The sequence below is a fragment of the Mytilus galloprovincialis genome, chromosome 4, assembly GCF_965363235.1.
Source record: "Mytilus galloprovincialis chromosome 4, xbMytGall1.hap1.1, whole genome shotgun sequence".
In the NCBI taxonomy this organism is placed as follows: Eukaryota; Metazoa; Mollusca; class Bivalvia; order Mytilida; family Mytilidae; genus Mytilus; species Mytilus galloprovincialis.
In genome coordinates this window covers 40397195-40468892 of record NC_134841.1, presented here as the reverse complement: position 1 = coordinate 40468892, position 71698 = coordinate 40397195, and the positions used below count along the sequence as shown (strand labels likewise).

At 32.6% G+C, this 71698-nt stretch overlaps 4 protein-coding genes and 1 pseudogene across 5 annotated transcripts in view; 1 reads left to right on the top strand and 4 right to left on the bottom strand.

Annotated features, from left to right (window-relative positions):
* The window catches only part of LOC143072143 (galactoside alpha-(1,2)-fucosyltransferase 2-like), a 16385-nt gene extending 7561 nt beyond the window's left edge, over positions 1–8824 (top strand). The window contains exons 3-4 of the mRNA XM_076246956.1: positions 4288–4355; positions 7698–8824. Coding sequence (XP_076103071.1) covers positions 4331–4355; positions 7698–8653 — 981 coding nt within the window. The 5' untranslated portion in view covers positions 4288–4330 and the 3' untranslated portion in view covers positions 8654–8824. The remainder of the gene's footprint in view (positions 1–4287; positions 4356–7697) is intronic.
* A 2211-nt stretch (positions 8825–11035) lies between these two features.
* LOC143072144 (methyltransferase-like protein 27) lies at positions 11036–29643 on the bottom strand. 2 transcript variants are annotated; one of them, XM_076246958.1, is made up of 6 exons: positions 29487–29643; positions 18688–18864; positions 16895–17023; positions 15437–15572; positions 12682–12774; positions 11036–11677 (listed from the first exon to the last, which is right to left on the bottom strand). In XM_076246958.1, exons 2-6 carry the CDS (start codon positions 18841–18843, stop codon positions 11493–11495), a joined length of 699 nt encoding a protein of 232 aa, XP_076103073.1. In that variant the 5' UTR covers positions 18844–18864; positions 29487–29643; the 3' UTR covers positions 11036–11492. The 2 variants fall into 2 exon arrangements, with proteins under 2 accessions (XP_076103073.1, XP_076103072.1); XM_076246957.1 differs by lacking the exon at positions 29487–29643 and adding an exon at positions 20483–20578.
* Positions 29644–38294: 8651 nt separating this feature from the next.
* On the bottom strand, positions 38295–42309 carry LOC143072139 (toll-like receptor 2 type-2). The gene has a single exon (XM_076246950.1). The coding sequence runs from the start codon at positions 42085–42087 to the stop codon at positions 39559–39561; it is 2529 nt and encodes an 842-aa protein (XP_076103065.1). The 5' UTR covers positions 42088–42309; the 3' UTR covers positions 38295–39558.
* A 7415-nt stretch (positions 42310–49724) lies between these two features.
* On the bottom strand, positions 49725–52350 carry LOC143070595 (toll-like receptor 4; annotated as a pseudogene).
* A 1669-nt stretch (positions 52351–54019) lies between these two features.
* LOC143072137 (toll-like receptor 2 type-1) lies at positions 54020–60806 on the bottom strand. Its single transcript, XM_076246949.1, has 2 exons — positions 60702–60806; positions 54020–58012 (listed from the first exon to the last, which is right to left on the bottom strand). Exon 2 carries the CDS (start codon positions 57687–57689, stop codon positions 55113–55115), a length of 2577 nt encoding a protein of 858 aa, XP_076103064.1. The 5' UTR covers positions 57690–58012; positions 60702–60806; the 3' UTR covers positions 54020–55112.
* Positions 60807–71698: the final 10892 nt, after the last annotated feature.

Sequence of the window (71698 nt, the reverse complement as noted above, 5' to 3'; positions counted from 1 at the left end):
CAGAAAATCAAATGGTTGCTGCCTAAACACTCGTGTTTGAAAGACTTGCCTTGGAACTAGACAAAAAATAACAAGATCCTCTGCATACATGAGGCACTCAATTTTGCGGTCATTTATATCAACAGCATCTAGGGTTTCATTTAATGCATCCGGTTAAATTCTTTTATAAAAATCTTAAAAAGGTTGGGATTCAAAATATCCCCTTCGTTTACTTTAATTTGGGAATACAAATTAGAAGTAAGCACATTATCTATTTTCGCACATAATTCACTTTTATTATACATATCTGTCACGATTGCATGGAAATTACTACCTATGTTTGGCGGCAAAAACACACGTTTTTCAAAACGATGGATGTAATAAGGCAGCAACCATTTGATTTTCTGGGGGGGGGGGGGGGGCCGGGGGGGCTATGGTTTTTTTTTCTGTGCAAACTTTTTTTTTCGCCTTCGGCGAAGAACAATCTATTTTTTTAGCGACAAACCGAAAACAATTTTTTTCTTTCAATTTTAGCATTACATATAGTGGATGTTGAGGGTGAAACAAACAATTTTTTTTTCTCAGGGTCCAAAACAAATTATTTTTTTTCACCAAAACCTGGAAACAAACTTTTTTTCCAAAAAAAACCATAGCCCCCCCCCCCCCCCCCCCCTCAGAAAATCAAATGGTTGCTGCCTAATGAAAACGGAAAATATCGATCTTCAATCGGATTTAAAAAGTCTATATATATATATCGATGTAGTTTTAAAAAGATTAATCTTATTTGAATCGATCTTTTTTCAAGGTTTAAATGTTTAAATCGATCGCTTTTGTCAGGTAAATGTTAATATATATTCAGATATGAAAATAAATCTGCGCATGTTCGGCGTGTTTAAAAATGATGGATGGAATACGAAAAGTAAACATAGATTCGCCTATTTTTTTATTATCTTCTAAATCAATAAGTTCTATTTGTTTGCTGCAAATCCTCATCTTCAAACGCATTGGCCGTTCGTTATTTAGCGATAGATATATAGTTTACACACATATCTTTGTTTAATGACTTGTGATGTACTTATATTAGACTCTAATAAATAAGTATCACATAAACTGTTTCAAATCCCACAATCACGGGAATAACTAAGTTCAGGTGCATGCATGTTTTGTTTATCAAATGTGAATCAAACCTGAAAATTCGGTGTAAACAATATTTTTTTTAACTCGCAACTCGACTTTCTTAACTCTCAACTCGACTTTTGTAACTCGCATCTCGACTTTTGTAACTCGCAACTCGACTTTTGTAACTCGCAACTCGACTTTTGTAACTCGCAACTCGACTTTCGTAACTCGCAACTCGACTTTCGTAACTCGCAACTCGACTTTCGAAACTCGCAACTCGACTTTCCTAACTCGCAACTCGACCTTCCTAACTCGCAACTCGACTTTTGTAACTCGCAACTCGACTTTCGTAACTCGCAACTCGACTTTCGTAACTCGCAACTCGACTTTTGTAACTCGAAACTCGACTTGCTTAACTCGCAACTCGACTTTCTTAACTCGCAACTTGCAACTCGACGATAAGAAACCCTCTTGATTGTCAGTGTGAAGGTTTTCGTTGTATGCTCTGTTTGTCATTTATTGTGAGTAAAAACGTTTATTACGTCCTTGTTGTAAGCAATAGGTCAACTATTTTTGGTATATGAAATGATTGTACGTCTTGTTGAGTTCATCTGACCTTGAACTCAATTAAATGGTTGAAATGTGACAGTCAATTTTTAGTTTTCGTTGATATACCGTTTCATACAAATACTATACGGAATAGGTAATCTATATTTAGTTGATTGAAAGGTGTTCATGTCTGTATACATGTATTAACAAGATGTTAAGTTTATGTAATACTTGTGGTATACTCTTTATCTTAAAGACTTTCAACATGAATCCAATCATCATTAGTATCGCAGACGGGGTATTTCAGCTTTTGCACACTTCTTTATTGGCAGAATAAACACCAAAAATGATCAGCAAGATGAGATCCACAAAAAGGTCAACATCGCCATATTTGACGCATCATTGGAGTTAAAAGTTCTTACGCGTTGTTTTCCCCCGCTCTTTGTTTGTTATCTCCAAACTATGATAGATAGAGAAACTGGACATATTGAAATTGTTACGAAAGATTTTTAGTTCATTATAGAATATTGTCAATCGTTTCCTGACAGTGTTAACCTCAAGATGACGGTTTTACTCCAAAAATAACTCCAAAAATTATTATCTGACAGGTCTCTTGGTAAACTTTTTAAAACGTCAAGAAAAAATAATTAGCAAAAATAATTAGCAAGATATATACTACGTGTATCCACAAATAAGTCAAATGACCAAATAATAATTTTACTGCTTGTATAATTTATATCCAATAAAAGACCATTTTTACCCATTTTAGCATTTTTGGATTTTTCTGGGAATAAAAACTATAATCGACACATGTATATAGAATACATCGAAATCAGACTCTTCAGAGTATCCTGTTTGAATTCTTATAGACATTTAGTCCTTATTTGTTATAATCTTATAGCTGACATTCAAACCTATTTTAAAATTGATAATTGTTTTCTATTCAAATCTATTAGCTAGGTGCTACTGTTGTAGCGTGACCTTTAGTGCAGAAGGCCTTTGGTTAGATCCCCGACAGGATAAATAAACCAAATAATATCTTTGTTATTTGCTCCTCCGTTTATCACTCAGAACCAATGAGTATAGGAGCAAACTTTTTAAGACTGGTTTGCCTGTAGAATATAACCCTTAATTAACTGATCTATTGAAAAATTAAGCTGTGTGAAGTTTTTAATTTTAGAGGTGACCCAAAAATAATTACTTATATAATACATATAAATTATATCCTCATTTTTAGCTCACCTGGCCCTTAAGTGAGCTTTTCTCATCACTTTACGTCCGTCGTCCGTCGTCGTCGTCGTTAACTTTTACAAAAATCTTCTCCTCTGAAACTGCTGGGCCAAATTTAACCAAATATAGCCACAATCATCATTGGGGTATGTAGTTTAAAAAATGTGTCCGATGACCCGTCCAACCAACCAAGATGGCCACCATGGCTAAAAATAGAACATAGGGTTAAAATGTAGATTTTGGCTTATAACTCTGAAACCAAAGCATTTAGAGCATATCTGACGAGGGGTTAAACTGTTTAACAAGTGAAGATCTATCTGCTATAAAATTTTCAGATGAATCGGACAACCTGTTGTTGGGTTGCTATCCCCGAATTCGTAATTTTAAGGAAATGTTGCCGTTTTTGGTTATTATCTTGAATACTATTATACAAAGAGATAAACTGTAAACAGCAATAATGTTCAGTAAAGTAAGATCTATAAATAAGTCAACATCACCAAAATGGTCAGTTGACCCCTTGAGGAGTTATTACCCTTTATAGTCATTTTTTACCAATTTTTCGTAAATTTGTGTAGTCTTCTACAAAAATCTTCTCCACTGAAACTACTGGACCAAATTTAACCAAGTTTGGCCACAATCATTATTAGGGTATCTTGTTTAGAAAATGTCTGCGGTGACCAAGCCAACCAACTAAGATGGGCGCCATGGCTAAAAATAGAACATAGGGGAAAAATGTAGATTTTGGCTTATAACTCTGAAACCAAAGCATTTAGAGTTAAATTGTTTATCAAGTCAATATCTATCTGCCCTGAATTTTTCAGATGAATTGAACAACTGGTTGTTGGGTTTCTGCCCGAAATTGGTAATTTTTAAAGAAATTTTATCGTTATTGGTTATTATCTTGAATACTATTATAGATAGAGATAAACTGTAAACAGCAATAATGTTCAGCAAAGTAAGATCTACAAATAAGTCATCATGACCAAAATGGTCAGTTGACCCCTTTAGGAGTTATTGCCCTTTATAGTGAATTTTTTACAATTTTCATTAATTTGTAATTTTTGTAAATTTTTACAAAATATTTTCCTCTGTAACTATTAAAGGGCCAAGTTTATTATAGATAGAGAAAATTGTAAGTAGCAAGAATGTTCAGTAAAATAAGATCTCCAAACACATCACCATCATCAAAACGCAATTTTGTCATGAATCCATCTGTGTCCTTTTTTAATACATGTATGCACATAGACCAAGATGAGCGACACAGGCTCTTTAGAGCCTCTAATTTAGAGAATACATTCGGTAACAGCTACAATGGTTTAGTTTAACTTTGTTGTCTATTGCTGATATCATTTGACTGAAATACACAACACGCTATACATGATGTATCAATGATTTTAGAAATTCTTTTAGGTAGAAAACAGATTGAAGATCAAGTCCAAACTGATTGTTGTTTATGAACATGTCTATCAAATTAAACGGTAAGCTTAAAGCTGCGTTTAAATATACTATTGAAAATTCAATATTTGGGTTTATATTAGAATGTGTGTTGACAGTTTTTATTCAACCATGCACCTAATCTTTGCAGTCGTTTAAAGGTATGTCGTCGTCGTTGTCGTTTCCAGTCAATTATACCATGCATATAAGTGTATGGATCTTCATGAAATCGGATCTTAAGGTGCCATACAAAAAAGAAAGGTTAGGATTGATTTTGGGGGGTTAATCGGGCAAACGAATAAAGTCTTTCTTGTTTCAGACAATAACTTGTGTATAAGTTTATGGATTGCTATGAAATTGTTCTATACCTCAAAAAGAATAGGTGATATTGATTTTGGGTGAAGTGGTCACAACAGTTCAGGAATCAGGGGCCAAGAAAGTGGGAAAATCCAAGGATTTTCTTATACCACAATCGTCAGAAACCCGCTAAGCTGGGTTACATTTAACCACAATCCAAACTCAGAGCTATATCAAGATTGAATGTTGTGTCCATACTTGTCCAAAATTTTCAGGGTTTGATTTCTGCGGTCGTATTAAGCTGTAACCTGCGTAGAATGTAACTTTCTATGCTTAAACATGTGATGATTTAACTAGTTTTCATTGATCACAAAGCAATAAATTTTATCAAGCAATTTGATGAAGTTCGACTATAAACATCTGTAAATTTATCAATGGCAATATAAACTGTTCAATCTATCTCTGAAACAAATAGCTTCCAAATTAGTATAGTTATTTTATATTAAATCAAACATGGGGATTCAATAGAATTTTCTAAACGCCATGTAGATTTAGTTTTATAACAATTGTTTCATTATCTTTTGTATCGAACCATGCTCAAATTCGATACCATCTGTTCCTACCTAGACTACGGTTAATTGATGATCGAACATATATATATATAAACACTTGAATTAATTTATGACTGGTTACATTTATTAATAAGACCTACACCCACGAAATCAGATATTCTCTTTTACAAATTAAAAATGTCACCGGTACAATTTCATCTGTATGAACGATTTATTTTAATGGTGTAACTTGATTGCTGATGTGGCAGCAGTCATACATAATTTATTTGTAGCCTTACGTTCTTCGTGTATCTTGCACTTAGTTTGGACGGCGTCACGTCTCAAAAGAAGCTTACCCCTCGACGCTCTTAATCTCACTCCTTGTTGAGTTCACTCGATTCCTTCATGTTTATTTTGATTTGTATGTTCTGAATGTTTTGTGAAATTAAAACATCGTTAGAGAACAATTTACTTTTGGCTCTTACTTACTGTCTAATCCCGTTCTGTTTGGTATATTTATCATCTGATTTTAGTAGGAGATGCTCGAAGGGTTTAACTTTATTTAAAGAACAGGAACTGCTGATGAGCACCTGCATGAGTTCACTATCGATATTTGGTGGTGTTCGTGGTGCCCAATTTTTAGTTTTCTATGTATTGTTCGTAGATTGGACCTCATAGGGCCGCCCTCTTTTGTGGGAGCGCTCCCCCTTTAGGTCAGTCTGCGCCCCCTTCCCTTATGAAAAGTTCTGGATCCGACACTGTTGGTGCTTTTCTTTTCGTCAAAAGTCATTATTTTGGGAATAGTGTTCAATGCTTTTCTGACTTACACCAAATGAAGAAGGTTCATATCCCAAGCCTTGTCATGTGTTAATGTGTCTGGTCAATGTTGGGAACCTCACCAGTGGTTATTTTTTGGTTTAGATTGAGGAATGTTTTCTTCATGATCAAGAGTATTGGTACATATAGTACCGATGTTGATAGCAGATTAAGAACGCTTGTAGTCCTTGTTTTATTTATTCACAGTGTCATAATTTTATAGTATACTATACATATCTTATTATACCCCACGCAACGAAGTTGCGGAGGGTATAATGTTTTTGACCCGTCCGCCCGTCCGTCCGTCCGTCAGTCCTGTTTCTTGTCATCGCAACTCCTCTCAAACCACACAACAGAATTTCACGAAACCTTTTCAGATAATAAGGACAATGCCATACTATGTAGTTGTGCATATCGACGGGAAATTGTGATTCAATTTTTTTCTAGGAGTTACGCCCCTTTGAACTTATTTACTTTAATGTACTACTGCAACAGTTTGTCATCGCAACTCCTCTCAAACCACACAACAGAATTTCACGAAACCTTTTCAGATAATAAGGAAATACTATGTAGTTGTGCATATCGACGGGAAATTGCGATTCAATTTTTTTTCTAGGAGTTACGCCCCTTTGAACTTATTTACTTTAATGTACTACTGCAACAGTTTGTCATCGCAACTCCTCTCAAACCACACAACAGAATTTCACGAAACCTTTTCAGATAATAAGGACATACTCTGTAGTTGTGCATATTGACGGGAAATTGCGATTCAATTTTTTTTCTAGGAGTTACGCCCCTTTGAACTTATTTACTTTAATGTATTACTGCAACAGTTTGTCATCGCAACTCCTCTCAAACCACACAACAGAATTTCACGAAACCTTTTCAGATAATAAGGACATACTATGTAGTTGTGCATATCGACGGGAAATTGCGATTCAATTTTTTTCTAGGAGTTACGCCCCTTTGAACTTATTTACTTTAATGTACTACTGCAACAGTTTGTCATCGCAACTCCTCTCAAACCACACAACAGAATTTCACGAAACCTGTTCAGATAATAAGGACATACTATGTAGATGTGCATATCAACAGGAAATTACGGTTCAATTTTTTTTCTAGGAGTTATGCCCCTTTGAACTTATTTACTTTAATGTACTACTGCAACAGTTTGTCATCGCAACTCCTCTCAAACCACACAACAGAATTTCATGAAACTTTGTAGATAATAAGGACATACTATGTAGATGTGCATATCAACAGGAAATTACGGTTCAATTTTTTTTCTAGGAGTTATGCCCCTTTGAACTTATTTGCTTCAATGTACTTCTGCAACAGTTTGTCATCTCAACTCCTCTGAAAACACACTACAGAATTTCATGAAATTTTGTAGATAATAAGGACATACTATGTATATTGACAGGAAATTATTATTCAATATTTTTTCTTATACAATTTCTTTTTCTTATACTTATTTAATTTCTCCAATGACAATGTGGGGACGTGGGGTATGTGAGCGTGCTCACTAAGGTTCTTTAATTAATAGACAAATTCTGAAACTCAGTGTTGTAAGTTAGTTGACTCATAATTTTTTAGCAATAACATACTCTTTAAAACAAACACCGTTAAACGACAGGTACTCCCTCGGGCTCCTTTGTTAAAACCTGTTGCTATATATGGTGGTGATTTCAGTTTAATATAACCTTAAATTTTTTTTTCCAGGAAAAACTTCAATCCGATACTTATTTACAGTAGCAGCATTATTTTGCGTATACTACATATACTTGTACTTTTCACGTTGTGGAAAAATTCTTTTCGATGATTTTATTGGGAAGCCGCGACCTAATTTTTTTTGCGTAAATTTCGTAGGTGGGTTAGCCAATCATATGTTCCAGTATGCATTTGGTTATGCCATGGCGGAAAGTAGAAACAGTCAGCTTATAGTGCAAAGAACCAATATGTTAACACAATACTTTGATATAAGTTCTAATACTTTTGAAGACCATGGTTACAACAGTGAGACATGTTGGTGTTTCCGGACGAGGGAGAATGATAAAAACTGTGGTTTCGACGAAGGTATGGACAGGTTACCTTTGAACGATTTATCGATAATTGGTTACGTCCAGTCTTGGAAATATTGGAGAAAAATTGAAAATAAAGTACGAAAACTATTTACTTTTAATGATAATATTACGATCGAGGCTCAAAATCAGCTGAGAAGTATTCTGACTCAGAAAAATATAAAAATAACCAAAGATCAAGTAATTGTGGGCGTTCACATAAGAAATGGAGATTATACACGAAAATTTGGAGGGTATGGATATAACATTGCACCAAAAGAGTATATATTCTCTGCGATGAAATATTTCAAAGAAAGATTTATTAATCCATTTTTTATAGTGTGCACGAATGAAGTTATATGGACTAAACGTGTGCTATCAGGAATGACTGATGTTTATATAAGTGAAGGAAATTCGGCTCCTGTAGACATGGCATTATTATCGTTGACTAACCATACGATTATGACAGTTGGAACATACGGCTGGATGGTAGCATGGTTAACAAGGGGGATAACTATATATTATAAATACCCGTATGTACAGGGATCAGAGTTCGCATCCCAGTTTCATTCCAATTATTCTGATCATTTTTATCCAGGTTGGATAGCCATGGAATAAAATCTAGGTGGTAGATTCATTTTACATCGAAATTTATACACTCTTTTGTGGTTTAAACAATGCTTCATTTTTCAAAAGTCCACAAATAAGGGGGTTGGTAATTTTAGAAAGAAAGAAAAAAATATTGTTTGCTATTAAAGAAAGTATTTTTTGTTTTGTTTTATATATATATATATCGTTTTCTAGCATTATGCCCCTTTAAAAAAAATTCCTGGAATTGCCCCTGCGTTTGAATAACTTTGACTCTAAGGTTTGGTGCAGATCGTATTCCCGTTAGTGTGTATTCAGTTTTACCTGAACTTTCAAATGAGGAAATGCTGTCTCAAGTATTCGAATTTTTCTTGTAAAAATTGTATATAGATCTAATTGTAGTATGTATAGTATATGCACAAGTCGTGTAGAAATTGTAGGAAGACCTAATGTGAGGTTCAGTGTGGTGTCTATCGGGTTTTATATAATCTTTTGGATTAATTAGTATGTCCAGTCTGTGTGAGACGATGTGATTAACTGCAGGTCATCGTACAGGTGTCTAATGGGTTTTATATAATCTTTTGGATTAATTAGTATGTCCAGTCTGTGTGAGACGATGTGATTAACTGCAGGTCATCGTACAACCTTCAACCATGAGCAAATTTCATACTGTAAAAGTAAGATGATGGAAAAACGGTTATTTTTTGTCGAGCCTGCAACTTTTGTTGCAGAAAGCTCGACATAGGGATAGTGATCCGGCGGCGGCGGCGGCGGCGGCGTTAGCTAACTTCTTAAAAGCTTTATATTTTAGAAGGTAGAAGACCTGGATGCTTCATACTTTGTATATAGATGCCTCATGTTACGAACTTTCCGTCAGTCCCATGTCCAATGTCCTTGAACTAATTTTCATGGTTCAGTGACTACTTGAAAAAAAGTTAAGATTTTTTTTTATGTTAAATTCTCTCTTATTATAAGTAATTGGATAACTATATTTGGTATGTGCATACCTTGCAAGGTCCTCATGCCCGTCAGACAGTTTCACTTGACCTCGACCTCATTTCATTGATCAGTGAACAAGGTTAAGTTTTGGTGGTCAAGTCCATATCTTAGATACTATAAGCAATAGGTCTAGTATATTCGGTGTATGGAAGCACTGTAAGGTGTACATGTCCAACTGGCAGGTGTCATCTGACCTTGACCTCATTTTCATGGTTCAGTGGTTATAGTTAAGTTTTTGTGTTTTGGTCTGTTATACTATATGCAATAGGTCTACTATATTTGGTGTATGGAATGATTGTAAGGTGTACATGTCTAGCTGACAGGTGTCATCTGACCGTGACCTCATTTTCATGGTTCAGTGGTCAAAGTTAAGTTTTTGAGTTTTGGTCTATTTTTCAAATACTTTATGCATTAGTCAACTATATTTGGTGTATGGAAATATTTTATGATCTATATGTCTGTTACGCAGGTTTTATTTGACCGTGACCTCATTTTCACGGCCTATTGCTAAGTGTAAAGTGTTTGTGTTTTGGTCTGTTTTTCTTAATTTATAAACAATAAGTCAACTATATTTGTTGTATTGAAGAATTGTTAACTGTACATGTCTGCCTGGCATGGTTCATCTGACCTTGACCTCATTTTCATGGTTCATTGATCAATGTTTCGTTTTCTTTGGTTAATGTTGAGTTTATGTGACAGTTGTAATAAAGCTTTATTTAGGTCTATCAACATAATATCAATGATTAGTAAAGAAGGCGAGACATTTCAGCGTGTGCACTCTTGTTTAGTCTTTAAGTTATATTGCATCATGTCCTTAAATGTATATGCAGCGTTTATAGTTCCTGTTGTAAGTTTGCAAATGGGCTAAAAAATAAAGGTCCACCGATATATATATATATATATATATATATATATATATTTGTTTCTCGTGCAAAAACATATACCTTTACTTCTTATAATTTCTGTGTCATTTTGTGTCAAATAATTTCTGTGTCATTTGATCTCTTGTGGAGATTTGTCTCATTGGCAATCATACCACATCTTTTTTTTATATACTTATCAGTATACTGAGTATTTAAGTAGATACTCAGATCGTCTTTGCAAAACATTTAAGAAATTTAATAACATAAATTATGTTAACCATATTTAGATTGGCACACAACAATTCTAGTTCAACTTTCTATACGAGAATCATGTTGTTCAATGATTTTTAAAATATTCCATATGGCTTGTAAATGTATGACGCATTATATCCATTTGGAAATTGATAAGGTATGAAATATCAAATTAGACTTGTTTTTTGTTCGTTCGTTATCATGAGTAATATAAGACATACATGTATAATAATATAATGGTCATGGGGTTAAAACTTAAACAGGCAGGGAAATAAATGAAAAATAAACAATTGACAGCTTGATTTAATATTTTTAATTCATTTAAAATGCATATTAAATATATTTTACCACAGCTGACGGATATATTATACTCTTGTTATCTCTTCATATATTCATCTGATATCAATGTATCATTATGGGGCCTTTACTGCAACATTGTACATATAAATTAACATTATACAAACAAATAAAAATCAATATATCATATACAATTGAGATTCATTTACTTGATAAACATATATTTGATTTCATTCTAAGCTGCCTTCATTCGGAACAAGTGTAAGCATACTGGAACACCTTATCTGAGTGATATCAGATATTAATCTGCTGAATCATTCTCCATGTATTCAAATAACCCATAACAATGTTAAATTGAAAATCAGATTCATGTTTGCATTTGTCAATTTTGCAAAAAAAATAAAACCCGCAATTTAAAAAGTAACAACAAAATCCCAATAGTTGATGTCCCTAAAAAATCAACATACTCTATATTTAAATATAACACCATTATTGTCAAATGAATAATTAGGAACGATAACTCTTGAGACGCTTTCCCATTTTCCCGCATCTTCTAATTCTTGCATCAGAACCTCTAGTCTGTCTTTATATTCTTTAACGTAGTCCAAATATTCTTCTCTCATAACTATAACAACTAAACCACCTACAACAGGATGAAATCAAATTAAAAACAAGGTGATTTATACGGTATATCTATTTGTGTTTGACGTTGTTTTGACATTTTTTGTTATAGTCCATCACTGTAAATGATTTACCAATACCATTGAACTTTTGTTTACATGTCTTGAGTATAAATACGCGGATTTCAAAATGGTATATTATAAACTCCTAATAATTAGCATCATCTCGGGTTTTAGCGCCTACATTTGAATGTGAAGGTCTACAGTTACTGTCTGTTTGTATGGCCCCGCAACAAAGTTGTCGGTGCCATATAGTTTTACCCTTGTCCGTCATTCTTTCATTCCGTCATTCCGCAACAAACCATTATGGGCCCTGCCCCCTCTAAATCCGCCTCTGTTATCAGACTTTTTTTCTAAACCTCTACCGAGATTTTTCGTATGTGAGTTAACCATGATGTGTTACAAATCAAGTTTAAGTTTCGTTCCGCTCCGCTAATTTTGGTCGAAATGACAGGCTTTGGACTTTGATAAATTGTTGAAAATAACAGTATTACGTACTTTTTTCTAAACACCTCCAGATATTGGGCTGATTTGTGGTATGTGAGTTATCCTTGATGAGTTACAGATCAAGTTTAAGTTAAGTTCTACTCAGCTAATTTTTGCAGAAATTAAGGGTTTACGACTTTGAAAAATGTTGAAAATCACAGTTATAATACAGACTTGTTTTCTATACACCTTCAGATTTTGAGCTGATTTTTGATATGTGAGACTAGTACCATCATGTCCACATGTTTTGTTGAAATTGCAGATTTTTTCAGATTTTGAGCTGATTTTTGATATGTGAGACTACCATCATATTTGTGTCCACATGTTTTGTTGAAATTGCACATTTTTCAACTTTTTGAGACGGGGCCTTTCGTGTCGTTTGTGTAATGTTTAAACCATGGATTTTGTTTTCCCTTACGGTTTTTATCTACAATAGTATAAATGTATGTGGGTAAATATCAACCCATAGTACAAAACTTACCTGGTTTGGTAATTCTGATCATTTCATGTAAAGCTACACATGGAATGTGACCTTCCCCCATACCTCCAGCAATGATTGTACAGTCATACGTATCTGAAATGAATAAATATTAATTTTTACTGGAAGGAAACACTTGAGGAATACAAAGAGCTGGACTTTTTTAAGCCTTAGAATCCGGCCACACGATACATAAGAACACCAAGGAGGTAATGATAAAAATATATATTTGTGACTATAGTAAATAAATTCGGTATAATTTCCATAATTGTACACCAAAAGAAAGCCTATTCCATGAACAATGGCGAGTTTAAATATGCTACCTGGAAAAGTGGTATAACAGTACAACAATTGAACAAACTATAAAAATCAGTTTAAAAGGGCTTAATTTATCAGATCGATGCAATACAATTCACAAAAAAACCTTAACAAAACAAAAAAGAGAAAAAGTTACAGTTCTGAGACTACTTTCAGTTAGTGGAAAATAGTTTCAAGACAATAACAAGTAATACAGAAATCATGTTTCCAAGGCTAAAATATCAGTCAGTAAACATTCAACACCCACATTTTAAATTTATCGTAAAAAATTCATTACCAATCAGAGAGAAAAAAAAACCATGACCTTGTGCAATGGGAGCATATGGCTATCGACAGGTTGTATGATCTTAAATTTACACATGTGTATAACAATGTTGTTAAGATGATCCACAAAATCAATATTTATACCGATAAAAACAATATTCAAAATTATAGGTAGGTTTTATTTTGTTCGACTGTAAGGCTTGATTCGAAGATACGTGACAATTATTACAGTGTTGAGTTCTCAGGTAAATATGTTACCCTGCCTGGACATTGTTCTGACTACGGACCAACCAGCCTTGCTCTTTCTTACTGCAACGAGTTTATCGGAAAAACAGCAAATACCAAGGTCAAAGTCTTTGTAAAGAGCTTAAAGTTCTGTATCATTGGAAGTGGCACTTATAGTAATAGTATTACGCTTGTCGTTTACACACCGATTTCCTTACTTAGGCTTTCTCATATACGTGTAACTTGTGATTTCAAAGATTTCTTGTGTACCTTTTCCAAGTTTATAATAAAACGGGAGTTGCGGATCCTCATGTTGTATACTAGTAGTTTCAAATTTTTCAAAATTTAAATTAGGACAGGTCTGCTTTAAAAACGATCACAACTATGTTAAGAATAGAACTGAAGTCATAGTTACTCGTATGATTAATTAACCAATAATATCCTCACCTTAACCTTGACGACAAGGAAAAACACGTGTAAGGAGATGAGCTCAACCTTGACGTCAAGGACAAATACGTGTAAACTCAACCTTGACTTCAAGAACAAATACGTGTAAGAAGATGAGCTCAACATTGACGTCAAGGACAAATACATGTTAGGAGATGAGCTCATCGACGACATTGACAAATACGTGAAAGGAGATGAGTTCAACCTTGACTACAAGGACAAATACGTGTAAGGAGATGAGCTCAACCTTGACGACAAGGACAAATACGTGTAAGGAGATGAGCTCAACCTTGACGACATTGACAAATACGTGTAAGGAGATGAGCTCAACCTTGACTACAAGGACAACTATGTGTAAGGAGATGAGCTCAACCTTGACGACAAGTTCAAATACGTGTAAGGAGATGAGCTCAACCTTGACGACAAGTTCAAATACGTGTAAGGAGATGAGCTCAACCTTGACGACAAGTTCAAATACGTGTAAGGAGATGAGCTCAACATTGACGTCAAGGACAAATACATGTTAGGAGATGAGCTCATCGACGACATTGACAAATACGTGAAAGGAGATGAGTTCAACCTTGACTACAAGGACAACTATGTGTAAGGAGATGAGCTCAACCTTGACGACAAGTTCAAATACGTGTAAGGAGATGAGCTCAACCTTGACGACAAGTTCAAATACGTGTAAGGAGATGAGCTCAACCTTGACGACAAGTTCAAATACGTGTAAGGAGATGAGTTCAACCTTGACGACAAGTTCAAATACGTGTAAGGAGATGAGCTTAACCTTGACGACAAGTTCAAATACGTGTAAGGAGATGAGCTCAACCTTGACGACAAAGACAAATACGTGTAAGGAGATGAGCTCAACCTTGACGACAAGGACAAATACGTGTAAGGAGATGAGCTCAACCTTGACGACATTGACAAATACGTGTAAGGAGATGAGCTCAACCTTGACTACAAGGACAACTATGTGTAAGGAGATGAGCTCAACCTTGACGACAAGTTCAAATACGTGTAAGGAGATGAGCTCAACCTTGACGACAAGTTCAAATACGTGTAAGGAGATGAGCTCAACCTTGACGACAAGTTCAAATACGTGTAAGGAGATGAGCTCAACATTGACGTCAAGGACAAATACATGTTAGGAGATGAGCTCATCGACGACATTGACAAATACGTGAAAGGAGATGAGTTCAACCTTGACTACAAGGACAACTATGTGTAAGGAGATGAGCTCAACCTTGACGACAAGTTCAAATACGTGTAAGGAGATGAGCTCAACCTTGACGACAAGTTCAAATACGTGTAAGGAGATGAGCTCAACCTTGACGACAAGTTCAAATACGTGTAAGGAGATGAGTTCAACCTTGACGACAAGTTCAAATACGTGTAAGGAGATGAGCTTAACCTTGACGACAAGTTCAAATACGTGTAAGGAGATGAGTTCAACCTTGACGACAAGTTCAAATACGTGTAAGGAGATGAGCTAGCTTACCATTTTCAACTGGAAGTCTTTTTTCGCACATGAATTCACAGAGAAGTCTACCATAAACGTTCTTTTTTCTTGCCATTGCAAGCATGCCTTCAGCTGGATCCAAAGCGTCTACTTTTTTAAATCCACGCTTATGTAACTAAATAAAATAAGAATTTTATATGTAATTATATATTTAATTATAATACATTTTTCGCTATTTCTCCTCTCAGTTAAATGGACACCATTTATGCCATATTGATTGTGTTAACCGTTATGGCAAATGTGTTGCAGATGTCTGAATTACTATACTACATTTACCGCAAGTCTGAATTTTTTATAAAAAAAATGAATTTGACTTTAAGAATTTACTGATCAGGCTTTATCGAAATTACTGTTTCAGACTAAAATACGTTTACTACTGTGTCATTCGAAAAATCAAGACACATCTGATATCAAGCCATAAATTTCGAGTTTTACCAATGGATTATATCTAAAGAAATCAGCACATGGCCATATATTTGTTTTTAATACCTAATATTTCTTGCAAAACGGGGTAACATATCGTTTTACAGGTAAAAAAGCGCAAACGTCCTGTGCCCACTATAAATACAGAATATTTTCATACACGATTATGTTACCCCGTTTCGCAAGAAATAGGGCACAGGACGTTTGCGCTTTTTTACCTGTAAAACGATAGGACATTTGCGCTTCAAATACTATGGACATTTGCGCTTTTAGTTTAGAATCACCTGTATTAAATTGACCGGACATTTGCGCTTTTTACCTATAGTCGACTACCTTTAATCTTAATGAGAAGTAATCATTACTTAAATAAATTGAACTTATATTTGTCATTAGTTAGTTCACATTTACACAGTCTTAGACATGGAGTTTAAAGTAATAGTGACTAACTATATAGTAAAGAAAAAAAAATGTATATGTCTTGATGGATTTTTATATTGTTTCGACCAAACCCTAAAAATTGGAGACCTTTCACGGAGATGTACCGTTAAAAATTGTAACGCAAGAATTAAAACGGACAATGGGACTTCTAATATTTTGAGTCAGAAAAATGATCATAATCATCAACAATGCGACGACAGAAAAATTGGAACTAAATTCCCCTTGTATTTATTTTGTTGGATGGAAAGTCTGAAGAAATATATCATCATTGTTTTACCAAGCTAGTTGAAGTTTGTGATGACAGAAATTTGACTTTGAAACCTAAAACGGTCCCAAGCACGGATAAAAGAGTAGGGAAGTCATAGATATATATAAAAAAAGCGCAAATGTCCTATGTAAAAAGCGCAAATGTCCATTTTTAAAAAGCGCAAATGTCCTATGTTTTGAAGCGCAAGTGTCAACAAAAAAAAATGCGCAAACGTCCCGTGCCGGTATTAGTCGACCTACATTAAAAAGCGAGATATGCAAATAATTATATTAATAACAATAACAATTGAAGCTATTAAGATAACTTGCCTCTTCTCCTAAAAATCCAGTCCCTGCAGCTATGTCCAAGATGTGTATAGATTCTCGATTACCCGGATACGCCTCTACTAAGGCCTCGGCACCATATTTTGGACCGTTGTATCTTTCTGGGCAAAGATCCTATTTAGTAAAGTTAAAAAATAAATTATTAATAAATATTTGTATTCCCTGAATATAGTATACAATCATTCGTATTTCAAAAACGAACTAAAAATGTTATATATAAAGGCAATATCTCTTAGAGAGGGCTTATATAGGCTTTGTCTGTTGCCCAAAGCAAATTCAATTAATTTGAATAAACAAACTGTTTAAACGTAATGTATATCTCTGTCGCAAACTCGTGCCGAGACCTGTGATGGACTCATAAGACCAAGAAAAAACTTATAGTTTATCATAATATAACCAGGTGCTCCACAGGGAGCAGCTTTATACGACCGCAGAGGTCGAACCCTGAACAGTTGGGGCAAGTATGGACACAACATTCAAGCTTGATACAGCTCTGAATTTTGATTGTGATCAATTTTTTGACATAATATGGGTTTCTCACACAAAACAATTGTCAAGATCTTACAAATCTATTTCACAATATTGTGAAATAAAAGATTTCTTCTTCAAACTTTTAAAGAATTTGAAATTTGAGAAATTTGAAGAAAAAAAATTTGAAAACTACTTCTACCCCCCTTTTTTGCAATTAGTCCAAAACCTAACATTCCTTTATACATAATTTACAAGTAATGTAAGGGAGGTAAATCCGAACATACCCAACATTGTATGTTAAATGTTTTGGAATTACCTCCCTTGCACTGCTTTTAACTTGTCTTAATTGTCCATTGACCAGAAAAACCTAGTTTTCCCCCTTATTTTGCCCCTAATTCCAAAACCTTTTGAGCCATAACCCCCCGAAGTCAATACTTACCATCCCTTCATGGTATGGAAACTTGCAGTATAATTTCAGAGAGATTCATACACTTAACTATATTTATTGTTTGAAAACTACAAAAATGCTTATTTTGGGCCCCCTTTTTGGCCCCTAGTCCCGACACTCTTGGGACCATAACCCCCAAAATCAATCCCAACCTTCCTTTAGTGGTATTGAACCTTCTGGTTAAAAATTCATGAAGATCCATCCACCAAAACTAAAGTTATTGTCCGGAAACTAAATGCGTCTTCGGACGACGCAGACGACGACGACGACGAAATGATAGCATTATACGACGCAAAAACATTTTTTGCGATCGTATAAAAATAAGGAGATGTGAAATTATTTCAAATGATATAAATATCCTACAATTCCAAAGGTAGTGGGTGTACACGTAAGTACAATGGAGCATCTTATGGCCTTCAACCGTTTTAATAAGCGTTGCAAATTGTAAAGACTAGAAGTGTCAAGGCTCCGTGTTGAAGACTGTAATTTGAACCATAATAGTTCACTTTTACAATTGTGGCTTGGATAAGAGAGTTGTCTCAGTGGCACTCAAACCACATATTCTTATATCTAGTAGTTCAAGATACAAAGTCATCCAGATTTATCGATTATCGGAAATAATAGCGAACATATTTTATTTCAAAAAGAAAAAGAGGGAACATACAGAGGGAGCAGAACTGGAACACTATTTTCATTTATGTCTTTTGAGCCACATTCTTTGTACGTATAAGAACTATCACAATAAAACTGTAAATCGACGGATTTTTTTTTAACTAAAAGTCATTGCACACTTCACATCGCTTTAATTGATCACTTGGGTGTACCTTTCAATTTTATTTATTTTCTCAGTTTTGTTTACCTCTTCATATTTTCCGCTATATCCCCATTTGGAATAATATTCTGCAACCTCTTCTTTAGTCATTCCTTCTCTGTGGGCCCCATAATTAGCACCATATGCACTGGCATCTTCTTGGGGACTAGCCTCTATATAGCTTAATGCTTTCTCGTCTGCCATTTTTGTTATGTTGGTGACAGGCTGCAAAACATATTACTGTTATTTAATTGTTAAATATATAATATTTTCTGTAACAAACATAATGGTAACAGTTTTTAATTCATACTTTTATTTTATATTTGCACACATCACCGCATTTGCTTTATATTAAGGCCACACAAATTTGATTAATAGTTCTTTGGATTTTCCCGCTCCTGTTTTGGAGAAATTGACTTTTCAGCATACCGCTCCAAAATTTGTTTCTCTTTGTTTTTTTTGCCCACATAGACGTTTTTCTTGTGCTTATATTTATTCTATCGATTCAAACGCACTTGTGATTAATCAATTTGTCAAAATCGGGATGCCAACATGAAGGTGTGCATGTTAGCTCATTGCCGTTTACAAGTACAGTTAATGAACACAGTTATCCAAAATGCATCACGTTTTACCTTTGAAGATCTGTTATAGGAGGCAAAAGTTATAAATCTTTCGTTAGATAACCACAATCGCATCAATATTTGTTAAAGTCTGAGATTACGTAGACGCCCAACAGATGTTTTGCTCTAGACAAGCTGCGACCGGGCCCCAGCTTGTCTAGCAAAACAGCCGTTAGACGTCTGAGTAATCTTTGGTTTACCATATTGATGTGAGTGTGGTCATCTAACAAAAGATTTTCAATTTCACTCCATAATTCCTCTTGTTAAACTGCATCTCCTATGCTTTCTTAATATATGAACATGAATGGATTTAAATGAAAATTCACACAGACAAAGCTTATTTGACGAAAATAATTAAAATGAACTAAACCACAACGAGACAAGACAGTCGTGTATGGTACAGGCACCTATACATAAAATTATATGCATTAGAGCATGTTTTCCATCGTTTATTTTATGAAGTAACCAAGTTTAAAGATGAACATAATTTCTTAATCGCACTATTTAAAAAATATATACTTCTCGCTTCACTTGTAGGGCTCTCGCCACACAAAAACTCATTTTCAAGAAAAAAAAATACAATCAAAACAATTTCGCTCGCTTGCCCAATATCATTTGGAGCTTTTGTAAGAAGAACTACAAATGAAATAAAAGTGGCCTAACTTTTGATATTCATAACGTTAAAGTTCATTCAACCATGATACAAGTTACAAATTGACAATTTACGAATTAAGAATATTGAAATTACAAAAAAAAAGTTACAAATTGACAATTTACGAATTAAGAATCTTGAAAGTTCAAAGATACAAGTTACAAATTAACGATTTACGAGTAAAGAATTCCGAAATATCAGTTACAAGTTACAAACTGACAATTTTCTATACGAATTAAAAATTTGACCCCGGTGGCTTTCCATAAATAGTACTGAAGTCGGACATTGTTAACCGTCTGCGAGTTTTCCATAAGTAAAATATCAGTTTTGACGGATGAGATTGTTTCTGAGACACGAGCCGTGCTTACAGAACAAATGTCAAATTGAATACTTATCAACGTGCAATCAATGTACATATGATTCTGACGCAAAAATCACTTACCATAAGTAAAAGTATCAGTTTTGACGGATGAGATTGTTCCTGAGACACGAGCCGTGCTTACAGAAGAAACATCGATACTTATACAAATGCAATCAATGTACATATGATTCTGACGCAAAAATCACTTACCATAAGTTAAAGTATCAGTTTTGACGGATGAGATTGTTCCTGAGACAAGAGCCGTGCTTACAGAAGAAACATCGATACTTATACACGTGCAATCAATGTACATATGATTCTGGCGCAAACGTTACTTGCTATAAGTATTAGTATCGGTTTTGACGGATGGAATTATTTCTGACACATGAGTCGTGGTTACAGAAGAAACGTTAACATGGTTACACGAAGGTGCGATTCTGACGTAAAAGTCTCTTATTACAAATATCAGTATCTGTTTTGACGGTGAGACACGAGTCGTGGTTACAGACGAAACGTTAATACTAGTGCACGAAAATTTGATTCTGGCGCAAACGTCAGCTACCATAAGTAAATGTATCAGTTTTGACGGTCCGGATGAGATTGTTCCTGAGACACGAGTCGTGCTTACAGAAGAAACGTGAATAATTATACTCGTGCAATCAATGTACAGATGATTCTGACGCAAAAGTCACCTACCATAAGTAAAAGTATCAGTTTTGACGGATGAGATTGTTCCGGAGACACGAGTCTTGTTTACAGAAGAAATATTAACGTGGTTAATACTTAAACACGTATAGATGTGATTCTGGCACAAAAGTCACTAACTATAAGTATCAGTATCAGTTTTGACGGTGAGACACGAGTCGTGGTTACAGACGTAATGTAAATACTTATACATGTAGATATGATTCTGCGCAAAAGTGACTTCCTATAAGTATCGGTATTTACTCTTGCTATAGCATTTGATCCGTGTTTTTATTCACACAACCTACCTGACGTACTTGGATAGATGTATCTAATTTAAACAAATATGATGATTTTTATCTTTCAAAGGAAACATGCAGGTATAATATCAATAATTACTAATTGCGCAGGATGACCATATGTCACAAAATAAAGTTTATTACGATTACTTATATATCGATACTTACATATGCTGCATGTCTTTATAAAAAACGCCTACGAGAATGACGAGATCGAAGTATAATTACTGAATATGGTGGCCTTCGGCAGTTTTCTGCTTTGTGATCAGGATTTTGTATATTTGACACATTCCCCAATACACATTTCAAATTTTATGAAATCCAACAAAATATTTTTAAGAGGAAGACGTTAAACAAATGTTTTTTTTTTATTTGAGTCGAGTCATGCAAGATGTTTTTTTTTAATACTAACTTGTAACTGGTTAAAATCAACCTGAAACATGTTTTAGCTTACACCATAAACACCATAGGCGTGTTTTATTTTCTTTCAACATGTTTAAGGTTGAATTCAACCAATAACCTGGTTAAGAGTAAAACTTAAAACATGTTTCAACACATAATAAAACGGATTAAAAAAAAAACTTAAAGAAAAACAAAACTTTTAAACAAATACTGGCAGCTTTGCAACCAAATAGAAATGCGCGTTTGTAGGACGAAGAACATGCTTCTAGTTCCCTTTGATATATTCATGTATAAATTTCAAGAATTATTTTCAACTGAAAAGAATAAATACTTTTATGCGATTTTCTTGGATTTTTTGCATAGAAACCCGAACCAGGTCCAAAATTAATGTCATGGTAAATCAGCTATTTCTGTAGTTCGTGTGACATTGTGATTAACAATGTTGTTACCCGTGTCTGTTATTATTTATGTAGGACATATTCCACTAAATTTGTAAACATATAATAAAATTGGGAATGGGAATGGGGAATATGTCAAAGAGACAACAACCCGACCAAAGAGCATAAAACAGCCGAAGGTCACCAAATGGTCTTCAACGCAGCGAGAAAATCTCGCACCCAGAGATGGCCTGGGCCTCAGCTGCCCCCTAAAGAAAATGTGTACTTGTTCAGTGAAAATGGACGTCATACTTAACTTCAAACATATAAATGAACTAAAATAAAAAACATACATGACTAACAAAGGCCAAGTTAGGACAGGCGCAAAAATGCGACGGGGTTAAACATTTTTTGTGAGATCTCAACCTCCCCTTTACCTCTAGCCAATACAGAATAAAAAAAACACATAGCAAAACGCATAGTAAAACTAAGTTTAAAAGAAGTAAGAGTCCGATGTCAGAACAGGCAACAAAAGAAACTAAGCAAAGTGACATAATACATAAATTAACAAATTACATGTATTAACAAAGGACTACCAGTCGTTACTGACATTCCAGCATTAACAAAGGACTACCAGTCGTTACTGACATTCCAGCATTAACAAAGGACTACCAGTCGTTACTGACATTCCAGCATTAACAAAGGACTACCAGTCGTTACTGACATTCCAGCTCCAGACCTAAATTAGTATGTTCCAAAATTTCTTATCTCTTGGTGCAGCAACACTACAATTATTGCCATTAAATATTATTTGTTTTCTCCAAATTTCCGACTTTTTATAACTTAATTTTGTTGTAATTTGTCTATTTATAATGTACAAGTACATGTACTTGAAAGTTTAGCACAATGCGATTGATTTATTTAAATATTAAAGTCAAAAATTTAGATTATGATCTGCATGACATGCATTCTCCCTTACGCAAGACCATGTATAGTGGATAAATTTTCAATAGTACATGCAAATATCAATGCTGTTATTATTCAAAAATTGTGCTTTCTGTCGTTAATATATTTTCAATCATTAAAATCTTTCGTATGTGTATAAGGACTGGTACTGTCACAACAGGGCAATGTTTGTGTGTGTTAACCAATGCCAAATTGTCAGTGCTGCATCGCCGGGCCCTTTTAATCTTTATCTATTATGGGATTTACATGAATCATTGCAAAATATAAAATATAGAAAATGTCAAACTCCAAGGTCTCTTATCAAATGGAACCAGATGCTCCGCAGGGCGCAGCTTTATACGACCGCAGAGGTTGAACCCTGAACGGTTGGGGCAAGTATGGACACAACATTCAAGCTGGATTCAGCTCTAAATTTGGATTGTGATTAAATAGTTGACACAGCATAGGTTTTGGACGCAGAATGAATGTGGTCTAATGAACTTAAAATATTTTTTTGTCTTTGAGCAATCACTATGCTGTTGAATATTAATCCTCTCAAAAAAATGTTTGAAGAAATTTTCTTTTTATTTATGAAATCTGAAATGAGAAAAATTTAACCCCCTCCCCCACCATTTTTTCACATCCCCCTTTCCCTTTTTTCAAAACTGATCTCAATTCAAATTTCTAATGGAGTTTGCAACAATAACTACTCATTTAAATACATCATAAAATATTAAAATGTAACAAAAAGTGCTTGTTATCACTGAATGGTAAAGATTGTTTTAATTTATCAGTTGGTAGTAAAAGTGAATATACATTGTGTATTGTATAAAACAATGATTTAAGTTGATTCAACTACTATTCTGGACAAAGAAAGATAACTCCAATCAATTGAAAATTTCTTGCTATTGCACAATATTGTGCAATTAGAGATTTCTTGCTATTGCGCAATACTGTGCAATTGAAAATTACTTGCTATTGCACAATACTGTGCAATTGAAGATTTCTTGCTATTGCTGAATACTGTGCAATATTGCACAATACTAAATATAATAATTTTGGATCCTGATTTGAACCAACTTGAAAACTGGGCCCATAATCAAAAATCTAAGTACATGGTTAAATTCAGCATATCAAAAAAGCCAAAGAATTCAATTTTTATTAAAATCAAACTTTAATTAGTTTAATTTTGGACCCTTTGGTATTTAATGTAGACCAATTTGAAAACGGGATTAAAAATTAAGAATCTACATACACAGTTAGATTTGGCATATCAAAGAACCCCAATTATTCAATTTTTGATAAAATCAAACAAAGTTTAATTTTGGACCCCGATTTGGACCAACTTGAAAACTGGGCCAATAATCAAAAATCTAAGTACATTTTTAGATTCAGCATATCAAAGAACCCCAAGGATTCAATTTTTGTTAAAATCAAACTAAGTTTAATTTTGGACCCTTTGGACCATAATGTAGACCAATTGGAAAACGGGACCAAAAATTAAGAATCTACATACACAGTTAGATCCGGCATATCAAAGAACCCCAATTATTCAATTTTTGATGAAATGAAACAAAGTTCAATTTTGGACCCTTTGGGCCCCTTATTCCTAAAAACCTGTTGGGACCAAAACTCCCAAAATCAAACCCAACCTTCCTTTTATGGTCATAAACCTTGTGTTTAAATTTCAAAGATTTCTATTTACTTATACTAAAGTTATGGTGCGAAAACCAAGAATAATGCTTACTTGGGCCCCTTTTTTGCCCCTAACTCCTAAACTGTTCAGACCTCAACTCCCAAAATCAATCCCAACCTTCCTTTTGTGGTCAAAAACCTTGCGTTTAAATTTCATTGATTTCTATTTACTTAAACTAAAGTTATAGTGCGAAAACCAAGAAAATGCTTATTTGGGCCCCTTTTGGCCCTTAATTCCTAAAATTTTGGAACCAAAACTCCCAAAATCAATCCCAACCTTCTTTTTGTGGTTATAAACCTTGTGTTAAAATTTCATAGATTTCTATTCACTTTTACTAAAGTTAGAGTGCGAAAACTAAAAGTATTCGGACGACGCAAGACGACGACGCAGGACGACGACGACGCCAACGTGATGGCAATATACGACGAAAAATTAAAATTTTTGCGGTCGTATAAAAACCAAAAGCTCAAACACATCAAACGAATGAAAAACAACTGGCATATTCCTGACTTGGTACAGGCATTGTCTAAGGTAGAAAATGGGGGATTAAACCTGGTTTTATAGCTAGCTAACCTTTCACTTATTTGACAGTCGCATAAAATTTCATATTATTGACAGCAAAGTTATGTGTGAACAAAAACAAATTACAAGTAGGATTAAAATAACAAAAACTGCAAATATCAACTTTTTCACGTTGAAAAGGGGTCTCATAAGTCAAAGACAACAATCAATTTCTCTTAATGTTCATTGTATACATATGAGAAAATAGTTCCTATCAAAAGTGTTTTGTTTTGTTAACATGAATGATGATATATGTTAAAATATATAATAAAATTCTTTATTTGAGAATTTTGGCAAAAAGTGTGATTTGCCTATAGGTAGAAAAGGTGCAATTTTCTTGTTCCGAAAGTCTTTTGTTTTAAAGACTTGGGTACATGCTATGTCAAGTTTGTCATTAGGGTATTGGACAGTACAATTTTCTATTTTTTTATATGAATTTGTGATCAGTTGATGTGATTTTTTTTCTTGATAAAAGAATAAGGCAATCGTTAAGTGTATAATTGTTGCACCTGTCCTAAGTAAGACCCTAAGTCAGCCTCGAATCTGATCTTCAATAGTTAACTTTTTTGATGTCGTTCATAAGTGTTTCTTGTTTCTCGTTTTTTATATAGATTAGACAGTTGGTTTTCCAGTTTGAATGGTTTTAAACTATTAATTTTGGGGGCCCTTAATAGCTTGCTGTTCGGTGTGAGCCAAGGCTCCGTGTTAAGGACAGTACCTTGACCTATAATTGTCTACTTTTATAAATTGTGACTTGGATGGAGACTTGTCTCATTGGCACTCATACCACATCTTCTTATATACATCATGTACACAGTGACAGGTATAGGTGACTTATTGCATATAGTCACGGTGAAACCGGTTAAAAAAGGTTCTTAAGTGTCAAGTATTTAGAAATGGCGGTAAACACTGCATTTCATATAACACAAAAAAAACTATTCTTTGAGGCATTCTTATCCAACTTTGGACAATATTCAAGATCTTCATGACTACTATTATACATGAGACTACTATAACACTGTGTTATAGTAGTCTCAGATTATACTAACAGTATAATAGTCCCATCCTGAAGTAAGCCTGGTGATATTTCATAAATAAATACACCGGCCATACCAGATATAGATAAACATATAGACTTAAGCTTCAAGTTTCAAACATGGGAGCCAGAAGGTTTTTTCTCCTTTATGTATATTAGAGCTCTTACTTTTATATGAGTAAGACTATCAAATACCGTGACAGAGAAAATGAAAAAACATCGCCGGTAGGCCACCATCTTGAAAATATCTAAACCGTCCTTGGAAGTATGGTTAAAGGTTTCATTAACCAAATAACCAATTGGTTAAGAACAAAAAATAATAAAACATTGAACCAATAACCAAACTTCAACCAGGTTAATGGTTAAAGAAAATAAAACACGCATCTGGTTGAAATGTTCTTTAACCATTTAACCACATGGTTAAAAATGACCCGTCAAAAAACTGCTAACCATAACAGTGTTTAAAACCAGGTTAATGGTTCAGAATTAAAAAACAGGCCCTAGAGAAATACTGCCCTGACGAGGTTAAATATCCAAGTCTGGACATTGAGTCTCAAGCACGAGAAAAACGATCCCCGCGAAAAAGTGACCGGACAACTATAGTTATATATAATAGAGTATCTTAAAAAATAGACTGAAAAGGGGAATTCACGATGACCTATGATAAACGTTACAATATATCAAATATTTGTGTTTTTAGAATTATTTTTTTCAAGTAAGCCATTTAAGGACAAATAATTCTTTCAGTACAAAATTCATACTGCATGGACATATACTATAGGGAAATCGGTACTATTACATTTTCCCAGCTTTAGGTTGGCCTTTTGTGTACCCAAGGCAGGTGAAGGAAGTCAAATTAGGAGCGCTGTGATTGGATGTAAGGGTATAATATATATTTTTTTATCTATCTATATGAATAACTGCAGTGTGTTTATTTACAATATAAATTTTGAAACCTATTGAAATATTTTCCAGAGAATTATTTGAAAAGACTTTCAAAATTTCATAAATTTGGTTCAAAATTTCATAAATTTGGTTCAAAATTTCATAAATTTGGTTCAAAATTTCCGTTGGAAATTGTTCATGATACTATTTGGCTTCAATTTTTAAAGTAGAAATATAGATTCATACACTGCAACAAGTGTATGAAGATATTTCTCCACTCGAGATGCAGTTAAATTTTATTATTTAAAGCGCGAGGCTTGCCGAGCTCTTTAAAAAACTAAAATTTAACTGTCTAGAGTGGAGAAATATCGTAATACACGAGTTATAGTGTAGGAATCTGTTTCTCTAATGATTTATCCTTCTTTTTCAAAGGGATTAAAAAAAATAGGAAAATTCAGAAGAAAACAAAACATTTAGACGTCATAATCAAATTTCGACTAATCATTTGCTGAGAACAGATTTTTCACTAGTGAGGAGAAATATTTTTCACACACCGGTCAGGAAATGTGAAAATAGCACAAAAATTAGAGAATAATAAAGTACTAACACCACACATAACTGTTTTATCCAGGTTTTTATTATAAAAAGTGGTAAATTTAGAAAATGTTAGTATTGTCGCCTATGGCGGAATAAATAGTACCGTTATCCCATAGGGAAATTTTATTGTTTACTCGTACCAAGAAAACAAGTTCGGTGACACCATTTTTTCTTTTCATTTTCTTAAAATATATGATAAAACCTATCTTCTCATATTCTATTTCAAAATTCTGTCTAATAGATTTCTTTTTATCCACGAAAATGTAATTTTACATGAACGACCGAAGCAAATTTTGGCAATTTTGAACGACTCGTACCTTGAAAAATAGCGCGGTGGACTTTTTTTTGAAAAAAGCACAGTAAAATCTTCATTTTGGCAAAGTATAAGAAAATTCTGGCTCTTTTTTTATACCCCTGAACTTTGATTTATAAAAGTGTAATACACACAAATTTCCAGCAAATCTAATGATTACAAAAGGACAATTATAGGGATTCTGGAGGAGTGCACAATTATCCTTCATTTTTGGGGTCAGAATATGTATTTTCAACCCGTCGTGGTCATGAGTTTTGAAATAAGTATTCGAAGAATTGTGTGTACTGTTTCAGTGTTTAGCATACAACATGTACAATACATTATTCTATTCATTAATTTATCAGATGCGACAAGTCTGGTTTTAATCGCGAAACACTAAACCATAAGATCGATGATCAATCATTATGACTAAACATACGTACTTAGTATCGACATCGTTCTTCTTCCAGGCATAAGGTAGTTGGGGAGGAGTGCTTTTATATAAGTATAGGTAATTCTTAAGATTTTTTTATAACTATAGGTACTGAATGTTATTTAAAAATATGTACGTTTTTATCAGGCAAAACTGGCAAAAGAATATCGAAGTATGTTAAAACATGCACTTTTTTCCAGGCTAAACTGGCAAACCCTAGGTACCAAAAGAAAATTGAAGTACCCCCCCCCCCCCCCCCCCCATTTTTTTGGGAACTGGATTCAATAATTGAATGTACATATAATCCGTTTTACTTGCGATTTTATCCTCCTGTACTGATTAACCTCAAACAGTGTATGTATGCACCGTCTAATCCTTTCTTATCATTAATTTATAGTATTATCATACACATCTTAATCGATTCGTATCAGCATCGATGTAACGGGTTTATACATCTCTGATATCAGCTGCACACACCAACTACACACGTGGGTAAAAATATTTGATGATCGATTGATTTATCATGTTTATACACATTTTCATTACGCTCATCACACAGCATTTCTTTTATCCTGAATGTTACAGTGCACAAAACTTAGATAGACCTATTCAAAATAATTATAAAACTAATGATCTCTAATGCTATTTGGGAACGATACATGGTCAGTATGGCTTTATTAATCGTGTTAATATTCTTATATCTATTTAAAAAAAAAATAAAATGACTTTTGTCTTTTCATGAATGGATAAAATAACACATACACACCATAAATAATTATTATATAAGCTTTTCCTGTTCATGTATAAAAATTTATTAAAAATAAGGGAAGAGATAAAATCATTTTACATTATTTTACACTTTATACATTTCCCAGTAACAATTTTTATACCGTTGATCAGCTTGAATCAAAAATATATAATTTATGCTATAAGTATTATTATTATTTACACACTATAACAACTATACTAGCATCATACTATGGTTACTAAAATAAAAAGCGTCTTACTATTCCAGCCCGTGTTGTAAAAAGACAAATCTGCTAGTCCAAACGTATAACTCGCTATCTTCCGAGCAACCCTGGATTGTTATCTCGATCATTGAATTTCCTTGATTATTTACTTTCAATGTTCATCAATGGTAAAAGTCCAATTTTGGACATGCAGTTATGAAGTATACAATAAGGAACAGTTTGATTAATATTCAATAATCCCGGATATCGATATATGTTATTTTTGGAATATTACGACGAAATCGTTGTGACTTTTTACAATTTATTATGTGTACAAAGCGGAAAAATACACACGTCTACTTAAGGATAACACTTAGTCTTGCTGACACGTTTTATTTTATCAGTGAGATATGACATTACACAATGTCACGACAACCCATGTATGAATATTCAGACACACAACCAATAAATAATTCATTAAACTTAATAAGCCCTATCGTAGACCAGAAGGAGGAATTTACGTTAATGTGATAATAGAATAATAGATAATTTATTACAGTTAACTGTTACGTTCTTAAAATATTTTTAAACAGGCTAAAAAGGGTAACCGTTATATGATAATACATGTACCATACGATTTTGTCGCGTTTTCTTATTTTGCATAAAAAGTACATCGTCATTATACTGGGGGAGGGAGTGGGGAAGGGAAAATCCTCTCTGTTTAGATGTTAATTTTTAGGATGTTTAAAAAATATTTGAAAACATACCCCCCCCCCCTCCATAACAGTTAACTGTACTCATTATTGATTATTGATTATAATTACTTCTGTTTTCCTAAAATTGACGAAAAAAACCTGACCCTTTTTTTTAAAATTATTTTTGAATTCATTGTTTTCTGTTTTCTCCTTCAGAATCATTTGAATTGCTGAAATCGGTTATCAATATGTTTTCAACTTTATACTGTTTATAATATCTGTTTTGAGCAAAATCATATTTAATGGACCCCCTCTCGCCATCCCCTCATTTAAGAGAGATATCAATTTTACAAAAACTCAGTTACTCACGAATCTGTTTACGAAAAAAAAACCAAACTTCTTCATTGATTACAAAAAAATAAAAAATATATAGGATCTCACTAAAAAAAATGTCGAAAAGAAAGCGAGGCTGTTTTGTAAAGGGATCCATTCAATAGTTTATATGCATTTTTTTTTGTACGAACAGTTAATAATTTTTGGAATATATTAATTTGCTAAAGCAAACGATATATATCTGTCGCCTTGACCTGTATATGTATAAAAAAGAAGATGTGGTATGATTAACAATGGAACAACTCTCCACAAGAGACAAAATGACACAGAAATTAACAACAACATGTATAGGTCACCACACGGCCTTTAACAATAAGCAAAGCCCATACTGAATATTCAGCTATAAAAGGCCCCGAAATGGCAAATGTAAAGCAATTCAAACGAGAAAACCATGCACCGGCCTAATTTATGTACAAAAAATTAACGAAAAACAAATATGTAATACATCAACAAACGAAAACCACTGAATTTCAGGCTACTGACTTGGGACAGGCACGTACATACAGAATGTGGCAAGGTTAAACATTATCCCAACTCTCTCCTAACCTTGTACAGTGGTGTAACAGTATAACATAAGAACGAACTATAAAAATCAGTTGAAAAAGGCTCATCAGAAATAGAAGTACATCTAACAAAAACACAGAGTGGACGAGGTCGGGTACTGGTATATCCCAACAACAAAAAGACACTAAGTACAGATATGCGAGTACTCGCAGCTACTGACAGCTAGTCCAAAGCCACTAACAACTAATTAAAAAAAAATAATGCATCTATGACTCAATCGGTATGTATTCAACATCCAACATCCAATGGATTCAATGTAAAGACTTCATAAACAGTCAGCGAAAAACATGACTTTCTGCAATGTAAAGATACAGGTATCAACAGACTGTAGATCTATGAATGTGTTGCTTTTAATTTACTGATAACAAAATCAATATCTTTACCAATAAAATCACTATTCAATGATCTGATTACTGTGTTGGATTGGTAACCTTTTAGAATATATTTATTTGAAGGATCGAGTATTTTACCAGAATCGTTTCCATATTCCCAGGCACGGTAAAAAAACGTCTCCATAAAATTTAGATGGGCTTTCCCGTTTAAATAAGTTTTCTACAGATACAACAAAACTTCAAAACCAAATCTTTATATGTATAGAAGAATTTAGTACAGGTTTTAAGTAATTTGTGGTAACGAAATATCTGGCTTTATAATTTACCAGTAATACATAGATTACGTTCGTTAAAATAAAAAGTGACGTCAAAACAGACACAGGCATAGCGAACGAGTTATATAAACACCGTAAGATGGTGCCAAAGGAACATCACCATCTAAAAATGGAAAATTAACAACAGGGAACGAAAAATCGTCCCTTTTGTCGTAAATTTTAGTGTTGAGTTTCTCGTGTAAATATTGATATAGAAAAATGCAGTTTATTTTATTTCATATACTTTATTATATAATGAATGTAAGTTCTACTGTGTAAAATATTTTATATAAAATTATTGTTTAACTGTTCTGTCAAATAAGTACTCTAATAAGCTGTTGAAATTCAGCTGTGGCCAAATTGACCTCCGGTTATATGTCTAGCAAAGTTAAATAAAACATCTTACTTTGGACAACGTTCAACCTACGTCAGCAACTTTATTTGTGTTAAGCTATAAAGCACAAACTAGGACCATAGTTACTTTTAATTAAGATCTAAATTAATATTTATAATGTTATTTTATACTATGTTATATGTATTTACGTTGTAACTGTTTTATATTATAATAGTTAGGGAAAAGTTAATAAATATATTTGAAACATAACTTGTCAATTTTAGAATAAGAAATTTAAGAGATGAAAGAAAAACCTGTTTTATGTAATTTATAATGTTGGCCTGGTTTAAGACCATAATTATATTTAAGCATTCTAAATTTTGTTGACAAATCCATAAATCATAAATTCTTTTGTTTGTTGCAGTCAGTGAAGAGTTACTAGGACATTCATAAATTAGTTATAATAAGTATATATACTGATCAAGCCGCTATGATATGAATTATAGCGAGTTTCTTGGTATTCTAGGGGAGTCTCTTGGTTTTGAAAATAATTTAGATTTAAAATTATTTTCATTTTAATTTTATTTTGAAAGAAATATTTAAAGTTTATAAGTAATTAATCTTTTAATTCAGAGTTTTATTTTAACAGTAACCATTATTGTTATTATTTGGTATATATAACTTGAATTGTTTGTAGTATTTTATTATTGTTTTCAATTTATTTTGACTTCAAAATATGTACTTTGAAATCATAATTGTAATTATTTTGATGTTTAATTTCTTTATTAAATTAATAGCGAGTTTCTTTATATTCTATGTGTCAGTCGATCCCGGCCTGTCTCTATATCTACTCTATTATATACCATTCACATGGATTGCAATGTCGTTCAATATTATGTTATAATATATGGGCGGAGGACCCGGGCATTATATTATAATTTAAAACCGAAATATCTAAATCTAGGAATATAATGTATAGAGAATAATACATGGCAAAATCCGTATCATATGTCGTATCATCCCGAGACATCAATATCAGCCCAAGGGCCTTTAGGCCCGAGGGATGATATTGGTCGAGGGTGATACGGCATGTGATACGGATTTTGCCATGTATTATACGCTTTATCATATATTTCAACAGAAGAGTATTATATTATATGAACTGTTTTCTGATCCCGATAGATTAGCACTGGGTTACCTTCAGTTCTGCTTTTGTCTTGGTTCAAAGCCTTAAAATAACTGCTTATACAAAGCACCTGGGTTACCTTACTATTGCCTGCTGCTGTTTTAAAAATATTTTGTTTATTATTGTATTTATTTGAGTGTTTTGTATTTTTTATAGTTGCATTTAGTGTGCCAAAAAATATGCAAACTTGATGTTCGTGACGTCACATACAATATGAAAACTTGACGTTCGTGACGTTACATACCAAACAATGACGTCATTAAAAAAAATGACCTATTTTGAGGAAATTTTTTCTTAAGCAAAAAAAAAACAAAAACTTTATGTAAAAAAAAAAAAAAAATAGGTATGCGATACGGGTTTTACCATGCGATACGGGTTTAGCTATGCGATACGGGGTATGCGATACAGGGTAGGTGATACAGACTAGAAAAACAACCTTTATTAGATATAAAAAATAGCTGTATTTTTTACTAAATATATGATAAATTGTGTTATCAAGCTGATATTATATATAATTACATAATCTAGCAAAATTCACAAAGTTTATCTTGACAGATATTCTTTATACAGAAATTGTTGTTTTCGATCAAAATTCAGTGAACGTCAAAAGAGATAACTATGACCCTAAATAGGATACAATAGTTTTAGAAAATGTTGCAAATTATGCAAGTATTGATAAAACAAGGTTTTAAGGGTAAAAAGCTTCAAACTCAATCAGTTTACCTAACCAGAGGCGGATTAACGAGCGCAGGTCCCCCCTTTTGTTGTAAGAAATTGGTTAATCATATATGGAAACACTGATACAAGACTGGAGCGTGTCTTCTCTTTGGAAGTCGCATGGCCTGGCTGTATGGAATTCTCTTGGTGCAATGCTTTTGATGACAACTCAGAGCCGGAGAAAGATCTTAATGTTTGTCTGCGGGCTTGCAATACAGATCTGTAAATATGGTTCCATCTTTTACTTGCGTTGCAGTGTCAATAAATGTGACCTTAGATTCAAATATTTTATAAGTGGATTTTATTGAGGGATGAGCATCGTTGGCATGTTTAATGTTCTTGTTCATTATTATCCCACTTCACGTCAATATCGTCGATGAATCGGAACCCAGAGAGAGGTTGATAAAGAGAAGAATTTAGAATTCGCTTTACTAGTTTTCCCATAAAAATATTGCCATAAGGCGAGTCATCTTTGAACCCATTGCTGTTCGATTAACTTGGAGAAAGTGTTCACCATTAAATGTAAAGTAATTGCATTGCAATACCAAAGTATAAGATATTCAGTTAGTGGAAGTAAGGTGTTGAGAGATTTCCAGACTTCCCTACAGGCTTCTATACTATCGTCATGGTGGATGTTAGTATAGAGAGAAGTAACATCAAAACCCTCACTGTATAGTCGGCAACATGTAAATGATATATTTTAAAGATATGTTTGTTCAAATTGGTATTTTACAGTTTATTACAAAAAAGACATAATTTTCATAATGTATACTGAATGCATTGATTTATTATTTTCAACGCCTTCATGTACACAAATGTGTCACGAACTGTAAAATAGTGAAGTTACATACCATTACAAGTTTCTTAAAAGGAGTTAAAGCAATAAAAGCATTAGTTTATAAATACTCATAGGTGGATCTGGGGGAGGTGCGGGAAGCCTGGGCCCAACCTTTTGTGGGACAAATTTGGTTGATTATAAAGGGAATAACTGAAGCATAATTACTGGAGCGGGCTCCCTCTTTGGACAGTCAGTAGGTCCCCTTATGGAAATAGATCTGCCACTGGTACTAGGGACAATGGGTTGGTTAAAACGATTGACGTGAATATACGATTACGAATTTACGATGCACAGTTGCTTCAAAGATAAGTTAACAGTAAAGACAAGACACGGCATTTATCTTAAAGGGGCACTAGCTGCCAAATTCATATTCACCGATTTGACTCAAATTCTCATATTTTATTTATAACAATATAAAACCTTTTTCCAAACTATCAAAAGTATAAAATAAACCATTGACAGGACATGGTCTCAATAAGATGTAGCTTCATTTCATGTGAATTTTAGCCAAGACGCCATTTAACTAACTATCGAGTTGACCTTCTATGACCATATAAGCGATGTAAACATAAACATAGATATAAATAGATTAAGCAACTCGTGGAAATGGAGTTTTATAGGTCTGTTAAATTTTGTATTGCAGATTAAAAAAATATGCTAATCTTCGTTTTGATCTTTATAAGAATGATTTTGTGTGGATCGAATCAGTTAATCAAATTATTAACCTAGTTTCACTTTCAATGTTGACATTCTTTTCCTGAAATACCCATACACGGACAATGCATGCGTTATTTTATCTCTTTCTACGAAGTTAAATTGGAGTTCACATGAATACGGATTTAATGAGGTCGAGTTATTCACTTGCAAGTAAATAATTCAGTATCAATGATTATTAGCTTAATTTGACAAAATTGAACCATTTTAGCTGATAAAAGTAAATCATTATTTCATTATTTCACTTTCATTAATGATTGAACAAAAAAAATCATTCTTTTGATTTTTTATATATCTCGTAGCTAGTGCCCCTCTAAAAGTCAAAAAATGTCGTAAAAAAGTGATTAACTTTGGGCTTGGTGGGGCCACTTAAATACTTAATTGATATGGGGTGTTGCTGGGGTTCTGTTACCCCACCCTTTTCATATTATATAGATCTTAGAAATGTATACCTTTTCATATATTGCGTAGGTAAAATTATAACATTTTCCCATATTGGGTGGGTTTCGTTGGGTGTGTTTGAAAAGTGGAATATTAAAAGCTAAGATTATGTTTACTTACGACGAGACTTTCGGGTGTTAAAAAATGACAGGGTTTTTCATATACAAGTATTTGGAACTTTATCGACCTTATCATATATTTCTGATAGTTTTCCCCACCTTTTCCCATATTTTCAAGCTAGAAAATGTGACATTTTCCAGCAAGACGTCATATCACCTTGTATGTAGGAAGTGCCCCCCCCCCCCCCAAAGACTTTTAGCTGCAGTTCACGGAAAAAAGTGCGGTACCACGACAAATAGTAAATTTGTTGGTTGGTCCTTATATAAAGCTTTATTTTTGTGGAGCCAAGGTGATCGTGTGGTCTAGCGCACCGGATATAGTGCAGGCGATTTGGTGTCATGATATCTCAGTAGCATGGGTTCGAATCCCTGCGAGGGAAGAACAAAAAAATTGCGAAGGCAAATTTACAGATCTAACATTGTTGGGTTGATGTTTAGACAAGTTGTATATACATAATGTACACAGCCATGTATCACCATCATTGCTGGTGATCCGATGGATAAATATGTTGTAGAGTTGTCACTGACTGAGACGTGCTTATAAACATAATTATTTTCTGTGACTGTATCTTGCATTAATTTTTAGGATCCTTTACTATGGATAATTGAGCTGATCTGTAACAATAACATCTCCATGACTTATATATGATGTACTGTATTACGACGCTAGATTAAAACTGACGAGGAGAGGTAACACCCGGCCACCGAAAGCTTTATTTTTGTGAAGCCAAGGTGGTCGTGTGGTCTAGCACACCGGAAACCGTGCAGGCGATTTGGTGTCACGATATCTCAGTAGGTTGGGTTCGAATCCCAGCGAGGGAAGAACAAAAATTTGCGAAAGCAAATTTACAGATCTAACAGTGTTTGGGTTTATGTTTAGACGAGTTGTATATACATAATGAACACATCCATGTATCACCAACATTGCTGGTGATCCGATGGATAAATCTGTTATAGAGTTGTCACTGACTTAGACGTACTTATAAATATAATTATTTTCTGTGACTGTATCTTTCATTAATTTGTAGGATACTTTACTATAGAGATAATATAGCTGATCTGTAACAATAATCTCTCAATGCCTTATATATCATGTACTGTATTACGACACTAGATTAAAACTGACGAGGAAAGGAAACACCCGGCCACCGAAAGCTTTATTTTTGTAAAGCCAAGGTGGTCGTGTGGTCTAGCGCACCGGGTACAGTGCAGGCGATTTGGTGTCACGATATCTCAGTAGCATGGGTTCGAATCCCGGCGAGGGAAGAACAAAAAATTTGCGAAATCAAATTTAAAGATCTAACATTGTTTGGTTGATGTTTAGACGAATTGTATATACATAATGTTCACAGCCATGTATCACCATCATTGCTGGTGATCCGATGGATAAATCTGTTGTAGAGTTGTCACTGACTCAGACGTACTGTTAAATATAATTATTTTCTTTCACTGTATCTTTCATTAATTTGTAGGATCCATTACTATAGATAATTGAGCTGATCTGTAACAATAACATCTCCATGACTTATATATGATGTACTGTATTACGACGCTAGATTAAAACTGACGAGGAGAGGTAACACCCGTCCACCGAAAGCTTTATTTTTGTGAAGCCATGGTGGTCGTGTGGTCTAGCGCACCAGATACATTGCAGGCGATTTGGTGTCACGATATCTCAGTAGCATGGGTTCGAATCCCTGCGAGGGAAGAAAAAAATCTGCGAAAGCAAATATACAGATCTAACATTGTTGGGTTGATGTTTAGACGAGTTGTATATAAAGAGGGGTCATTTGTTGTAACTCGTATTTGAGAACTATATTCATTCGGACCATCTAAAGGATATTTTCTTAATTGATCTTCCTCTAAGTTCAGTATTCTTGTAGTTTTACTTTTTAATTAAACAATAATAGAGTCTATATGTTCTAAGTTTGTAAGAGAATGATGATCCCTGTCTTCATCGCTATTGCTCGTACTTATTAATGAAGACAGGGATTATCATTCTCTTACATATACAAAGAATCTTACTATTTATAAGATATCTTATAATCTTTTTTATGAGATATCTTATAGACAATATGAGATATCGTATAAACTATATATAAGATATCTTATAAACTTTATAAGGTATCTTATAAACATGTATATGAAATATCTTATAAAGTTTATTAGATATCTTGAGGTTAGAACAAATAGTAAAACGTCAATTTAAATACAATAATTCTGTATTTCAAATAATAATGCTTTATTCCAAAAGCAATACAGCTTATATGATACATACACATATAACAATAATCATTTTATATGCACCAATAATAAGAATATTTATAAACTATTTTTTAGTTACACAATATATAGATATAAAGGTGTACTAGAAATAAAATTTGATACGTAATACAAAATACGAAATACGAGCAAAGAATAATGTACTTTAATAAACACAATGATCATAAATAAGTATACACCTATTGACTTGGTGTGAGGTTAATAGCAAGTTTGTTGTTCCTAAGATACCAACTATATAATTGCTCGAGATCTTTTAAAAATTCGTCGAGAAGATTTTCTTATTCCTTTTTTTATTGCTTCTGGTAAGTGATATATTAATTTTAAACTAGAACAGACTCAAACAGATTTTTAAAAAGTACGATATCATATTGACGTTTCCAACCGCAAAAATTCATGTGAAAAAGTTTTTTACGTCATTAATTACTGTCCAATGAAAAATAAGTATGAAACAGTACGGGAAATATGTTGATGAAACTATTAACCGGGGTAATAGTCTTTGAAACATTTGACTGGCAAATAGTCTGTGGAATGAAAAAGCACAACTATTTCATTACTTTTTGTATAGAAAAAACATACTGAGGTATAATAATACCTTCTATAATAAAAAGTCGTCATCGAATAGTCTCATTATGCCGATATAGGCAAAGACTTGATCCATTCTTATTATAACTAATAGGTCATACTAATATGACAGAAGGTTTTCTTTCAGTGTGTACAATATAAATATTCAAAAATTCTATTTTAGACAAGGTACCCCACAAGCCTGGAAATATCATGGATAGTCACATATGAGCAACAGGACGGGTGCCATATGTGGAGCAGGATCTTCCGGATCATCCCAGATTTTGGGTTGGGTTCGTGTTGATCAGTTTTTACGTTGTGTTTTATTGTTTGTTGCTTGTCTTTTTGTCGTTTTTCGTGGGGTTTTCAGAGACATTATCAGTTTGTTTTCGACTTATTAGTTCGAAAGACCCTTTATATCTTTCGTCTCTCCTTTATAACGTTTTGTTTTCATTTGTAAAATTTGTTAAGCCAAAACAACACAAATATAGATTACAATCATGAACGTCAAACAAAACTTTAACCTGCCGTGTCTCTTTGTGCATGCTGAAATCGGATAATTATAAGCGTATTAAACAAGGCAAACTATTTCTTGGTCAAGTTTTGTGCGTACTTAAATCGATCGTGTTAAATTAAAGTCAATCACTGCTAATCCACTTCTTTAGTTTTTGCCACGTGACGTCAAGGTCATCACAATCACCAGCTGGCCACTGAATGAAAATTACGTAGTTCCAAATATTAGCAAGTTCAACGGGAACGTCTTTTAAGGTCATGTCTTTTGATATGACTATAATGTTTTCTATGTTTTTCATCCTTATTTCATGTTTCACTCTTTCAATTTCGAATAGACATTCATGTGAGTTTTTGAATTTTGGAGTAAGTAAAAATATAACATGTCTGCTACTTTCTATGCTCTCTGCTTCTATATCAAAATATGACTCTCCGGGTAAAAAATCGCGATCTTTTAAGCATATTTTTAGTTTCCATTCAGTTTCTAATTTTGGAATCAGACATTGTGTAATCCAAGGTATGCAGTCCCCGCCATATGAAACGAAAACATCATAAGTGTAACTTTTACCATATTTTTTTTCAACCATTTTCCGGAATTTGCGGTAGAAATATACAGCAATGTTCCAGCGTTTACTGTAAATAATTAGTAAAACAACACCAATAATACTGGTTCCCAACAATGTTGAAGAAACTGTCAGCCATATTGAATTTCTACAGTGGGAAAACAAATCATGCATGTTTTCATATGCTTCAAGTACAGTAATAACGGTACCGTTTAAAAGTGTACATTTATATGATCTGCTGTCTAGATCTACTTTGGTTTCTTGTATCCACTTGATAAAATTCAAATTATCACATTTACATTCAAATGCATTGCCCTCAATATAAAGGGAAAAACCATGATTTGTGCTCATTAAATCCGCCCAAAGACGTGTAGCATAGTCCACTGTTGAAAGTAAGTTATTTCGAAGGTCAAGTGTTTTAATAGTACTACAAAAAATTATCTGAGTAGGAACGGACTGGAACAAATTTTTAGACAACCGTAATTCAGATAGACGATCCAATTCAAGAAATAAATCATCTGGCAAAATCCAGAGTAAATTTGAAGACATATCCAAATGTTCCAGTTTTTTCAATTTTCTGAACCAAGTTATGAATCTTTTAAAAAACATATTATCCAAAGGGTACATAGCATATACCAAATTGGCACTTCTCCACAATAAAGTTTTTACATGAATGAAATTAACTATCTCTATTTGATACAGTGCTGCATGAAAATGTCCATCTAAGACTAAAGTTTCAGTTGTGAATGATGCATTGCTTTCAAAAATAACAACGCTATTTGAATAACTATACGACACATCAAGGTAGGTCAAATTGCTGCCGCGACGATTCATAAAATATCTTCGGATATCATTGCATAATAAATTACTTAAAATCAATTTTTCTAAAGAACGTGGCAAATATATGATGTTGTTAGAAGAATGATAATTTTGTTCGTTATGATGAACAGCATTTTCTTCCAGCCAATATCTCACTGGAATAAAAGAATAGTCGAACGTTTTCAATGCGATGGATTTGTTAAAAAATGTATTCAGCTCGTCTATTTGTCTCCCTTTAGTAAATGCAAATCGATTTCCTTTAAAGTATAAATGTTTAATACATTCTGGTCGATCAAATGAAAATAGCGAGTTTTCTTCAAAATCAACTATCCCGTTGTCTGATAAGTCTAAAGTTTCTACACAAACAGTTTTCAAATATCTCATCATGTCTTTTGTGACTGTTAATACAAACGGATATTCATCACTATTAAACCTTGGACAATTTAGTCTTCTAAGATTGATTATGTCCAAAGTCTTGCCACTATATGACGATAGCATGCTTAGAGCCTGTTTTAAATGCATGCATGATCCTTCAAAATTTATTTTGGCAATTTTCGGAAAAGGAGAAAGAGCGTTATCATCAACATGTAAAAAATAATGCAGACATCTAGTCAGTCTTAATTCTTCTAAATTTGAAGTAAAATTCTCAAAAGTATCTCCTCGCAAAAATTTCAAAAAGCAACGATCGAATATTAACGATTTCAGGTTTTGTAAGTTTTGAAAACCTTGGCCTAATTCTGGAATGGGAGCCAGATCTAATGCCAAATATACTATTTTTTTAAAAACACCAAATGCTACATCCGGGTACCGATACACATCGTTGTTGTGTTCTTGTATATTCCGTTGTATGTCTAAAACGGTCAAATTTTCAATCGGTAAAAACATTTCGGGTGTATAGACAGTTAACAAATCCAAGGTGTTGTCCGACATATTCAAATTATTTAATCTGCTTAATCCAAAGAATGCCTGATCTTCAATTTTCTGAAGTTTGTTTTCAGACAGTGTTACTTTTTGTAAAAATCTGTACCTTTTGAATGAGAAATTGCTGATAATCTGAAAGTTATTTCTCCTAAGATTCAAAACGGTTATATCACGGGGAAGCGTCTGTGGAACTTGGCTTAACCCTCGTCTACTGCAGTCAGCTATCTTAATGAATTCGTTTGAATCTTCTAAAACTACAATGCTGCACTCTTTTGCACATACTACAGAGAGTGATATGCAAAATATAGGCACAAACTGATATAATTTACACATCCAAATTATATATTTTAACATAATTCCAGTATAGAATCAGTTCAAACAGAAATATATTTATCCAAATCACCGTGTAGTATCCTATGCCTCTTGTTTTCAGCAATTCAGTTTTAGTCTAAGTTCCATACTAAGTATGTGATGGTGTCTGCTTAAAAAATCTGGAATCTATAAATAAATATTGCAATTTTTTCGATTTGAAATAATCTTCTTACTCGCCGTTTTAGCAGAAACACAAAAAAGATAAAATATCTTTCCTTATTTTTTTACTGATAAGGAATAAATCAATAGTACTTACTTCCTGTTTGTGAGATTACTTTACAAACAATGTTATCTATAGTTCTAGTGTCAAAATAAATTGGTACTTCAAGTAAAATCAATATAGAGTCTTATGTTCAAATTATTCTAAAACTGTGGTAATCGCCATCATGATTAAGTGAAGAAATTTGGCCAAGTTAAAATACAATTGTTTAACCGCGCCGCGTTTTTGCGCCTGTCCCAAGTCAGGAGCCTCTGGCCTTTGTTAGTCTTGTATTATTTTAACTTTTAGTTTCTTGTGTACAATTTGGGGTTTAGTATGGCGTTCATTATCACTGAACTAGTATATATTTGTTTAGGGGCCAGCTGAAGGACGCCTCCGGGTGCGGGAACTTCTCGTTGCATTGAAGACCTGTTGGTGACCTTCTGCTGTTGTCTGCTCTATGGTCGGATTGTTGTCTCTTTGGCACATTCCCCATTTCCATTCTCAATTTTAACTTTGTTTTATTAAGTTTGGGATTGGTTTCAAATGACATGAATGAGTATAAACACATTAAAAAGTAAAACAAAATGTTTATGCTATTTCGCCAACACGTATGATGAAAATACTTTAATAACAATGCTATTAACAGTTATACTGAGAGTAACAATATAATAATAATAAATATGCAACTTTGACCTTAATCTAAAGTAAATATCCAATATTATTTTACCAAAGTTGACCTTATAAGTATTTGGGTATTTTCCCGTCTCTTTAGGTCTTATAGCTCAAAACTGTGTCGGGTATTTTATACATCCCTGGCCTCAAATATTTAGACTTGAGCGTTCCTGCTGAAGCTAAATACCACCCCCCCCCCCGCAATAATTGTTGCAAACACATTCTTATTCTTATATAACATAGTTGTTGTATTAAAGCATATGAAGTTTAAGAAATAGATTAATGAATTATTCCCCTTTGAACCCACAATTGTTGCGTTAACAAAACAATGTACAATGCGCTTTGGCAGACTGTTTTATTTCAGATGTCTTTTGATATTTGTAGGACTAAAATGTATGGTGGGTTCCAGATCTATGGTAGATTCCTAATCTATGGTAAATATGACGTCACGTTATTCCACATCTATGGCAAATTTTTAGTTTCCTAATCTATGACAGATTACTAGTTTTTACATCTATGACGAATTTCCAGTTTTTACATCTATGACGAATTTCTAGATTGTTTAGAATCCTAATCATTGGCCAAATTTTATTCTCCTAATTATGGCAAAATTGTAATCTCCTCTTCTATGGCAAATCTTTAATCTCCTAATTATGTCAAATTTTCATCTAATCATGGCAAAATTTCAATCTTCTAATTATGGCAAATTTTCATCTCCTAATCATGGCAAAATTTGAATCTACTAATTATGGCAAATGTTGAATCTCCTAATTATGTCAAATTTTTAATCTCCTATGGAAGATTTATAGTTTTCAACAATGGGAGCAAAACCAGAACCATAAGTCAAATAAAGGCAACAATAGAATACCGCTGTTCGAAATTCATAAATCGATAAAGAAAAAAACAAATCCGGGTTACAAACTAAAACAGAGGGAAACGTATCAAATATAAGAGAACTACGACACAACAGAAAGTTCTGGAATGACAGATGACTTGTTCCAAACAAGATGCTTTATATTAAAAATCTAATTTCTATAACAGTACAGTTATATGACATAAAAAGAGCCGAGCATATTGTTAATATTCATAAAATTCCAAATCTCAGAAACGATTATTTTCTGCACTAGCTCAAGTAGTCTCTGTAATATACATGTAGCTGAAAAATGTTAAAGGTAATATTTTGAAAAAATGAAGAGTACCATAGGGATACAAGAAAATAACAAGAAAAGAGCAGAACATAAAAAGATTTGAAAGAAAAGCAAAAAACATAACAAAGATACAGTCAAATCTAGTAAAATCAAGAGACAAGGTAACACCATAAACACATACGAGCAGCAGAAACACACATGAACCATAAACACCTAAAACCACAAAAACATATTCTTTTCTGTGAATTGCTTGCACCAGCGATGTTCCTGCTACAAATGACTATGGATTTTGTGCAAGAATTCTAACATCATTATCAGATGAGTATATCTTCTCATTTGCAGGGATGTCTGTTACCGTAAACTCAATTCTGAATATAATATTATTCTGGAATTCTAAAATATCATATTTATTTTATGGATAAGGTTCTTAGAAAACTGGCATTTCCTTTCTTCTATATAACAAAACCTTGGTCGTTAGCGGTGTCTTGGACATTTTAGTTGCCTGTTTTTATAACAACTGCTTGATCACTGATTATTAATTTTGTAAAAATCTTCGAACCTAAAAATCTGGGTTATTAAGGTAATATTCAACTTAAAATTGATCTTATATTCATTTTCATATATAGAAATTTAGCGCTATGAAACAAGGTTCAATACACCTTTTTCTACATTTGAAAATGCCTGTACGAAGTCAGGAATATGACAGCTGTTGTGCATTCGTTTGATGATTTTTATCATTTGATTTTGCCATTTGATTAGAGACTTTCCGTTTTGAATTTTCTTCTGAGTCCAGTATTTTTGTGATTTTACTTTTTGACCTTTGGTTGAATATGAGTGATGCATGCCCTAAGCGTACTCATTTATAAAAAGGAAAGAATGTCAAAACTAAAAAATAAAACAAGGAAAAAAACCCTTTTATTTGACCGATACCACATAAAAACATTCATATTCAGATAAAACGATGATTTACATGTTTTAAATCAATGACACGGAATCAAACAAACCTGTAAAAATCGTGTTGCACAACTCAACGTGCTTCTCAATCAATTTATATTTATGGTATATCGGATCGAACGATTTATCAGCATTCGTCTAAGGTTACTAAATGGCAACGAAAGTTGGCCATTTTTCTCGTGCATGTCGCGTTCTTATTATTCAGTGACTATCGTCCCACATATTTATAAAACACAATTACTAGAAAACGATATTTGATGTATGTGAAACCCTTTTCGCCAATAGAGCGCAAACAATGCTAAATGTCGAAACTTTAATTGTTGAAAAGTTTAAATTTAAAATCTTAAAAGGGGACCCAAAATTCTTGAGAACTTCTTTCACCGAATTTATATCTTTACAACCCAGTGTTTTAGAAATTGTTCACGTCTTAGAATCAATGTATATGCATAAAAATATTTATTTCTTCCAATTGATATTCAGAAGGATATGTTCTTGATAAGTCGTGATAATCAATGACGAACATTATTGATTTATTGTGCCATTTTCATAATCGACAAACATAACGATAGTTTATTTGGTGTCATGTATTGTAAAGATGAGATAAACAAAAGTACGACTAACTTCGATTAAATCTGACAATTATAATGCATCGATTACCCAACTCAGCGTACGAGTTCAAGTACACCTTTTAGGGTGCGCCCGACTATCGTGACTTAGCACGAGGTATTTTGTAATTTAAAGGTTGTTTAGGAATTTTTGCCAACAATAAACGCTAGCACATCATAGAAAAACAAGTAAGTAATCAATGTTAATTTTATAACAAAATTCTCTGTATTGATTCTGGGGATTTTCTAGAAAAATTTGGTTTTATCAGCCACAACATCCTCTTTTTCTATTAAACGTAATAAAGCAACGAATAATAATGCTTTGCACGAAGTTTCCCCTTTGTATATGTACACAATGGCCCATCTCTACTATTCATTTTCTATGCTGTTTTGATACTATTGTAGTTTCAAAATTTCGTAATAAAATGGCAACAGAAGGGTTCATAACCCTTAAACAGATAGCGCAGCAACTATAGTCGCCGTCATGTAATTGGCACTTGATATTTTATACAAAACAAAAAATTTAAACTATTAAAGATAAAATAAACGGTTAGTCAGAAATGTATTTGGAAAATATTCTAATTTCCGATACTTAAGGTAGATCATAAGTATATATTTTTTGAGACCGAATTTTTTTTTAAGCTAAGAGTCGTTGAAAATTGCCAAAGTTTGGTTAGTTTGTTCATGAAAAACCACATTAGTGTGCATACAAAAAATTCTATGAAATAGAATTTTGAAATAAATTGTGAGAAGATAGGTTTCATAATATGTTTTAAGAAAATAAAAAGATAACATGATGGTGTCACCGAACTTATTTTCTTGCTACAAGTAAAAATAAAAAATTTCTCCATTAGTCCAGTGTAAATTTTGTACTGAAATGAGTTGTCTCCCCTTAAAAAAAATGATTTTCAAAACCATATTTTTTATATTTGTTAAATTATTTTGAATAATAAAATAAATTACCAAGTTTTCTTTATATAAATAAACAGTCTAACCATTAAATTGCAAATCGGTCTCCAAATTTGCAGATTTGGGCAAATAACTAGACCGATTTTGTACTGTGATTGTCCAATCCAAGATGGCGGTATACCATGAATCTACCTTAAAGAACAAACTTCCTTACGAATGAACGCGATTGAAATGTTTCAAATATTTGATACAAAAAAAAAAAAAAAAACAGTGCCAATTTCACATGACGGCGATAATACAAGCTATTATTGATACAAACGTTATAACTAAATAACACCCAGTTTAGATTATCTATAATGAGTTTATTTATTCAGCGTATGAACGTAAACTTCGTTAATAGTGGACTTCATGGATTAATGCAATTGTAACTCAAGTCAAAAAGCTGTCATCGTATAATTCTATGTCTTTCTGGTTGAGCTGATTTTTTTCTAAATTTATAGTTTTCTGTGCTGTTAATGTGGATTCTTGCATATCTGTGTTCTTTTGACAATGGCGTATACCATCTTACTTATGCTTGATGCATTCTGATTGCTCGGTTACTGTTTTGTTAAACAAAATTAATAGATAACAAAATATTTTTGATGTATGTTGAAACCTTTTCGCCAGTAGGGCGCAGCAAATGCTGAATTTCGAAACCATTGAATGTTGAAGTGTTGTAATTCAAAGTACCATAAAAGGGACCTCAGAAATGTTTGCGGAATAGTTTTACACCTTTTGAATACGTTTACAACGCAATGTATAACAACTTTATTGCGATTTCAAATTTCAAGTATCATACTATAATCAAATAAAATAAAGTATAATTTATGATTCCAGTCCTATAACCCCAGATTAAAGTCTAGATCTAATATCGGTAATTTGTTGTCGCCCGGTACTGCCATCTTGCTCTTTAAATTTACCAATATATAAACAAAGGCAACAGTAGTATACCGCTGTTCGAAATTCATAAGTCGATAGAGAAAAAACAAATCCGAGTTACAAACTAAAACTGAGGGAAACGCATCAAATACAAGAGAACTACGACACAACAGAAACACAAAGTATAAATCGCTCCAGCCATGATAAATACATTAACAAGATACAGAAGAAAATAGTATGCATCGTATATAAGTATAAACAGATTTATTTCTTCCAATTGATATTCGAAGCTATCAAGCAGCCCGACGAGTGCCGCATGTGGAACAGGATCTGCCTACCCTTCCGGAGCACCTGAGATCAGCCCAGGTTTTGGTGGGGTTCATGTTGCTAAGTCGTTAGCTTTCACTGTTGTGTCTTGTGTACTTTTATTTGTCTGTTTTTCTTTTTCATTTTTAGCCATGACATTGTCTGTTTATTTCCGATTTATGAGTTTGTCCCTTATGTATCATTCGCCCCTCTTTTAGTATTTGTTAACTGCAAATATATGTTCTTGAGAGGTCATGATATTTAATGACGAACATAATTGATTTTTCATAATCGATGAACATTATGATATTTTATTTGGTGTATTATATTGTACAGTGCGACTAACTTAGACTGAATTTGACTCGGAATTTGACAATTATAATGCATCGATAACTCGACTAAGCGTACGAGGAAATACACAATGCTTCCTCAACATACAAATGTATTTATAGCTGAAAAGCTTAACACTTTAGAAAAAAAGATTTGGTATGATTGCAAATTATACCGCTACCCACTAGAGTCTAAATTAAGTTTGGCAAAATAAAAGCAACTGTACGGCTTTTCTTTTTATACACATGCAATGACCCAAGATTTAAAGCAATGACAACATAAGACTGATGGTCATCGAAGTTCTAATGATCAGGTGAGTTCAAGAAATATTTTGCTCTGTCATTAACGATCCCGCTGGCCAGGAAAACCAACAAAAACGAGTTTACTAGGTCAAACTACCTTACATTTTAAGTCTAGTTGAAAATGTCGCAATCGTGGGAAATTATAATTAAAAATATTTTTAAAGATTTTAAATACGATAGATATTAAATTTCATAGTTGGGAAATACACAAGGAAGTGTTGCTAGAGAAAAGGTTGACATTTTCCAATAAAAAATAGTATAAACTTTACAGGTCATGAATAAATTGTAACATGTAAAAGAAACTAAATCACCTTTGTCAAAAGGGAACTATAAAGACGGATATGAATCGAGGAATATGACTTTGAAAATAGTAATATGAATAAAACAATGCAAGCTATAAATTTTGTTAATATTTTTAACATGGACTTGGCTGTTATGTTAGATATACACATGCAATTTCCCAAGATTTAAAGCAATGACAACATATGCATAATCTTGCCATAGTGACCTATACGAAACAAACACAATCCAAGTTTTTTTACTCAAAGCATGGCCAAATTAGATCTTTTCTATAAATAACAATTTTAGAGACAATTTTGCAATATTTTATTTTTTAATTATCATATGCAATCATGTTTTGTTAATCAATATTTCAATACTAAATAATTTTCAACATATGAAAAAGTAATGAAGAAAAAAACTCATTCAATCGTATGTTGAAACCAAATAATTTGCAACCAATGTTAAAATTAAAATGGTTTTTATATATATTTCTTTATTGAATAAACTATCGTGATAACTTTTAAATAAAAATATAGTTTGTTTATAATGTACACAAAAAGCTAGCTTTAAAAGTAAAATCACCTTTATTTCGAGTGCTCCGTAAACGTTTTAATCTGACATATGTTTGACGACGATGTTTTAGTATACTAACTGACCAATCACAGGGTAAACGGGCTCTAACTTGGGTAGATCTAAGACATTTTCATTTAAACGCGATTAACTTAGTTTTAATAAACGCACGTAAATCAAACATTTTGAAATTCGAACTCTCCAGCATAAAGCACCAGCTATGGGTTTCTTGAAAATTAGAAGGGTATTAAGTTTTATCAACTGTACCTTAATAAACAATTTAACTACGATAGAGTATGCTATAATTTAAATGTTAATAAAGCTCTTCACGTGTTTCGGTTCTTATTTACCATTGGTTAAATTAATCTTTATAAAGTGTTATTTTTTTTAATTGTTTTTAGGATAAACCTGTCGTTCACACTGCATTAATTTGGTATTATACATTCTAATACAGAAAATCTCCAGCAATCCACTTTCTCAATTTTTGCCATGTTAAGTCATGATCATTACAGTCTTCTGGCCACTGTATGAATAATACATAGTTCCAAATATGAGTGAGCCCTTCAGGAATATCTTTTAAAGTTATGTCTTTAGATATGACTATGACATTTTCAATGTTTTGCATACTTATTTCGTGTTTCACTCTATCAATTTCAAACAGACAGTCTGGCGAGACTTTAAATATTGGAGTTAGTAAAAATATAACATGTCTACTGTTTTCTATGCTCTCTGCCTCTGCGTCATAAAATGACTCTCCGCCATAAAAGTCGCGATCTTTTACGCATATTTTGAGTTTCCATTCGTTTTCTAGTTCTGGAATAAAGTACTTTTTTTTATCCAAGGTACGCAATCCCCGCCATATGAAACAAAAACGTCATATGTGTATTTTTTACCATATTTCTTTTTAACAATTGTTCGAAATATGCGGTAAAAAAATATAGCTATGTTCCATCGTCTATTGTATAATAAAACTATCATAGTCAAGATACAACTTGTTCCTAACAAAATGGGAGAGACCATCAGCCATATTGAATTTCTACAGTGGGAAAACAAATCATGCATGCTTTCATATGCATCAAGTACAGTAATCACGGTACCGTTCACAAGTGTACACTTGTATGATCTGCTATATAGATTTACTTTGGTTTCTTGTATCCACTTGATAAAATCCAAATTGTCAGAATTACATTCAAATGCATTGCCATCAAGAAGAAAATATAAACCATGCTTTTGATTCATTAAATCCGCCCAAACACGAGTTTTATAATCCACTGTTGGTAGTAAGTTACTACTAAGGTCAAGTACTTTAATATCATTTTGAGAAATGATCTCACTTGGAGTGGACTGAAACAAATTATTAGACAAAGATAATTCTGATAGATGATCAATATCAATGAATAAATTTTCTGGTAAAATATTAAGACTATTATCTGACATATCCAAATGATTGAGGTATTCAAATTTTCTAAAAAGTGCTATAAATCTTTTGAAAAACATATCATCTGAACGAGCATGCATTATATGAAACAACCTAGCATTTCTCCACAAAAGATATTTTACATTTATAAAATTAACAAGCTCTATTGTGTACAATGTAAAGTGAAAATGACCATCTAAGACCAAAGTTTCTGTTTTGTATGAGGCGTTTCCTTCAAAAACTACAGCATTGTTTGTATAACTAAACGACACATCTAGGTAAGTCAAATTGCTTCCTCGACGTATAAAGAACAATCTAGAAATATCCTCACAGAGTACATTACCCAAAACTAATTTTTCTAGAGAACGAGGCAACTATATCACATTGTTAGACACATGATAATCTTTTCCGTAATATTGACGAAAATCATTTGCGTATAGCTTATATCGAACTGGAATATAAGAATAGTCAAATGTTTTCAACGCAACAGATTTGTTAAAAAATGTTTTTAACTCGTCCATATGACGTCCATAGGCAAACGCAAACCGGTTTCCTTTAAAATATAAATGTTTTAAACACTCTGGTCGATCAAATGACAATAGCGAGTTTTCATCAAAATCAACTATCCCGTTGTCTGATAAATCTAAAGTTTCTACACAAACAGCTTTCAAATATCTCATCATGCCTGCTGTGACTTTTAATGAAAACGGATATTCATTGATATTGAAAATGGGACAGTTAAGACTTTGAAGATTCAATATTTCAATAGTTTTGCCATTATATGGCGACAGTATGTTGAGAGCCTGTTTCAGATGCATGCATGATTCTTCAAAATGTATTTTGGTAATTTTAGGAAAAGGAACAAGAGCATTGTTTTCCACTTCCAAAAAATTTAAATGACATCTAGTCAGTTTCAATTCGTCTAGATTCGATGAAAAGTTTTCAAAAGTATATCCTCGTAGATATTTTAAAAAACAAAATTCAAACGTTAATGATTTCAGATTTTTCAGCCCTTGAAATCCTATTCCGAAAATCGGATTTGGCACAATATCTAATGCTAAGAATACTAGCTTTTTTAAAACAGCAAAAGCTTGATCTGGATAATGGTATAAATCCACAGTCGGTTGATTCGGAATATTCCGTCGTAAGTCCAGATTAATCAAATTTTGCAACGGCAAAAACATTTCTTCAGTATAGACATATTTCAGGTTCAAAATGTTGTCAGCCATATTCAGAAACTTCAACCGGGTTAATCCATAAAATGCATGTTCCTCCATTATGTGAAGTGTATTTTTAGCCAACGATAAATTGTGTAATAAACTGTAATTTTCAAAAGAGTAGTTACTGATACGACGAATTTTGTTTCCACTTAGATCCAGAACGGTGATATCACGTGGGAGTGTCTGTGGAACTCCTATAAAACTTCTTTTACTACAGTTAGCTGTCTTTATTTTTTCTGATAAATGATCATGAACTGTTATGTTACATTCTTGAGCATAAACTAAATAAAGTAACATGAAAAAGCCTGGCACTGTTTGATAAATATAGTTATACATCCTAATAAATGTGTTTTTATACCGACATGTTTAACTAATATATCGTTATTATACCACCATTAATACACGCACAAATGAAATAAACTCAAGATCACAAAATAACTGAGTTTGTATGGCTTGAATTTGATTCAGATGTCAAAATTGTATTTGCCACAGTCACAGTAAATAACTATCGTACACTATTCCATTTTATACACATTTTAAATATCTAGGCAAACCTACTCTTTGCTGTGTGAATTAAAAAAAACATTGAAGGGATCTGTCATGCGCCTTAACGTATATCATTCGATACTTTCTTCCGGGTAACTATTTTTATGAAATTTGAAAAAAAATGAGTTAACACGCAGGTGTAAAAATAAAACGATCGTTCGTAAACTGAATAAACCGAATTCATATAAAATTAAAATATAGATTAAATACGTATAGCGGTAAGTGTGTATATCATTTACTAAATCATCAAATAGTAAAAAAATGTATACTATCAAATGTAATAATAGTATCTTGATTTTCAGAAATCGACATTATTCTAATAAAAACAAAAGAGAAAAGAAATATATATAATTTCATTTTTGAAACATCAACTAAGTTTGTATTTACATAAGCAACACAAGGGGTGCAACAAATGGAGCAGGAACTTTTTTTTCTGCAGAAACTCGGTTTTCAAAGACGAAATCAAAGCAGTTTTCGTAATATAGGAAGCTTTTTTACAAAAAGAAACCTCAATGGTTTCGCGAGTAGCAGTTGACAAGAATCTTGAAATTTTAATTAAAAGTCAGCATTTAAAATGATTCGTATTGTAAAATCATACGTTCAGAAATTTTGCACTCAAGTAGACCAGAAACCATACCAATATATTTTCTACCTCGATGTTTTTGTCAAAACTTTGAGGAATTTTGGTCCTCAATGCTCTTCAGCTTCGTACTTTATTTCTTTTTACTCTTTTGGATTCGAGCGTCACTGATGAGTCTTTTGTAGTCAAAACACAAATACAAAATTTAATCCTGATATCTATGATGAGTTTATTTATATACAAATACTTCGTCAGTACAAAAAAAAGAGCCCTGACATAAAATAAAAACCAACACTCTAGTTGTTAATTTCTGTCATGTTGATCTCTTGTGGAGAGTTGTCTCATTGGCAATCATACCACATTTTCTTTTTTTAATACTCTAACATGTTACCAGGAAGACTCCTGAGAAGCGTCGCTGGCCGAGTGGTCTAAGTAGTAAAACTACTATATCACTACCCTGTTAACTCCAGTCTTAATTGAGAAGGATTGTCGGTTTCATATCGAAGTTCAGTGATTATCTTTGAGCACTCTGACTTCCTACATCAATAAAACTTGACCGCCAATAATTGGTACAAAAGTGTTGAAAGTTGCATTAGACACAACTCAATCAATACTAGTTACTGAAATTGGCACCACATAGTTTGACGGTCGTCATTACGACTAAATATACCTATACAATATTCTGTAAGTAATAGTTATCCCATGAGGACACTGACACACCAAGTCCGACTGCGATAACAATTTAACACTCCAGCTGTTTTAGATTAGACGAAAAAACATTTACAATTCATAAAATCCAGTTTAGTAAGCCACACAACCATTATGATATACTTTATACATAACTATATAATATATACTCTTTATGAACCCCGAACACGATGTTTAAATATGAAACATGTCAACTCGCCCCACTGGCCAATCTGGCTCACACTAAATCGCTACTTTCTGTAAAAATTGCCACTTTCTAAAAAAATCGCCACTTTCTAAACAATCATCCCACTCTTGTTTATCAACTCGCCCCACTAATGAAAAGGGTAAAATCCCATTGAACAATCAGTCTGACAACTCGCCTTATTTATGAAACATGTGAAAAGGGTTAAAATCCCACTGAATAAAGTTATGCATATTCGCCCTACTGATGAAAATATCTTGCTTCCTTTGAATATGTTAAATTCTTAGAGTTGGTATCTAGTCGTCCTAGTGTAGGGGTATATGTTGTTGGTTGATATGCCAAATGTCTTAAGTTCGATTGTTGTATTGTTGATTAGATATTCCCCGCCAAAAATGTTACAAAACAAAAGAAAGCATGCAAAACAAAGAAACTCAAGCCGGAGTGATCAGGAAGGGATAATCCTGCTAAGATCATCCCTGGTAGAACAAAGGAGCTGGGATGTAATTTTGTTGAAAATCGGTAGCGACAGAATTTTCTACTGCTCTATTTGAATTACTGTCGACCCTGATTTTGGAATTATCATTTTTTATGTTGTAGTATATTCCAATGGGTTAACTAAAATAAAAAATGATCGATGATATAAAGAAGAAAAAAAACTCATTTATATTCAATGAAAAGGTTACTCTATATAGCTACATTATTTTTATTTCGTATGATTCAATCAAGAAAAAATTAAAAAATACTGATATATCGCATCGAAGAATAAGCCCCCACAACTCCACTTATTTGTCAATTAGGGTTTTAGAAAATCAAAGATTGACCACTAAACTTTTATGCATATTTCAAATAACCTCATGTAATAAATATTAAATAATATGACTTTATTGATTGAAAATAAATACGTCACGCATAAAAAAATATATATTACCCAACAGTAATTCCAATACATAATAGACAATTTAATCGAACAATTACGCATAATACCAAATGCATTTGTCATATAATTCTAAGTTTAACCATAAGTTTGATCAAGAATCATGTTACTTTATTGTGTATAGGCCATAACTATTTATTACAATATTTTGATAATAATTTGATATTGATATAATGTTTCCTTTGATTTTCAAATACATAAGATAAATAGGAAGGGTATTTTACATCAAATCATGACAAATCCATAGCCTTAATTGTTGCCACATGATATCGAAATCATCGGTTTCATCTGGCCACTGAATAAATGATACATAGTTCCAGATATAAGTTAGTTCTGTCGGAATGTCTTTCAATGATATACCATTTGCTAAAACTATAATGTTTTCTATATTACGTATCCTTTTCTCGTGTTTTACTCTTTCAACTGCAAAAAGGTAATCTTCTGACGATTTAAAAGATGGAGTTAGCAAAAAAATAACATGTCTGCTCTTTTCTATACTTTCTGCTTCTATGTCAAAATAAGAACACCCGGGTAAGAAGTCACGATCTTTCAAACACATTTTGAGTTTCCAATCGTGTTCTAATTTTGGAATAAGATATTTTTTAATCCAAGGTCCACTATCGTCTCCATACGAAACGAAAACATCATATTTAAAGCTTTTGCAATATTTCTTTTTGACAATGTTTCGGAATTGTCGGTAAAAGAATAAAGAGATTTCCCATCGTTTACCATATATCAACAATAACAAAGCAGTTACGAAACACGTGGACAACAAAGTTGAGGCTACGGTTAGCCATGTTGAACTTTCACAATGAGAAAACAAATCATGGAACTTCTCGTATGCCTCTCGTACAGTTATTAATGAACCATTAGCAAGCGTACATTTATACGAGCGACTGTCAAGCTTGACTTTTGTTTTATTTATCCATTCAATAAAATCCAAATTGTCACATTTACATTCAAATGCATTATCTGCCATTAAAACATTTAACCCCTGTTTATGATTCATTGAATCTGCCCAAATTCGTGTCTTTTTATCCAATGCTGTTAACAGATTTTGACGAAAATCTAATAATTTAATGTTTGTAAAATCCGTAATTTGCCGAGGAACTAACCGAAATAAGTTTTTGGACAAACGTAATTCTGAAAGATATGTCATACTTTGTAACAAATTTTCAGGTAAAAACCACAGGGAATTTTTTGACATATCTAGGTGTTTTAAGTATTTTAACTTCTTGAATAGTGCCTGAATTCTCGAAGAATAATTCTTATTTTCAGGATTCATGTGCATATACAAACTAGCATCTCTCCATTTTAAAGTTTTGATTTTCCCGTTATTTATCAGTTCGTCTTGATCTATAAACGCAGAATGTGGATGGCCATCTATTAACAATGTTTCGATTTTCTGAGATGAGTTCTTTTGAATCAGAATGGCTGTAAGCGAAAAACCAAATGAAAGATCCAAGTATGTCAAATTGCTTTCTTCTGGAATTAACAACAGTCTTTCAAAATCATAACATAACACATTACTTAGAAGTAAAGTTGTCAATGAGCGAGGAAAAATAATGACTTCAGAAGATTTACTTTGTTTTTTCTCATGGACAATATTTCTACCCAGATCGTTATTGCTCAGTTCATATCGAACTGGAATATATGAATAGTCTAAGGTTTTTAAGTTTGTAGAGGTTTGAATAAAACTTTGTAATTCATCCATTTGTCTGCCCTTTGAAAAGGCGAAACGGTTTCCTTTGAAGTAAATATGTTCTAAACATTTTGGTCTATCAAACGACAGTAAAGAATCTTCCTCAAAATCAATTATCCCGTTGTCTGATAAGTCTAACGATTCGACACAAATAGTTCTTAGATATCGCATCATTTCTTTTGTGATTGTTAATGCAAAGGGATTCTTTTCATTACTGAATACAGGACAGCTCAATCCTCCGAAATTCATTAATGTAAACTTTTTACCCCCATAGGGAGATAAGATGTTTAGTGCCTGCTTGAGATGCATGCAAGTTCCTTCTAAGTTTAACTTGGTCATCTTTGGGAAGGGAAGAAGAATATTATTTTCTACATGGACTACATGTAAACGACATCCTGTTAAGTTGAACTCATTTATGTTAGAAGAAAAGTTTTCGAACACACTGTTGTTAAGGTATTTCAAATAACAAAGTTCGAAGGTCAACGATTTCAACTTTTTCAATCTCCTAAATCCTTTACCAAAACTCGGATTTGGAGCCATGTCCAATGCAAAGAAATCCAACTGTTCTAAAACAGCAAAAGCGTTATCAGGATAGTGGAACAAGTTGGTATCAGACGGTTGCTTTATGTTACGTCGAATATCTAGGTTTGTTAAATTTACCAACGGTAGAAATATTTCCGACGTATAGCTTTGCATCAAATTCAATTTTTTTTCTGACATATCTAAAATCTTCAATCGATTTAATCCAACGAAGCTCTTTTCTTCAATACATTGTAGTATGTTTTTCTTTAGTATCAATTTTTCCAATATTCCGTACCGTTCAAAATCATAATTACTGAGATTTTTAATGTTGTTCTTGCTAAGATTCAGTATATTTATATCATTTGGAAGAAAGGACGGAACTTGTGTTAGTCCAATATTTTGACAATTGGCTATCTTCTTCCTTCCTTCTGTTGATTCAATAAGCACAATGTCACATTGTAGGGATGTCACAAAGGGAATAAGCATGAAAGAAATTGCTATGTATTCAAAATAAGGCATTCTTACGAATTTACGTTTTTTGTGTGTGTACTCTTTTTTGTTTCGTTTCTTCATATACTGAACAACTTATTTCATTAAATGCACAGAAGAGATAAGTTAAGTAGTCGTTTATATTTTTTGTAAACTGAATTAAATGCTATCAATTAAGAGTCATTGTTTAGTGGAAAGTATATATTCCGTACACAGTATTTGACATTTCAAATGTTTGTTAATAATTATTTGCATATAACTTCAGGTCCATAGTTGTGATCTAGTAACTTTAAATTTTGGTTGGTAATAGCCCACCTTAAGAGCTATAAATAAACTAGCGAGTTTAAGTTCGATGATCAGTTAATATATTTCATTATTTCCCGCCTTCTTTATTCTCTTACATAATTCTGAAAAATAAATAGAATAGGGTAATAGTTGTCTTTGGATTTATGATTATGAATATTTAACAACTATTTTCTATGGATCAACACTTCAGATGAAAACGTTGTGCTCTGCCTAATGTTGTTTATATTTTTGTCGATTGTGATTTTAGAAATGGCATTGTCGGTTGGTTTTCGACTTGTTAGTTTGAATATTCCTTTTGTGTCTTTTATCTCTCTGCATATGAAAAGAACGGAATCTTATTCTCAGTGAAACAAGCTGACTATGCGGTGTGGGCTTTGCTTTGCATTGTTGAAGGCCGTACGGTGACCTATAGTTGTTAATGTCTGTGTCATTTTGGTCTTTTGTGGATAGTTGTCTTATTGGCAATCATACCACATCTTGTTTTTTTTTTATATTTAATGTAAAAATTTATGTTTTAAAGTACCAACAATTTATTTGGCTGACGTCATGTGAATCCAAAAATTTTAATATGTGAGTGTCAAGATTTATAAGTACTAATATTTGTTTTGCAATAACAGAAAATGTGCATTCCACAAACTCAATATACACGAAGTAGTGATATAGTTTAGTTTATCTTATTTTTGGGGGCTTTTTTGTATGAACTATAGAGGATTAATATTCTATTTTATTTATTTATTTTCAAACACCATTTTGTGTGGAGGATAATTAATTGATTATTTATTTTTAATATAATATATCTTACAAATTAATGTATAGTTAATACTATATATATATGTAAATGCATGAAAACGGGCCCTATACTTGGATTCAATAAATATTCTTATTCTGATTCTTATTCCTGAGTTGGTACAGGCATATTCTTATAAAGAAAACGGTAAATTATACCTTGTTTTATAGCTAGCTAAAGATCTCACTGGTATGACTGTCGCATAATATTCTATTAACAACAATGTGCGAACAAAACAAACATACAGTTTTGTTAAATGTCAAAACTTGGAGTACAACAGGTGGCATTGTGTTAAAACAAACAATTAATATGTCGACAAAGAAAATCTTTAATAAAAAAGAGAACATAGTAGTAAGCAAACAAAAATTCAGGAATATAAATAATGACCATAGCACAATAATGCAATGGCGGTATGTATAAGTACGATAAGGCGTTATATAAAAAGCAAAATTACAAAAATACTCCGAGGAAAATTCAAAACGGAAAGTCCCTAATCAAATGGCAAAATCAAATAAAACACATCAAACGAATAATATTGCATTTTTACATGAGGTAAAACTATGTTGCAATCGTTGTTAAAATGTATTCATTATTTTGCAAGTTGCTTTACCGAGGCTTACATATGCTGTTTACGTAAAAGCTAAAGTCATATGAAACCGCAAAAAAAAAAAAGAAGCATATTTTTTTATAAATATTTGGATAGTTTTTATTATAAAACTGATGTATATATACTTTTTTCAAAGAAAATTCTTTAGTGTGTCCACATTAAAAAGAAGTATACTTTTTTTTAATAGCTGGCTTCCAGGTAGAAATTCGCCGAAATATTTTCCGTATGCATTTGACTTTAGCGTGACCTTACTCGGAAAAATCCGGTGATCGCAATACGCATGGATCTGTCATTGAAATAAACTATTGTCTGATTGTACATGTTATACATGTGCTCAATATCCATGCGTTTTTGTTGATTGTTTACTATAAGGTGACAATCGGTATACTACGGCTTCACAACACGGCAATTAATTAGCTGAAATATTTGTTAAATCATAACAGAATGAGACAAAAACAATTGACCATTATACGATATTATTGCGTAAGAAATGATAAAATCTTGCACAGAAGACTTAGTTTATGATATATACATGCATTGTTTTAATTTTGTATCAAATAAGCATGTTCAAGTCCTGAATCAACATTTAACGCATCTTGAATATTGAAAAACAAGTGAATATCCACATGAATATAATACGTTCTGGAAGGTACAGGGTGTTGTTTACTTTGTTTATATTCAGAAAATTGCTTATCGATATTCAAAAACCAAAAATAAAACAACCTGATTTCCATTTGAAAATATTTGGGACAATAGCACAAAAATAAATGCATGATATAAATTAAATGAAAAACAATTTATAAAAATAAAGTGTTATTATCATAACTAACAAAGCACAATACATCCATACTTAAAACAAACAAAACAGAAAAGAGATAAAACACGTTCTTCTCACTATATACTTTGTTTGGTTATTTAAAGGTTGTAACTTCATAAACTGCGAATGGTTCAGGAACAGATGATCAACGTCGTCAAATCTTAGCCATTATCATAGAAAAAATGATTTGCTTCTTTTTTTTCTTTTTTCTTTTGTTTTATCAAATGATATGAATAACTAATTTTTATAGTTCGTTAATATCGAATAAATTTGTTCGTTTTATGTGGATGCTCTTAATATTACATGAATATTGTATATATACGTATATTGTGATATGAAGAATATTTAGAAAAATATGATTTTCTGATGTTTCATCCATTTTGCTTAGATTTAATAAATAAAATGTGTTTAAACTAGACTAATTAATACTGTCAATGTTTTTTTTTGTCATTGCCACATATAATATTGCACTGACTTTATCTTTGTATAGTTGATTAAAAATGTATATCAATCCGTTTCATGAAAGCTGTTGAAATTATATACATACATCTATGAATTGTAGGTTAATCAAATACTTACTAATTCAGTACTTTTTGCAGAGAGTCCTTGCAATGTTTTCTACATTTATTTGTTGTTTCGCAGTGATTGTGAAGACGTTATAACCATTCACCTTGGATTCTTGGTTTTGTTTTGCTGGCATTTACATAAACGAGGAGTTGCCCCTTTTGTTTACATTGGAAACTATTATTAACCAGTGTAAATTGATATTCAGTTATATAAAAGGTTTTAAGTTATAACACTTTACTTGCGTGTTTTTGTTTTTTACTTATGTGTACATAAATGCGGAGGAGTCCTACCTTTTGTTAGTATCTGAAATGATTATTATCCAGTGTAAATTGATATTCATGTTAATAAAAAGTGTTGACAATTTAGTAATGTTCTGCTCTATTCCGTTTGTATTGTTTGGATCATTTAAATTTCACCACTATAGTGTGTGATAACATTGTGTGAGGGAATTCGACGTTTGATGTACCACTGTTCACTCCAGTGCAATTTATGACAATACCACTGCATCAATCAGAATTATTCTTTTTGCAGTGTTTTAAGAAATGATTTTGCTTTGTTGTCGCGTATTATTTGTGAAACATTCAATGTTTTAAAAAGGCGAATTTTCTTTATAAAGTCAATGATTATGTTGACTTTTAAAGGCCAAACTTTCTACAGCCTTAAATACGCTAATGAAAGATCCAAAAACTATACCAATACATAACGACATGTTTAATGAAATTATACCAAATCTATTGGTTAACAAATTTTTACTCGTTATTGCAAAATAATGAACTTCATATATCTGACATTTTCTCCCTACCCAGTTTACCCCTATACATTTTTATGATGTGGACTGGTCATTGTTATTGAATCGTAGGCAATTTGATTGGATTAAGTTGTTATTAGTTTACCTTCAAACTTGTTTATGCTTTTCATACATGACTATTGATTAATTAGAACGTGCATGAATGTGTACGGTAACTAAAATGACCTTCAAACTGGACACTGGGCGAGTCAATATTATGTTTTATCAATGAAAGTTAAGGTATGAAAGGTAAGAATTGCCACTTATTCGATTTTCACAAAATTTTCGGAATATACAGTTGAAAGGTTATTTTTTTAAAGCCTATTGTGAAGAGTAAAGAGAAAGTTTACAAATAATACGTTTTGTTCCATTAAACAAGTCATTTTCGTAAGAGAAATACCGAAATATATTTTACGCACGACTACGGCAGGTAAAATTATTATTTATCATAATAAAAAAAAACATTTTTTAGTCTCATTGGAATATGTTGATTACAATTAATCCCAAACTTAAGAAGTAAGTAACTAAAGTCAAAAATATGTCCGATCTGCCTATTTCTGCACATCAAAAGTCAATACGATCGTTTTAAAGTCAATTTCGTCTACCTCACAAAATCTTGTTAGGCACTATAAAATATGTGATCCATATTAAGTAAAAAAAAAACGTCTATGGCAAGCCAGTTATATATTTATTCCATTTACAAGATATGTTATAAAGTAAAAATAAAATATTGTTAAGTAATCGAGATATCTTATATTTTTGATTAGAGAAAGTATCTAGTTTATTAGATATCTTATAAAGCAAGTAACAAGATGTCTTATTTAGTTAAACATACATCTTGGTTATTTTAATAAATATCTTATTAACCAGTATATAATTTATCAAAAATATTTTCATTTAACATATATTATATAAACTTATGTAGATATATTCTAAACGTCATAATATATCTATTGAACTGAATCAAATATCTAACAACAAATTAAATAAGATACCTTATACATCACATGCCACTTGTGAAACAGGATCAGATTACCCTTCCAGAGCACATGAATTCATCCCCAAATTTTTGTGGGGTTCGTGATGCTCAGTCTTTAGTTTAATAAATTAATATATTTTGCCTTGTGTACTTCTGCCTGTCTGTCTTCTTGTCTGTCTTTTTCTTTTTTTAGACTTGGGACTTAAGTTTCGACTGATAAGTTTGGATGTCACTCATCTCTTATATAAAATATCTTATATCTAATTATAAGGTATCTAAATATTCAATACGATATCTTACTAATTGAGATAATTCATGAATTAAAACTATGTCTTTTTAAGATGTATCTCATACACTTAATACGATATTTTATAAACTTATAGAGATAAACTAAATAAGGTATCTGATATATTGAAATATGTCTTATAGAATAAATCTCTTAAAGTTGATAAAATTAGGACTACACGTGTGCTAAGACTGCTGCAAGTCGAGAGCTTTTCAACTGTTTCGCTTCTCATACATACGTATCAGACCTATAACGTGTTCTCCCATTTTTGGAACACTGTGTCGATACTGCTGCTGGTTGACTATCATTCTACGAGAAGATCATCAGCTCAGTAGTCAGTTATTGTACTTCGGTACTGACAAAATTCCTAACAAAGTCTTCTTAAGTTGCACGTTATTTTATAATAATTATCAAAGGTACAAGGATTATAATTTAGTACGCCAGACGAGCGTTTCGTCTACATAAGACTCATCAGTGACGCTCATATCAAAATATTTATAAAGCCAAATAAGTACAAAGTTGGAGAGCATTGAGTATCCAAAAGTTGTGCCAAATACGGCTAAGGTAATCTATGCCTGGAATAAGAAAATCCTTAGTTTTCGAAAAATTCAAAGGTTTGTAAACAGGAAATTTATAAAAATGACCACATTATTGATATTCATGTCAACACTTAAATGCTTAAGTGTTGACTACTGGGCTGGTGATACCATCGGGGACGAAACGTCCAAGTGGTGTAAATAGTTATCAAAGGTACCAGGATTATAATTTAGTACGCCAGAATCGCGTTTCGTCTACATAAGACTCATTAGTGACGCTCATATCAAAATATTTATAAAGCCAAATAAGTACAAAGTTGGAGAGCATTGAGTATCCAAAATTCCAAAAAGTTGTGCCAATCAAAGGTTTGTAAACAGGAAATTTATAAAAATGACCACATAAATTAAAAAATTTAAAAGAAACTAAGGTTTCAACTCCCTCATGCAAAGCTGACCTTACATTGACCTAGCTATTAATTATAGATTCTTTTGGTCACAAAGCTCTTCAATTGTTTAGATTAAAGTACGCGTTTGGTTTTTTGTACCTAACTTCCTGTTCCTGATGGAGTTCAATACAGAAAAAGGACTTCGGACGAATGGAATTTATTAAAATGTTGTTTTCTTTTTTTTTCTTATTGAATATTATTAAAACGGCTTGCCATAGACTTCATTTTATAAACTTATGCTTCAGGGGTAAATTCAGTAAATAAATATACGTCATCAGGGACCGCCCATTTGGAAGAGAGCTTTCTGTATAGAACTGAAGTCATGGGCTCTTCTGATTGGTAGAAAATATTTGTAATAAATTTTTTTTGGTAGATGAATCAAAACTAGAGTTGAAAAAAAAAAATGCTGAATGTACTAATTTTTTTCCCCTACAGGGTTGAAAAGTAATGGGGGTCAGTATAGGAATTCAGTACGAATCTACATTGTTTGTAAACAAGGCCATGTGAATGCCCAAAAATGCCGCATGACCCTATGATTTTATTGTGGCAAAACATAGGGCTACATTTGTACTTTCATGAATGATATATGAAAGTTTTTTAATTTCTAAAGGTAAATCAGGTATAAATTTATTTCCACACATAGATTAGCATTAAAGTCAATGGGAGATTTTTTTACTGAATTTACCCCTATAGGAAAATATGCAATCTTTCACTGTACTTGTCCAAGGCCACACAATAATCACAAAACTCATTTCCTGTAAATGTTAATGTAATGGAAGGATTTTGGAACCATTTGAAGTTGTTTTTTATACAAATTTCTATCTTTAACTGCGGCTATCCAGGATGCACTGAGTGTACTGTGAGAGAAGCATGGAGTATATGGTAAAAATCAGTTTTTGTGTCCAGATTGAAAGAAACAATAGAAATTACACTTGAGAGTTATCATATCAATGACAGGCATAAATATTCTCCCCATTTACATCATATTTTGCACATATTTCTCCTCATAATGTATAAAATCATATGAAAAAAATGGATTACCTCCCTTTGACATAGTGTTTTTTTTCTTAGCTGTGTTCCCCATGTTAAGTTGTAAAATAAGTGGTAAATAAGCACTTTTCTAGTATTTTAACACTCGAATAATCTGACCGCATGAAGGTATTCATTTATTTTTACATAACGCATTGCGCTTCTTTATTTAAAAAATATACTAGACAACTTTTCATGATTACATGTCCTTCATCTATGAAACTAGTGTTGAAATGTTTGTAATTGGTTTTTTTAATGTTAGATAGTTGCATTAGAATATTCTAAATTGTTACTTTAATCTTCCAAATGCAAAGTTTGGTCATACCTTATCTTATTTTTTCATATTTGGCACTTTTTTCTACTTCAGTTCTGGCTGTCTAGTTTTGGCGAAGAACCCATTCTGGTATTGGTGTAACAGGAATTTCTGCAGAGTGATTGAACTTTACAAGTAATTAAAACACAGATTTAGTATAATGAAACATAATTGTTGTTTTATTTGGTATGAAACTGCTTAAAAAAGCCTTTGAAAAGTCTTTTTGTGGTCTTTTCATGGTATTTAATCAAAAACTTCCATATAAGGAAAAATTTAACTAAGAGTACACCAAGACTTTAGTTTCTAGATGTACTTGCAATACTGGTCAAAGCAAACACAGAAAACAATTCATATTTATTAAACATAGTATTTTACACCATTCTTTAAAAACAGTCAATGCGCAACTTTATATACCAAATATACATTGGCCGCAGTATGGGCTGTAGTATAAATTTTGCTCTATCTTTACAAATTCAGCATTTATGAAGGTTGTATTGAAACTGGAACTTAAAAATTGGATACATTACATGTTTATTACAACAAAAGTTGGAAAAGAAGAAAAAAAGTCCCTTATAGGGGTAAATTCAGTAAATAAATATACGTCATCAGGGACCGCCCATTTGGGGGAGAGCTTTCTGTATAGAACCGAAGTCATGAGCTCTTCTCATTGGTAGATAATGTTTGTAATGAATATTTTTTGGTAGATGGATCAAAACTAGAATTGCTCCTATGTTTTTATTGTTGCAAAAGATAGGGCTACATTTGTACTTTCATGAATGATATATGAAAGTTTTTAATTTCTAAAGGTAAATCAGGTATAAATTTATTTCCACACATAGATTAGCATTAAAGTCAATGGGAGATGTTTTACTGAATCAACTTTCACAAACTGTGCGATGGTTATGAATCATAGTTAAACCCAAAAGGCGAATACACATGAATAAATTTACTTCATTTACCGGGAAGTATATGTCTACCTTAAATTCATCAAATTTGATTGTGGATTTATCATATCAATCATATTTTTAGAGATCTAAATACATTTTAAAACTGCCTCCTTCAAAAGAAACAAAGTTATTCAGTGGATAAAAAAGATTGAAACCCAAATAAAATATGTCTTAATAGCTTTACAGGTTTTTTTTTCTATTAAAATCCTAGTAAATCCTGCAATAAATGGAATTGAACTATTATTACCATGGTTCCTCAAAATGTCTTATGAGTAGTCTCATATCATCAATCCGTTTATACAAGAAAGTTAAATGGTATAAAAATTATTCTTTCATATTCAAAACCCTAGATGTCCCATTTGAAAACGGTTGTTTTACTTAGATTATGTATGTGTATAAAAAAAAGGGGGCTGAAAAGATATCAGAGGGACATTCAAACTTGTAAATTATATAAGTTTGTACCTGTCCCAAGTCAGGAATCAGATGTTCAGTAGTAGTTTGCTGATGTGGTTCATGAGTGTGTCACTTTTCTCTTTTTTTTAAATATAGATTAGACCATTGGTTTTCCCATTTGAATACTTTTACACTAGTAATTTTGGGGGCCCTTTATAGCTAACTTGCTGTTCGGTGTGAGCCAAGACTCCGTGTTGAAGACCGTACTTTAGGCTTTGATGGTTTACTTTTATAAATTTGCGACTTGAAGGGAAAGTTGTCTCATTTGCACTAATACCGCATTTCCATATATATTATAAATCGGAAATAAACTGACAACGCCATGACCAAAAAGGAAAAAAAAGACAAACAGACAAATAATTATAGTACAAACGACACAACATAGAAAAACGAAAGACATAGCAACACGAACCCCCAAAAAACTGGGGGTGATCTCAGATGCTCCAGAAGGATAAGCAGATCCTGCTCCACATGTGACACCCATCGTGTTGTTATTTTGTTATTACAAACGCTCGGTAAATAGTCTAATTGGGAAGGTCACATTCGTGGTGAAAGGAGGTGGATTGTAGTTACAACATTATAAAAATACTCGTTATCTGTGAAAAGAACCAAACTCGTAAACAACGGTATGAATAACAGATAAAAAAGTTCAAGCATTATACAACATATGCTGGCAGTTATTGAAATGAGCTTAAAGTAATTAATCTGCTAATTTGGACAGCTGAAGCGATTGCCAAAGAAATGAACTAAGAGATCTGGTTAAATTTTGTTCTTATACTATATTTAGAAATATGTCCATTATATGCAAGATTAATACCAATATAACTAATATCTGTATGGATATGTATTGAAAAAAGGGGCGAAAGATACCAGAGAGACAGTCAAACTCATAAATCGAAATAATCTGACAACGCTCTGGCTAACAAATAAAAAGACAAACAGACAAAAAATAGTACAAAAGACACAACGTAGAAAACTTAAGACTAAGCAACACGATCCCCACCAAAAGCTGTGGGTGATCTCATATGGTCCGGAAGGGTAAGAAAATACTGCTCCTCATGTGGAACCCGCCGTACTGCTAATGTTATTACAAAACCGGTAAATAGTCTAATTCGGTAGGTAACATTCGTGTTGAAAAGGGAAGTGGATTGTAGTTTCAACATTATGAACATATTCGATATCATCTGTGAAACGGTAATTCCGTTACGGCCAACCAACTCGTCATGGCGTCCGTAAAATTTACAAAGGGATGATTTCAACTTCACCATTTGAAACTCTTGGTTTAATAGCCTCCTTGTAAGCAGCAACCCTCTATCGAAAATTGTACTCATTATTATATAGAGCTACTCGAAGTACAGTCTGATGAATCCAATATAAGGACATTCAAAAAAACACTAAACATCAATATTTGTTTTTAATATGTGTCCTTCTGTGAAATTGTGTTGCAGTAAGAACGTATATAACCATGTAGATATGTTCTGTTTTCTAAAAAAATTGTGACCAAGTCGATTTGTGGTGTACTTTATATTATGAAAAAGAACCCTAAAATAGAGTTGACTGATCAGCGAAGTAAATTCAAGTTCTAGTATCAGTTCGACTTAAAGTTCATGTTAAAGTTTGACCTAAAGTTGACTTTACTTTGAGTTGAAGTATGACTAAGTCGAAGGTCAAGTTAGTATACGAATTTAAAATATATAATGGTGCAATCTAGAAAAGATATTAATCTTTAGAACAGAACATGATATAATAGTTCAATGGTGTAACATTGAATTGCCTGAAGAGAATAATCAATATTGAAAAAAGGGTAGGCTGACCAAATTTATGAAATGTATTAAAAAAATATAACGATTCGGGAAGTATTGGTATAGTCAAAAGCCGATTATTGTTCATTTCCACCTTCGAAAACAAAAGAGGGTCAAAAGATACCAGAGAGACATTCAAACTCATAGATAAAAAATAAACTGATAACGACATGGGTAAAAAAGAAAAAAGACAAACAGACAAACAATAGTATATTAAACAGAACATAGAAAAATGGAGACTTAGCAACACGAACCCCACTCATTACTTTGCTTGTGGTTTTTGACGGGTGCAAACGTGGTGTTAATAGCTGACTGTTTACATTTTTCTTTACATTTAAGGAGGTTTAAATCATGACATATTAAAATAGGTCGTGAATTTCAAGCATGCATACAAAAACTACAAGCATGATACTTTGATTACTTTATTAGTATGGTTTTTACATGTACAAATGTTTGTTGTCGTATATAATTTAAGTTTTTAACTTAAAAATAAGTATTTTTATAACATGCATACTGAAATCTATTACTCGACTGATCTTGAAATATAAAATACACAGTCATTGATAAACCCATACCACATGTTATATGCTCATATTATTTAATGATTAGCACTTATATTATGTGAGGCTTGGTGTTTGCTTGCAACGTAGCTTCAAATTGTATTAAATATGAAATTTAAGAAAACATGAATCATATCATTAAAAGAACATCATACGCAGGACAATTTGTTCCACTAGTACCTCTTTGAATATTTACCCCAGATATCAGAACAACTTACAACCATGTTATATAAATTATAATAACATTATTCATTGTATCTATACTTTGAATCTGCTTTTTGATGTGTGTTCTTCTGAAATCTTTGTGCATTCTGTTTCATGGAACAACTCTTAGTTTTGTGTTCAAAATGAGATTCTGAACGTGACCCCTTTCAATCATTGTCCACATGTTCATAGAGTTTTCAATGGAAACGTGCGTTTCTATGTGTTGTTATGCCCCTTTTGGTCATCGGAAATATTTTTGCGTTCACATTGCGCTCATTGACAACATAATCAAAAATATTTTAGAGTAACGTGCGTTTTTATTTGTTATCTATATTTGGCATCAGTTTTTTGTTGTGTGTGACTTTTTTTAAAAACTTTACTCCACTATTTCAAGGACATTGGTGTTATGTGCAAACTGAGATTCTGACCTTGTTCACTTTGCACTCTTTGTAACGTGTCAGATGGATATGTCTTAATGTGCTTTTTTATTTGTAGCAAGGCTCTCTTGGTCATTGCAATTTTTCTTGAGTTCACTTTTCGTTCCTTGGCAACATGTCCATTGAAATTTTAGAGTAACTTGCGTTTTTATCTGTTACAATGCTTCGCTCGTTCATCGCAAGTTCTCTTGCAAAATGTGTGGTCATGAAACTTGTGAAGAGTTCGATCTTGCATTACATGACCATGCGTTTGGATTATGTTTTCCAATATTGTAATATTTTTATAACAATGGTATTTATTGCTCTTCGATTTATCTTGTTATACTCTTTTGAAAATGTAAAATAAACAAGTTCTCACTTTTGCTTGTTGTCTGTCTCGACGATCCTAATTACAGACAGACCCACCTGCTCAAATCGACGGTCACCACCGGCAATATCTGGTGTGGTGAGATAAACAGTGATATCTCAGTTACTTTTATCCTAAGCAGCAATCGATAAAACATCGCATAGTTTAAATACTTCCAAAAACACTTATCAAAGTACTGAATATATTGTAAATGACCAAAAAAAAAATAGTACTATCTTACTAAAAATATATTCTACAGAATGATTAACGTACTAAACTAGAGCAAGGTACTTAACCTTTTGTTTTCAATTTATACATTCTTTTGCTCGAAAAGTCGCCGCTGAACTTCTATGTCGTTGTCAGATAAAGTTTCATCTTTTAGAAGACAATACAGTAAAATAAGCAATTTTAAAGGGAATTTGAATTTACAATTCCAATATTAAAATATAAAGCAAATTGAATATTTCTAAAAACTGCTATGAATTAGTCAGAGGTGTTCGTCCACTGCAATTTCTTTTCACCAGATGCGCATTTCGACAATAAACGTTTTTCAGTGATGCTTGAGACCACAATATTTGATAATCTATATAAGTAAGAAAATATAAACCAAAAAGGGCAAAGAATATATCAAAAGCCACATACGTAATAAGAGACATATTCCACAATTTCAGATAATTCAAAAAAATATTCATCACTAAATGTTGATAACACAATATCCGTATTTACTTGCAAGTACCGAAGTAATGACTAATGATACCCTAGTAGGACTGACAGTCCATTAGCATAAGCATCAACCAGATGTACATTTCAACAATGAATGTCTCTTCATGGATGCTCAATCCCAAATTTGAAAATCCAAACAAGAGCTCATAAATCAAAAAAGACAAAAAGGTGAACCAGCCAAATCTTGACAAGGATTACATCTTTTACCAAGAAGTTGATGAGCCATTTGTTAAATAGATTCTGCATACACAATTATTCTTACAACAAAACTAATAATTTTTTAAACATAAGACAAGTAATAGAAAAATGACATCTATAGTATGAATGCCGTATTACAGAAAATCATGACATATCCATCTCCTTAATTTTAGCCATGCGACATTAATATCCCCAGTGTTATCTGGCCACTGAATAAATGATACATGGTTCCGAATATAAGTAAGTTCAGTTGGAATGTCTTTCAATGTAATGTCCTTTGCCAACACTATGATATTTTCAATATTTTGTATTCTTTTCTCGTGTTTTACTCTCTCAACTTCAAAAAGATAATCTTTTGATGATTTAAATGATGGAGTAAACAAAAATATAACATGTCTACACACTTTGCCTCTGTATCAAAATAAGAATCTCCTGGTAAAAAGTCACGGTCTTTTAAACATACCTTAAGATTCCATTCGTATTCTAGTTTTGGAATTAGACAGCTCTTTATCCAAGGTAAACTATCGCCTTCATATGAAACGAAAACGTCATATATAAAACTTCTACAATATTTCTTTTCGACTATTTTCCGGAATTTCCGATAAAAAAATTAACATATTTTCCATCGTTTACTATAATATGTAAATAATAACAAAGCAGTTATAAAACACGTGGACAACAAAGTTGAAGCCACGGTCAGCCATATTGAACTTTCACAATGAGAAAACAAATCATGCATCCTCTCGTAGGCCTCTTGTACAGTGATTAATGTTCCATTAACAAGTCTACATTTATACGAGCGACTGTCAAGATTGTCTTTGGTTTTATTTATCCATTTGATAAAGTCCAAATTGTTACATTTACATTCAAATGCATTATCCGTCAATAAAATACTTAACCCGTGTTTTTGATTCATTGAATCTGCCCAAATTCGTGTGTTTCTTTCCAATGTTGTTAAAAGAT

Excerpts from the sequence above, each read along its gene's own strand:
- LOC143072137 (XM_076246949.1), bottom strand. The coding sequence starts at position 57,689 with ATGAAGAAACGAAACAAAAAAGAGTACACACACAAAAAACGTAAATTC.
- LOC143072144 (XM_076246957.1), bottom strand. Across the intron at positions 17,024-18,687 it reads ATAGCGGAAAATATGAAGAG|GATCTTTGCCCAGAAAGATA; the intron begins GTAAACAAAACT and ends TTTACTAAATAG. Across the intron at positions 12,775-15,436 it reads AAGACTTCCAGTTGAAAATG|ATACGTATGACTGTACAATC; the intron begins GTAAGCTAGCTC and ends TATTCATTTCAG.
- LOC143072139 (XM_076246950.1), bottom strand. The coding sequence starts at position 42,087 with ATGTTAAAATATATAATTTGGATGTGTAAATTATATCAGTTTGTGCCT.